This window comes from Orbicella franksi, chromosome 2 (assembly GCF_964199315.1).
Source record: "Orbicella franksi chromosome 2, jaOrbFran1.1, whole genome shotgun sequence".
In the NCBI taxonomy this organism is placed as follows: domain Eukaryota; kingdom Metazoa; phylum Cnidaria; class Anthozoa; order Scleractinia; family Merulinidae; genus Orbicella; species Orbicella franksi.
This window is the reverse complement of record NC_138146.1, coordinates 5,139,475-5,211,563: the sequence shown is the minus strand read 5'-3', so window position 1 is coordinate 5,211,563 and position 72,089 is coordinate 5,139,475. Positions and strand designations below refer to the sequence as shown.

General features: G+C 37.5%; 4 protein-coding genes and 1 pseudogene across 5 annotated transcripts in view; all 5 read right to left on the bottom strand.

Moving 5' to 3' along the window:
* LOC145477906 (allatostatin-A receptor-like) overlaps window positions 1–902 on the bottom strand; it is a 3,714-nt gene extending 2,812 nt beyond the window's left edge. Inside the window, exon 1 of the mRNA XM_081455782.1 lies at window positions 1–902. This exon is cut by the window's left edge and continues 2,812 nt beyond it. The gene's annotated coding sequence lies outside the window, so the exon portion shown is untranslated.
* A 17,516-nt stretch (window positions 903–18,418) lies between these two features.
* On the bottom strand, window positions 18,419–27,840 carry LOC145479856 (uncharacterized). 2 transcript variants are annotated; one of them, XM_081458325.1, is made up of 6 exons: window positions 27,148–27,840; window positions 25,853–25,969; window positions 24,398–24,659; window positions 22,419–22,554; window positions 21,446–21,564; window positions 18,419–20,482 (listed from the first exon to the last, which is right to left on the bottom strand). In XM_081458325.1, the coding sequence occupies exons 2-6, from the start codon at window positions 25,963–25,965 to the stop codon at window positions 20,270–20,272; spliced, it is 843 nt and encodes a 280-aa protein (XP_081314451.1). In that variant the 5' UTR covers window positions 25,966–25,969; window positions 27,148–27,840; the 3' UTR covers window positions 18,419–20,269. The 2 variants fall into 2 exon arrangements, with proteins under 2 accessions (XP_081314451.1, XP_081314450.1); XM_081458324.1 differs by lacking the exon at window positions 27,148–27,840 and having other exon boundaries at window positions 25,853–26,068.
* A 3,513-nt stretch (window positions 27,841–31,353) lies between these two features.
* LOC145480069 (uncharacterized) lies at window positions 31,354–42,484 on the bottom strand (annotated as a pseudogene).
* Window positions 42,485–52,903: 10,419 nt separating this feature from the next.
* LOC145480068 (adenosine receptor A3-like) lies at window positions 52,904–55,564 on the bottom strand. The gene has a single exon (XM_081458551.1). It carries the CDS (start codon window positions 53,987–53,989, stop codon window positions 52,904–52,906), a length of 1,086 nt encoding a protein of 361 aa, XP_081314677.1. The 5' UTR covers window positions 53,990–55,564.
* Window positions 55,565–64,385: 8,821 nt separating this feature from the next.
* On the bottom strand, window positions 64,386–66,130 carry LOC145467888 (adenosine receptor A3-like). Its single transcript, XM_081451511.1, has one exon. It carries the CDS (start codon window positions 65,838–65,840, stop codon window positions 64,755–64,757), a length of 1,086 nt encoding a protein of 361 aa, XP_081307637.1. The 5' UTR covers window positions 65,841–66,130; the 3' UTR covers window positions 64,386–64,754.
* Window positions 66,131–72,089: the final 5,959 nt, after the last annotated feature.

Here is a 72,089-nt window from a genome sequence, read left to right as displayed (position 1 = left end):
CACAACCTGCTAAAAGGGAAAAAAATTTCATCCCCCAAAAAATTGTTCAGCACCCCTACCCATCACCACCGTCAAAAAAAGAAAATGATCCCTCCCTGACAATCAACCAGATGAACAATAAAAATAATAATAGACATACGGAGAAGCAAAATATGGAGAAGCAAACGCATTTTTAAACGAAGACAAATAAAATTCTTCCAGTGTCTAACTACAAAAAGTCGATACGCCTTTTAACCTTTGTTTTCTCTAGATGGGCTCAGTCATAGTAGTTTGTGTTATTTTAAAAACATTCAAAATTACCCTTGAATTGAAGGAAACCTGAAACCTGCCTAGTGCACTGTGACTATCGGCCTAATCGGATTTCATTTTAAAATAATAAAACCGACAATATTGAATTCTTACCTTAACTCCTTACAATTCAGGAAAAAACCCACTTCTTTCCAGTAGACAAGTTTTGAATGTTGCCATTAAAAGCGTTCAGACCTTCTTCAGGTTCTGCCACTTACAAGCAAATACCTGAATAGCAAAGAAAAAACTCTTTCATTTAGAACAACACAACATTTTCCGATTCCAGCATATCGTTTCTAGATACGAGTGGGAATTTTGTGGTCGGTTTTAAAATTTCGGGGCTATGTTTTGCGTATCGCTATTGAAGCAGCTAGTCATTTAACCCTCAGGTTCACAGAGGGGGACTGGAGGGGAACTTTTTAAAGACTTTCCAAGCGAGGAAATTTTTAGTAGCTGTTATTCATTCCTTGAACCATTTTGATGCGTCGACTGTTTCTTTAGGGCATTTGCGGATATTATCAGGCCAAAAGTGTTTTGACAAGCAGGTTAAGCTGAACTGATCGCCTTTTTAACAGCATTATTCATTTGTTTATTTGTTTTTATTATTTTGATTTTTTTACTACACCTGTATAATGTTGACTCAATTTTCTGACTTTCTTTAAAATAGAGAAATCCAATAGACACTTGGCATCGCAACTTGACATCAAAGGGTGTGTATGCGCGAATATAAACAAATCTTCGTCAGACAAAGACAAAATTACACGCATTTGTGATTCATGGCTCCCAAAACATACCAAACCAACCTACTTTCTTCCTTCTCGCCCTAAAGCTCTAAACAAGAGTAAGTCTTTTGTTTCCACTACAAATATATATTAGAGTTTCGCGAGACTGTCCAGATGCATTTTTTTCGTCGTGATAATATCATCGATTAAACTACATACATACATACATACATACATACATACATACATACATACATACATACATACATACATACATACATACATACATACATACATACATACATACATACATACATACATACATACATACATACATACTTTATTGACTATTATTAAACTAACGTAAGTTTATTGCTGGTACTAGTGTAACAAATGACTGTTTCTCACCTTGGTATGGAAGAAATGTGTTTTCTATCACCGAAGCGTTGTTCCCGATGAATGTATAGTGCAAAGCTCAAAACTGTACCAGTTTAATAAACTTAACTGAAAATAATTGCAAAAGAAAATATTTACTTTATTCAGTGTATGAGCAAAACGGCTAAAGTTTTAGATTTTTTATATTATAAGCTGCCTTCTTTTGTAATTATAGTACGAATTGACTTAATGGATTGGAAAATGTCCTTAGGCTTTCAATTTTCATCAAGAGGTGATATTCCAACAAATCATTTCAAATCACTTTCCAAAGCGAGAGGCAGTTCAGTTTTGTGTTCAATTTCAGCAACAGTTAAAGCACGTTAAAATGTTCCTTTTTTTCCCCTTTGGATTGTTTAAATAAGACTGATTCTGTCTCGCCGTATGACGATTGACTGACTTTCTTATCGCTAATCGCTAACCAGAGATTAATTGATGCCGTGAAATCGTGCAAAGCTGAACGAAAAAAGTTATTTTTATAAATATCTATGAAAAGCTAATTAATTTGAAGAAAATGTTCAAATTCGGTAACTCACCTCACATCGCCCTCCAGAACTTCATGCAAAGAACTGCATCAGGCAATGATATTTTACCTGAAAGAATCAGTTTTGCTTTCTTGCGAAATTAAGCAAGTCATCCAATATATATACGTGCAAGTCACGTCCATTTTCAAATGAAAGGTTTTGCAGCAGGCCCTATTTGAAAAACTCGGAAATAACCTGAATTGAGTAGGCGTTTTCCTTTGGTAAAACTGTTAAAGACCTTTGCAGAAATACAATATACATGAGAAAGATATAGATAAATAGAAAGTTGTGATAATGTTAGAAATGTTTGGTAATACTGTTATAGACCTTTGTAGAAGTACAATATGAGAAGGCTTTAGATAGATGGAAAGTTGTTACTAGTAACGTTAGAAACATAAGCTACTTGGAAAAGCAACTTATTTATTAACGTCAACTCTAGAAACATTTCATTGAGTCCACAGTGTATATCATTTCCTGAACATTTGAAAGGTATTGTGGTCCATCCACTAAGATTCATCTCCGGCATTTAATTTAGAGAATATAGCATGTATGGGAGAGAAATACACTCGTCAGCTGGTGTATCTACTAGAATAAAATTTGATTCAAAAAATCTCCACGCGATGCACTCTTTTCGTATGTCGTGTACAATATATCAAGTTCTAAACATTCACTTTCTACCCAGAATACAGTCGTCAGTCTCGAGATTGTGCTTTAATTCCAGTTACTGTAAATTAATGTTTACTCTATTAGTCTCTTGGCTTGATGGGTATATTTTCCATGAATACCTTGGAAAAACAAGCTATTTGAAACAGAGCAAATTGATTAAGGTTGACACTAGTTATAGAGACATCTCGTTGAATCCACAATGTATGATATTTCGTGGACTGTTACAAAAAGCTATTGTGTTCGATTCACTAAGATTCATCTCCGGCTTTCAGTCTGGAATGACATATGTATGGGAGAGGAATATACTCAATAACTGGTGGATTAATCACAAATAAAATATGGAACAAATATTTTCCACGCGAAAGACTTTAGTCTCAAAAATTAGCGATATATTCTTGTCATTTGTCTTGTACAATATATCATGTTCTAAACATCCTCTTTGTATCCAGAGTTCAGTCGTCAAAGTCCCGAAATTGCGCCTTAATTCAAGTCGTTCTAAATTAATCGTTACACCTCTCTAGAGCGTTCCCGTTAAATTAGACATGTACAGTGCACCCAGGCCAGGGACATTTTATCGAGTGCCTACTACACATTCTATTTGCGTCTCCTTTGAGTTCAAAGGTCTCGTGAATTGTTTCATTTTTTTTCAGGTGGAAACTTTCTGATCCGTGCTCGTATTTTTCTGTGTTTAATCTATGTCCCGGCTATATTTCGTGACCTCGATGGCTTTCACTTTCATGTAAAATTCTTTTCTCTTTTTTTCTATTCATGCGAAACATGTTCTTTTTCACAAATAAAAGATCTTGCAGTATGTTCTCTATGTTTGTGTTGTTTTGTTTGTTTATGGTGTTGCCCATATCGTGTATGTGCAAATTTGAATACTAGCTTATACACGCAAGGTTAATTGGTTAGAGATATCCACTAAACTGAGTTAGCATCCTATGGGAAATCACAGCACGAAGTAGCAAATTTACTGTTCCGTAAAGCTGCCGTAAAGCTGCCGTAAAGCTGCCGTAAAGCTCGTATTTACGGAACTTTACGGATCTTTACGAAATCGTAAAGTTGAACTTTAAGCGTCTTTACGGGGCTCTGTAAAGACGCATTAAGGGATACATTACTCCATTTACGGAACTTTATCGCATCGTAAAGTTGCGTAGGGCTCTTTACCTTACTATGTCCGTAAAGTTTTCTTAAAGCACTGTAAACGCATCCTTTCATACGGCTTTATGGACATCAAAGCCACGTAAATGCAAGCCCAATATCGTCCGCATTTGTTCTGTTCAGCACTCCACTAAGCTCAAGCACCTTTTCTTTTTTTGAAATGAAGTACTCTTGTAACTTAAGTTAAAGTAGTATAGCAAGCCGGTAAGTAGTTACATAGCTGAACATTTCTCTTTCAACTCGTATCTTCTCCAGTGATAAAATTAAACGCAAGCCACAAGTTACTGTCTTGTAATCATTTATTGTAAAATGTAATAAAACAGACTCAACAAGATACATGTAGTTTCTTGGCACTGTAGATGCTAAGTACAGTTTACGAAAATACAGTCATCAATGTATAAGTTTAAAATTGAACAGCAACTCGTTGCATCTAACTTAGGGAAAATGTGTTAATTGTAAAAGTACTCTTCATTCAGACTTTTCAAGTCAGCTAAAGCAACTATTAATATAACCAATCGATACCTCTGCAGATACACTTCTGACAAAAACACCACTTTGTTGTTAAAAGATTATCACCCTTTAAAAATTGAAGAAACTTGGCCAGGATGTAAAACTAACCCATTAATATCAGTATAAAAGCTTTCTCTGACAAATTACCAAAAATCTTTGAACTTTCAAGTCTAATGTATTGGGTTCTAACATAGTCAGAGGCAGACATCAATTTAACACTATTCACCATAGTTCGATCACTTGACCAACAGACTATAATCTCTTGGCTTGACTTGTATTTTCCATGAATACCTTGGGGAAACGAGCTATTCAGTTAAAGACTTATTATTTAAAGTTTACCACTAGTTCTAGAAACATCTCATTGAATGCACATATGATGTGTATGATATATGAAAGGTTTTGTAGCAGGCCCTATTTGAAAAACTCGGAAATAGCCTGAATTGAGTAGGCGTTGGTAAAACTGTTAATAAAGACCTTTGGAGAACTACAATATCTATGAGAAAGATATAGATAATTAGAAAGTTGTAACTAGCAGTGTTAGAAATGTTTGGTAATGCTGCTATAGGCCTTTGTAGAAATACAATATAAGAAAGCTATAGATAGAAAGAATCGAAAGTTGTGACTAGTAACGTTAGAAACATAAGCTACTTGGAAAAACAGCTTATTTATTAACGTCAACTCTTTAATTAAGGTTCAGCACAAACTTAGAAACATTTCATTGAATCCACAGTGTATATCATTTCCTGGACAGTTAAAAGGTATTGTGGTCTATTCACTAAGATTCATCTCCGGCATTCCATCTAGAGAATAGCATGTATGGAGAGAAATATACTCGCCAGCTGGTGTATGTCTATCATAAAATTTGATTTTTCTTGTCATATGTCGTGTACAATATATCAAATTCTAAGCTTTCACTTTCTACCTAGAATTCAGTCGTCAGAGTCTCGAAATTGTGCCTTAATTCCAGTTACTCTAAATTAATATTTACTTTATCAGTCTCTTGGCTTGACTGGTATATTTTCCATGAATACCTTGTAAAAACAAGCTATTTGTAAAAAGGGCACAATGATTAAGGTTAAACAATAGTTATAGAGACATCTCATTGAATCCACAATATATAGTATTTCGTGGACAGTTATAAAAAGCTATTGTGTTCGAATATGTCCAACAGTCGGTGCATTAATCATAAAAATGTGGGGAAAATATTCTCCACGCGAAATGCTTAAGTCTCAAAAATTAGCAATGTATTGTTATCATATGTCGTGTACAATATATCATGTTTAAATAGAAACTGTGGTTTCTAACGCCCCAGACCATAAGGCAGTAAAACTCAAATTAAATAGCCCTAACAACAAGAGAGGCCCAGGATTATGGAAATTGAACAACTCTCTCTTGGATGACGAAGGTTGTGTAACTTTAATTAGAGAAAATTATTTTTCCATTAGTGAAAAATATTCTGGACAAGAAGATAAAAGGCTTAAATGGGAATTAGTTAAAATGGAGCTGAAAAGTCTTAAAATCCCTTATGCAAAAATATTCCTAGAAAAGAGAGAGGATCTCCAAAAAGAGACTGAGCGATCTAGGCCAACTCATTTCCAGTGCTAGTGGTGTCGACAGCCCTCAGGCAAATCACTTAGAAGCTGAACACAACAAGTTGAAACAGGAACTTTGCCTCATCTATGAAAACAGGGGAAAGGGCTTAATTGTTCATTCCAAAACAAGATGGATTGAGCAGGGTGAAAAACCGACCAAATATTTCTTCAACCTAGAGGAACGAAATTACAATCATAAAACAATAAAGGAGTTGAAGCATCCGGATGGTAAGTCAGTGACCAAAGAAGAAGAAATACTAGAGGAAATACAAATATTTTATAAAGAGCTCCATACTTCTATCACTAGCGTTGAAAATGCTTCATTTTCAAGTTTCATCGAAAATTTAGAACTACCCAGACTTGAAGAGTCGGTGAGTAGTGAGTTAGAAGGAGAAATCACACTTAAGGAGTGTAAAGGTACTTTATGCACATTTAGTAGAGGTAAATCACCAAGCGAGGATGGATTTACTTGGGAATTTTGCAACTGCTTTCTTGATTTATTGCTTCAGGACTTTGTTGACAGTTTTAACGCTTCGTACGGAGCGCGTGAAATGGCACCCTCACAACGGAGAGGCCTAATTACACTTGTACCCAAAGAGGACTCCGACCTCTCTACCCTTGCTAATTGGCGCCCGATAACGCTATTAAACATAGACTATAAAACTGCGTCAAAAGTTATTACCAAGGGATTGAAAAAGGTCTTAACTCTTCTTATCAACCCCGACCAAACAGGTTTTATAAAAGGTAGATACATCGGACAAAACATTAGGCTAATTAATGACATTCTTGAACAAACAAAGCTTCGCAACATTCCTGGTATTCTTTTACAGCTTGATTTTCGAAAAGCCTTTGATACAATTGAATGTGAATTTATACAAAGAACCATTGCGCCATATTTAATTTTGGGGAAAGCATTCAACGCTGGATTTCTATAGTTCAGGCATGTACATGTACAGAAAGTGCAGTTCTAAACAATGGTTTCTGCACAAACTATTTTCGCTTGTCAAGAGGAGTGAGACAAGGTTGCCCTCTGTCTCCATGTCTATTTATCTTGGCTGCAGAATTACTATAGAGTGCAAAACCAGGCAGGATAAAGAAATTCAGGGTATAAACATTTTCGGTAAGGAATTAAAATTAAGCCAGTTTGCTGATGATACCACTCTCCTTAACAGTAACTGCAATTTGGTTAACAAGGCGATCGCTGTATTGGACAATTTTGGTGATATTTCTGGCCTGAAATTGAACCCGTCGAAAACTGAAGCTCTGTGGCTGGGATCGTGGAGACATAGACACGACAAACCCTTTGGATTTCAATGGCCAGGCAGAAAAAAAAAAACAATTCGCGTGCTGGGCTCTTATAATATGAGAAAGAAAATGAAAAATACAACTTTACGTTAAAATTGCAAAAATTGAAGACCATCCTATCCTTGACATATGGAACTGTCGGAATCTCACATTATTTGGAAGGTGTCTAATGACTAGAAGTCTTCTCACAACTGGTACCTTGATGCTCCTCTCGAATACCGTGGCGCTGTGAATTCGGCCATATCTAAATTCATTTGGAAAAATAAAAAGAATAAAATTAAGCGTAAAGTGATGTTTTTAGATTATGACCAAGGAGGTCTACGAGCACCTAGAATAGATGTTTTATCAAAATGATTGCAGTTAGCTTGGATCCCGACCAGACTGTTAGCTGATGAACATAAGAGCGATGAATCTTGGAAGGCGATTCGTAACTATATTTTCGAAAAATACGGGGGTCTAAACTTCATATTACGATGCAATTATGACAAGAAATTTCTCGATCAGATTGGGCTACCTCAGTTCTACAAAAAAATTAATTGATTCTCCTGTATTTCTTGAAATTAAAAGAATCTTTTCAAACCAGTCTGGCCAAGAACAATTTTTATTCAACCACAAAGATATTTTAATCCACGGTCACAGTATTTTTTACAGGAACTGGTTTGATCGCGGCATCTATCTGGTACATGATCTTCTCCAAGCAGATCGGAAATTCTTTCTTACTCAGAATTCATCCAAAAATATTTGCAAGTCGTTTCTGCTATTCCTAGACACTTTGCACAAAGTGCGAGGGTGCGGAAACCCCACGGACAGATCAGATCTGCTGTTAAGTGGTATGTTTCAGCTTTCCCCAGAGATCTCCATAAATTTAACTAAAATGAAAAATAGACTATTATCGGCTCCTCATAAACAAAGAGCCAATTGAACTGAAGGCTGATTCTAAATGGGAAAGAGACCTGCAAATTAATCAAACATCTCTGAAACCTATTTTTAGACGCGTGAAAAGTGTATGTAAAGATAACAAACTCAGGGTATTTTATTTCAAACTTTGACATAGAATAGTAGTCACCAAAAAGGAGTTTTTCCTCTTTGGTAAGGCCGAGGACACAAAGTGTCCATATTGTGGAACGAATAATTCCATAATTCACACTTTCCATAACTGTAATTGGAGCCATTTTTTTTTTCGAGGTGATAAAATGGTTCAACAAAGAAAATGTCACCTCCTTCAGTCTTTCAACGACTGAATTAATTGTTGGTATGAAAGTTGACACCTCAAAAATTCTTTGCGTAGCCGTAGTAATAATGTTGATAGGAATGTAAAGCATTTGTTACAGAGCAAATCATTTGTACATGTCAAGTTAGTTATTTCTCTTCCCCATTTCTCTCTTCATTCAAAGAGGGAAAAAGCAAGTGCTTAATTGAAACTAATAGTTTCGCGCAAATAGAGTCCTGTGAGTGTCCAGTTCCAGACTTTTCTTTCTAATTATGAGCATCGCAAAAATTAAACACTCAAGTTTGCCCCGGCATTCCTTAGGAATGTTGAAAATCTCACGAAGGTTCACCGGCGGTTTTACATTATGTCGGTCCTTGAATTTTTTTTCCTTCTGATCCTGTACACGTTGATGGAGGTAGCGCCACATGTAGCCGATATATTTTGCATCTCACAGTTCACACTTAAATTCCTCTTTTTTTTTTTTTTTTTCTAATCTTTTTGCTTCTAAATTTAGGGCTGCAAATCATGGTTGTTTTGTTTTCTTCTAAGGTCGTGAAGCTGTCTGTGGACCATGTCGGCAGATTTCTGATCCTTGTAAGGCATACTGATCTGTAAAGGACTGTCCTATGGCATATGACTCAAGTCTGGAGATTACTGGAGACCGTTGATGTTCGAGGCGATGAGTTTCTCGGGTATTTTAGTTTCAAAAACATCCCTTAGAATTTGGTCTACAGACAAACGCGTCGCACGATCTAACATAGTTCTTAAACACGGTGACCGTTCGCACCTGCTATCAAAGGCCTTTTGTAGTAGATGGGGGTTGAGGAGCGATTGTTCGTATTTTTTTCTGTAAACACAGTTTTCAAGATAGCGATCTGTTTTGATTAAGAAAGATTGAAAGGTTGTAGGGAAAAAAAGAAACGCTACAAAGCAAAGAAATATCTTCATGATGCGTGAGCCAGATTTGACCAGATAACTTGGACTGTCAACTACAAGGCTAGTCAGAAATGTAGAAGTTAGTGGTATTGTTTTGATAGCAAAGCGGTCAACTGCAGCCACTTTCTACCGTTATGTCTGACGTCATGTGACCAAATAGTAACCCGAAGAACCGTTAAAGCTGACAATATAATTGACCGCTGACGTCACGCAAAGGCAAGTCCAGCAAAACTAGCCTTTATAAATGTAGTTAACTGTGTTGATGTGACCGCGTAGTCGACTGCAGTCATGCTCCACTGTAAATTCTAACGTCATGTTTCAAAAGGCTGCCACCGCACCCAGTGATCATTATCATACACGGCATGTATGCAAACACTCAAAAACGGACACACTTTCTTCCATGGTACATGCTATATGTTATTTGCCGGCTGGGAGGTCCGTGTAGTGAAAAACTGTGACTGAGGTCTTGAAAATGCTGCACAAAGCCGCAGGCCGAGGGCAGCACTTTCAAGCCCGAGGTCACAGTTTTTTATGGAGTTCCATCTCCGCCAAAAACCAGAGTTGATCACAACATTCAACTTGACAGTCTAACAATTAACTTAGCAAACATCAACATCATATTTCACTCCTCAACTTTGTACTTTGTATCACAATCATTGAAACTTTAAACATCAACTTTCAAAGTGACAGTTCAACGTTCAACTTTATCCATCAACATTCATGTTAACATGTCAACAATGATCTTGACACATAGGCTGTCAGGGAAAGATGAAGTTTGAATCTCCAAGTCGAATGTTGAGTCACCAAAGGCGCACCAATCCCGCCAAAATTCAACGTGAGAATTCGACTTTCGAGTTGATAATTCAACATGAATTGTTACGTGTCAATATCCGTGTTTAGCAATGAACATTGCTATTGTTGATGAGGCAAATATGTTCACCATGACGTAATGCTCTCTCTCTTCCTCCCTCGAGAAAGTACCCTGGTTGTGGCTGGTCACGTGTCTGCTAGATTTTTCCAGATTCCAGAAAAATGATTGGAGGGAGGGGCACGACAGTTAAAATTTGTCTCCACTGAGCTCACCTCCTGAGCCCAGTATGGAGTGGAATTTGTAACCTCGGCCGAACTCACAGCGAAGGCATTGACACATTCGATATTGGAGTTCAATGCATCAAAGTTCGGCTTAAAGGTTAGCCCTGCATTTGGCTGAATTTTCCCATCAATAGTTGGACGGTCTTTGGAATTTGCGGAGGTGAAAATAATTGACAAAGAACTTGGAAATGACGACCACAACAATAAATGAACCGCGCGGTGAATTTAATTTCATTTTTCATCCGGCAAAATCACAACGTAGGTATTTACTCATTCGCTTAGAGTTAAATACGTTGTTTGTTCGCCCACAAAGGTAGTTTTGAATTTCATTGAATTACTCCCATCGACAGTTTGGCGGTCATTCCATTCTCTTGCGGCGAAAACAAATTACGAAGAACTTGACATCAACTGCATTAACGACTGAGTGCTGAACACCAATAACTTGATTAAGCAGCTTATATTTTTCGATCGAAAAAATCACAACGGAGACATTGATGCCTTCGTGTAGAGTTTGATATTTCCAGTGTATGGCCAAGAGACTAGCTTTGAATTTGATTGAATTTATCCAATCGACGGTTTGACGGTCATTCGGTTCTCTTGTTGTGAGAAATTTTATGAAGAACTTGACAACAGCGACATCGGTCGCGCGTTTGCAAAATCCAATGGCTTTCGTTTTAAAACTGTTTTAGCGGTAAGTCCAATTTTCGGCCAAGAAACTAGTTTCTCATTTAGCTGAATGCATCCCGTCGATAATTTGGCGGTTACTTAATTCTTTTGCTGTGAAAAACTGATTAAACTGATCCGAAGCAGGTTGTTGACGGTTTTTAAAAAAGCACTGAAAAATAAGCAAAGTTCCCTCTCAATTAGCGTCTCATACTCATAGAAGTTCAGATCATAGCGACGAAGCATTGGTCAGAGAGGAGCTCTCACAAACAACTTGCTTCACTTTCAAAATAAATAACGTCTGTATAGCAGCGAAAACATTCACCTCCCTAGACAGTGTTGACTAAATTTAAGTTGAGGACCCACCCTCTGTGCGGCTTTGATTGGCATACTTAGACACGTGACCAACCGCAACCAGGGTACTTTCTCGAGGGAGGAAGAGAGAGAGCATTACGTCATGGTGAACATATTTGCGTCATCAGCAATAGCAATGTTCATTGCTAAACACTGATATTGACACGTAACAATTCATGCTGAATTATCAACTTGAAAGTCGAATTCTCTAGTTGAATTTTGGCGGGATTGATGCGCCTTTGGTGACTCAACATTCGACTTGGAGATTCAAACTTCATCTATTGCTGACAGCCCAAGTGTCAAGATCATTGTTGACGTGTTAACATGAATGTTGATGGTTAAAGTTGAACGTTGAACTGTCACTTTGAAAGTTGATGTTTAAAGTTTCAATGATTGTGATACAAAGTATAAAGTTGAGGAGTGAAATATGATGTTGATGTTCGCCAAGTTAATTGTTAGACTGTCAAGTTGAATGTTGTAATCAACTTTGATTTTTGGCGGGGATGGAACTCCATAGTTTTTCACTGTACGGACCGACTCTAAGCTGGCAAATAACCTTTTTTTTTCCTGCGGTACATTGGGTTACGAGCAGGTTTGTTTACGCAACTTTGTCATTGACTTGGCTTACGTGCGGTGCACAAACTACTTCAAAAAATCGAACGATTGAACGAGCAAGAGATACTAGACAAAGAAACATGTATTAAAGAACAAATTAATTTGGAACTACTTTATGTTAGTTGCATCTAGTTCACCAGTTACGTTCTCCAAAATTGTTTTCCCGGTGTGCAATTTCCAGAAAAGTTAAGAATGGCTGACTGTTAGGATCGAGAAACGCTGGTCAACGTCCCATTTGACAAATCGCTCATATTTTGCCCAAAGATACCCTTAGGTGACCTAATTCTAAAAATCATATTTAGAGGTTCCAGCGAATTTTTATTTTTCAGAAATTCGCGAAAATTTGAAAGCGCGGTCAAAGTGCGGTTTTTCGTGTAATAAAATGACCGAAATAAGGTGCGAGGACGAAGCGCTGCTTAAGTCTTAAAATAAACTCAATTGACTTCAAACTTCACACAAATGTGGAACAACCACTCTAATTTATTCCTCGCTTTAAACTAATCTCAGATATGTTGATATAGTGGTTTTCCGAACCATTTTAAAAACAGCTATGAAGTGTGTGAAAAATAACGGCAAAATATAGGTCATGTTCAACAGCATAAAAATGCATCTGGTACCTCACTTTCCGATTATTTTACATTACAGCCTTAAAATATCATTATTAAAGATATACCATGCCAAGTTTCATGCTCGAACTCGCAGTATTTCCCTTTGTGAAAAACGAAAATCTATGTCAATGTGTTGGGCGCAAATAACACAATAATTATGCACGAACCAGAGACAAATCAATTTCAATGGCGAAAGTAAAAGGCTATCAGTAATTGGAATCCCGTCAATTCACTGCTATCAGTAGAAACATAATGTCCACTGCATAAAAACTGTTTTCAGACGTTTTCGAACCATTGCGCGTTAACTTTGTTTAATTTCGTGTCCGCCGTCATGTCTAGTTTGTCATCGCGTGTATTTCGTTAATGTCAACAACACGTGAATGGTTGTCATAACAAACGCAAGAGATTTCCTGGAACCTTAATGTTTTCGATTCACCAAAACGCTTTAAGTTCGTTAAGACACAATAATGGGTCAACTTGGAACGCTTTTTAGCACCAAGGACGTTAAAGGACTGTAAATTAATCGAGTTGAAATATCTTGAAGCAAATCAAAATCGCGCCCTTATTCTAATTTGGTAAACAGCCGATCTCCGTTCAAGTTCAAGAAGTCGAGAGGTTAATCCGGCAATGTATTACCGGTACAACAACAAAATGAAACCGAGGTCATCAAAAGTGTAAGTTTAAAAGTGTAGTGGCAAGTTCCAAATAAATTTCGCCTATATAAATTGGAAACAAGATGTGAAGCGGTCTGACCCGAAACAAATAAACAAAATATTAATACGACTAATTTAACCGGAAAATGTCACAGAAAACATACCTAAAAGCCGTCGATTCCCCTCGATACCACTCCGCATTGCCTTAAAGAGCCCAAGCTTTCTGCTGTAAGAATCAGGGGCCCCGTGAATCTGTATTTATTATATCGGCAACCATGCTGCGTGGCTGATATTCGAGACTCAGTAAAAGTTGTCACACAACCGTACGAGTAGCCCAGTCACGCTTTCACTGCTCTTGCGCAAATGTTCAACATTTCGGAATTTACATAAACCGACTACAAGTTTAAAGTAGTGACAGTAGATTGAAATGCGCTTGTTAAAGCTGTCCTATCGAGGAACAATTATTTCTTGTTTTTGAATGGCTCTTAGTTGTAGCTACAGTCGGGGAGGGGGGAGAGGGTATTCCCGGAAATTTCGGATATCTGTATGCCGTGGAAGATTAAGTGGTCTCCAGCTCTTAACGCCAGCACTGAAACACTAGATGATTCTCGAAGTATCACAGGGGTCACTAAGCTAAATAATTTTGAGTGTAGCTCCGCTGAGTCAATTAACCGTTGGCGCGCATATTGCATTGACCGTGGACAGGTGGAAAAACAGTTAAACCGGAAAAGCCTGTTGCACATTGTAATTTAGCGTTGTCCAACACGCAGTCGGTCTGGTTGTAATGTTAATCGTATTTGAGAGAATCTTAAGTTTTCTTTCGACACATACTGGGGTGACATACTACTAGATGGGCGTGGCCGGGAGCCACGAGTCAAGTCAGTCAACTCGCCATGCATAACCGAGAAGAGTGACTGCGACCTTAACATCAGTGCCATTATCAACGGGTGTGACCGAGGAAGCGTCTGCTGAGGTTTCCATAGATAGTAACCATGCACGGTAGGGGTGTATTGATGTCTTCAAGGCCGCTGCATTCGTGTCTGTTATAGGCTGTCTACTTTAGAGAGGCACTTGTCGCTGGAGGAATGTACTCAGTCCCTTGAAAGCTATTCCCTTATGGACTTAGCCAAAATGTGCTACAAACCTTGCTTGGAGCAGGCGTTGGCGCTTAACTCAAAGCCACAATAGGTCACCAGGAAGCCCTCGTTGTTTTAAAAAAGGTTTGGGCTCTCAGGGCAGTCAGTGACAAGCAGCAATCGTATCTTATGGGAAAATTCCGCGTTGGTCAAACGACAGGCCGAAAGGTTGACACCGAACTGGTGGCGCGGGAATGCGCAGTGCCCGGGATCCTTACAATATTCGTCTTTTTCAGGTGCTAGTTTTTCTCTCACCTAAGTGCCGCAATGCGCCAAAGTGATCCTGATGAGATGCATGTTCAGGCATCTGAAGAGGAGAGAAATTTTAGTCAGGCAAAGGAAGTTGTAGAAATACTCCAGCTCCTGCATCCTTTGGTACACGACCAGGAAGACTCCTGTGCCTTGGCGATGGAGAGTGACCTAAAGAACCTGAAACTGTGTATGCTACCGTGCGGGTGCGAAGACATGGGACTAGATATACCTCTCCCACTCGTGCGCGGAAAAGCTCCAAACTCGGCGCTTCTGAAGTATTTTACTAATAACTGCACTTGGCGGAAGTATTCTTAGGAACTGCCGGTGTTTGGCTTCGGTATTTACAAACACCTTTTACGGGGGTGGGAGGGGGGGAGGATCGTTAAATTTTTGTAGAGAAGGGGAGGGAGTACAGGAAGAAGACAGACAGTCCTTCCACTAGTGGCTCACTATCACTCTTCGCGGTTGAGCATGGCAAATTGACTGACTTGACTCGTGGCTCCCGGCCACGCCCATCTAGTAGTATGTCACCCCAGTATGTGTCGAAAGAAAACTTGAGATTCTCTCAAATACGATTAACATTACAACCAGACCGACTGCGTGTTGGACAACGCTAAATTACAATGTGCAACAGGCTTTTCCGGTTTAACTGTTTTTCCACCTGTCCACGGTCAATGCAATATGCGCGCCAACGGTTAATTGACTCAGCGGAGCTACACTCAAAATTATTTAGCTTAGTGACCCCTGTGATACTTCGAGAATCATCTAGTGTTTCAGTGCTGGCGTTAAGAGCTGGAGACCACTTAATCTTCCACGGCATACAGATATCCGAAATTTCCGGGAATACCCTCTCCCCCCTCCCCGACTGTAGCTACAACTAAGAGCCATTCAAAAACAAGAAATAATTGTTCCTCGATAGGACAGCTTTAACAAGCGCATTTCAATCTACTGTCACTACTTTAAACTTGTAGTCGGTTTATGTAAATTCCGAAATGTTGAACATTTGCGCAAGAGCAGTGAAAGCGTGACTGGGCTACTCGTACGGTTGTGTGACAACTTTTACTGAGTCTCGAATATCAGCCACGCAGCATGGTTGCCGATATAATAAATACAGATTCACGGGGCCCCTGATTCTTACAGCAGAAAGCTTGGGCTCTTTAAGGCAATGCGGAGTGGTATCGAGGGGAATCGACGGCTTTTAGGTATGTTTTCTGTGACATTTTCCGGTTAAATTAGTCGTATTAATATTTTGTTTATTTGTTTCGGGTCAGACCGCTTCACATCTTGTTTCCAATTTATATAGGCGAAATTTATTTGGAACTTGCCACTACACTTTTAAACTTACACTTTTGATGACCTCGGTTTCATTTTGTTGTTGTACCGGTAATACATTGCCGGATTAACCTCTCGACTTCTTGAACTTGAACGGAGATCGGCTGTTTACCAAATTAGAATAAGGGCGCGATTTTGATTTGCTTCAAGATATTTCAACTCGATTAATTTACAGTCCTTTAGCGTCCTTGATGCTAAAAAGCATTCCAAGTTGACCTATTATTGAGTCTTAACGAACTTAAAGCGTTTTGGTGAATCGAAAACATTAAGGTTCCAGGAAATCTCTTGCGTTTGTTATGACAACCATTCACGTGTTGTTGACATTAAGGAAATACACGCGATGACAAACTAGACATGACGGCGGACACGAAATTAAACAAAGTTAACGCGCAATGGTTCGAAAACGTCTGAAAACAGTTTTTATGCAGTGGACATTATGTTTCTACTGATAGCAGTGAATTGACGGGATTCTAATTAATGATAGCCTTTTACTTTCGCCATTGAAATTGATTTGTCTCTGGTTCGTGCATAATTATTGTGTTATTTGCGCCCAACACATTGACATAGATTTTCGTTTTTCACAAAGGGAAATACTGCGAGTTCGAGCATGAAACTTGGCATGGTATATCTTTAATAATGATATTTTAAGGCTGTAATGTAAAATAATCGGAAAGTGAGGTACCAGATGCATTTTTATGCTGATAAACATGACCTATATTTTGCCGTTATTTTTCACACACTTCATAGCTGTTTTTAAAATGGTTCGGAAAACCACTATATCAACATATCTGAGATTAGTTTAAAGCGAGGAATAAATTAGAGTGGTTGTTCCACATTTGTGTGAAGTTTGAAGTCAATTGAGTTTATTTTAAGACTTAAGCAGCGCTTCGTCCTCGCACCTTATTTCGGTCATTTTATTACACGAAAAACCGCACTTTGACCGCGCTTTCAAATTTTCGCGAATTTCTGAAAAATAAAAATTCGCTGGAACCTCTAAATATGATTTTTAGAAATAGGTCACCTAAGGGTATCTTTGGGCAAAATATGAGCGATTTGTCAAATGGGACGTTGACCAGCGTTTCTCGATCCTAACAGTCAGCCATTCTTAAGTTGTACCACAAAAACAGTTTCTTAGAGTCGTTGCGAATCACTCGAAATCGGACTTTTTTACTGTAAATTGAGTAGCAGAAAGCGAGGAAATTCGTTAAGAAATTCTCTTAAATACATAGCAACGGTCAAAGCGGTAAACTGGACTGCAATTGACTTTTTTTCATTAAAATTGTGCAGCGAGAGAAACACAGGATTACGCGCCATTACAGCGCCGAGCAACAAACAACCAAACAAACTCTCACAACGTCAAAATACTCAATTGAATTTACTTGCAGTGACTTTCCTTACCATTTAAAAGTGAATAGAGCTAAACTTCCGTTGATTAATCATCGATGGAAGTGTAAAAAGGGCGAAAGATTGACGATTACTGTCGGCCAGTTCACTCAGGAAAATTGACCAAACGACAATTTCACCCGCGCTGTTTCCCGCCGTTACTGTGACCGTGGTCAGAGATAGGAAAATCCGGACCGTGCTAAGAACCAATCAAATTGAAGGATTCGTTACCGTGCCCTCTTGGGGAAAAAAAAAATTATACGCAGGTGATCATGTATTCATACAACCTGCGCAATATATATAGTACCTATTTTTGGGAGGAAATACTAATGTCCGACGCGAGATGCTCCTCAGGCAGACTGGATGGCTAGATGGCAGGTTGTTCAAGCTATGCAAAATGATCTACTGAGGGGAGTGGGGTTGGGTAATTGTGACGAAAAAAAATCAACCAAGCTGCTTTTAGACAAAAAAAAATACATACTAACATAACGAGAAAAGAAAATCATAAAGGGTTGAAAAAGATATATTTTGAGCGTTCAGTGACCATAAATAAATTTAATTCATGCTTAACTCGAATCACTCACCCTTCCCTCGTAAACCCCTGAAAGTTTAAAGGGTTGCCCCCTAAGAATGTGGTGTAGCTGTAGGCTTTTGTACATTATACTTGCTTTTTTTAGAGCATTTTAGTGACACAAAAACATTAAGTATTATTCGAGCATTTTAGTGGCATTTTCTCGGAAAATTAAATTTTTCCACAGAAATAATGTCTTTTACTAGAAAATAAAGACTCGAAATGGAAAAAAATATATATCAAATGCCACCCTAACAGAGCCGAATGGAGACTGAAGAGAAGTAAGCGGTAGTCAAATCAAATTAAAGGCGGTCAGGTTTCTTCAGTCACCTTGGTGCAAAACCCCTATGTATGATCATTAACCGAGCATTTTGGTGATTTTTTTTCTTGGGGGGGGGGGGGGGAGGGGACCGATTATTTTAATGGAAAAAAATGGAGGGTTAAATTGGATTATTTTAGTGGGGGAAGAAAAGCATAATGTACAAAAGCCTATGTAGCTGTTTACGAGCAAGTTCTAGCTGCGTGTTGCGTAGCTGTTTACCAGAAAGTTCTGTGTGTGTGTGTGGCGTAGCCTTTTTACCAGAACAAACGTAACCGTGAGTATTTCTTATTCGTTTTAATTTGATTACAACATGTAAACACATCGCATCAGAGCGGGGATCGATACTCAAGTCAATATGGCTGACTTCGATAGCGGGCGTGACCGCACGATTGGGTGACTTTCAGATAACCTTGAAGCATTCTTGAGCAAACCTGAGCAAACCAAGTATAATACCTTAAGCTAATCGAGAATTACGTTGATTATTTCCTGGAGAATTGTTTCACTGGAACTTCGAATTAATTTTGAGCACCTTAATCTGCACTTAATTTAGGCAAAACAAAGCTGAAATGGGGAAAAGTTTACAACAATACGTAAAGACTTGTAGTTGGCATGCAAAGCGTTTATTTAGCTCTCAGGGAGTATCGAGGATGCTTTAAGGAAAAATTCTGGTGTTGTATGCTGCTTTCGTTTTACCTCGCATCAATTAATTTATCAGTACTAAGAAGTGTGTTTCGTTATTTCAAAATAACGAAAATCAGTCGTCTCTGGGTTACACAGCTATTTTTGTATAATTTCAAATTTGATTTGCCGGCGATGTTGACTGCGTTGAGACAAACCCAGGCCCAGTTGTGACTGACTTTGATGTCAGTTAAACTATTTCTGCTCCTTAGTCACAGGGAAGGACTATGTAGCAAACCCTCTAATTTTCATTGTTTACCGACACCATAGGCTGATTTCCAGTGAGCTGCTGATATGGCTCAGATCTTACACATATGGTATTCTTTATACAGTTTGCTCCCAAAGTGCACTCGGCAAACGTTTTTCGCTTCTGTGTGAATTACTACAGAACGCGTCCGCATTTGAACATTTATTTTCAAATTAAATGGCGAAGGATCACTGCAAAACGTATCACCCTTGATAAGGTAATAGGCATGTATTGCATGTCCGACCATGTACGCACTGCGTACCTATTTTTGTTATATATTGCACTGAATCACTCCAACTAAGTCCTCTCGAACAAAATTTTCTTAATTGACCAGTTGCGTTTGCACGTGAAAACCGCAGAAATAGTCACATTCATAGTGGCTGCGGAAGCCATGAAACTTCAAAAAAAGCAGTTTTCATTTGTGGTAACCTGTGATCATTCGAACAGTGGCCAGTCGAATAATTAAATTATATATATGACTGAATTTATGAAAACCGTGTTAAGGCTTTGCACAAAAACAGCCATATGCACTTTGATTTCACAACTCTAAAAGGCCTTAAAATAACTCCAAAGATGGAGAAAAGTAGAGAGAGGAGAGCAAGAAAAGGGAGATAAGAGAGTGGAGGAAAAAAAAGACTTTTTTTATATCGTCTAGAATAAAACGCTTGATTTCTTTAACTCTGCTTTCATAAATCCAGACATATACAGTGCACATATATCAGACAAGCAATTGGACAATCGGGTTATTGGATTATTTTAGTTTGGCCCTCTAAACGTAGTTAGGTCTGTAACAAAAATTCGTGGCGGCTATCACTACAGCTATTACAGTCACAAGCTCTTTTCCATCAGTTATTGATCGCCAAAAAAACAGTTAGAAGAGGAGTTTGGTTTAAAAGGCAGATCACCGATAGTGAAAAGCAAAAGTAATTCCTTATGTCAGAAGACACCTGCATCTATGAGTTAAATCAGTTAACTTATCTTTGCTGTTGATTTCTAACCTCTGAACTCTTGATGCAATCAAAAGCTAAAATCGAGATTGTATTTGTTGGTAATGAATAAAGCTCTCGGATCCGGGTAACTTGTGCTGTTCATCGCCACCAGCAGCGATCGTCCATCTTTTTCGCAACCCAGGTAAGTTTTGTACTTCACGTTTCTAAAAACTGTAAAACTCCAGTAGTAGATTGGCCTGAATCTCATTGACGACTGTGTTTTGCTGTCCGTGCTGTATTCCTTAAGGATAATGATGAGAAGCATTCAACATTAGCTAATCACTTTCTTTTTCCGACAACATGAAATTCGTTTCCTTTAGTAAAGCCACATGGAGTTGCGTTACACGACAGTTGGCGAAAAAGCGCTTGAAATTAAATGAGAGTGACCCAGTTCTAGTTAGCCATTATTGTGAGGCAAGGATAAGTCTGTGTAAAGGTAAGTTTTTGTAAGGGTGTGGCTTATCTCCGGTTTCTGAAGCCAGTGGCGGATCCAGAACTTGAGCCAAGTGGGCAGCCCTTTTTTTTTTTTTTTGCTTGTCCTGGCGGCTTTTCTTCCTTCTGTGATACTTTTTTTTTTTTTTTTTTTCACTCAAGATCCCAAGTTCCACCACTGGATGCACCACTGGAAGCATGAATCGATTTAGTCTAACAGTTTTTCTGCTGCTCCCTGGTCCATTACCTTCCCCATTATCCATTTGTACACCTCGGTGGGAAATACATTGTGTAGCAATTCAATAACACTAAAAAACCGTTTTCTCAAGACAACGATGAGACAGAATCAAAGGCCTAAACCTGGACCGCTTGAAACTGATTCTAGTGCGCTTACCATCCCCTCCCCCCCCCCCCCACCCCCAACCCCACTCTCACCACTGACATAGACCTTCAATGTTTATGTAAAAGTGATCTAACTACATTAAAACCGTTAAAATCGTTTGAAAGTGCCATACGAAACATTTGACCCCAGGCGCTGAGCTTCATAACCTAGCACTACCGATTCTACTCAGGTTCTCACGACATTATATTGTTATCAGCTCCAAAACATATTGCTTTTGCAACTCTAAGAGCTTTTGTTTACCGTGCCATTTTTTGGTGTTGTTGGCTGCGAACCAAACAAATTATACAACAAGCTTCGTTTGGATAAACATGAGCGGTAGCCATGCTTACTGAGAAATTGTCTATCTAATGATCATTACTAAATACTTACCGCGGCTACCATGATCTCCCCTTTATTTGTGGCATTTATAACGTAAGTCTTCGACCTCGATGTGTCTTCAAAGAAAAAGGAAAATCCTGTTGTACTTGAGTCCTTTGTTTTGGCAACAGCTACAAATAAATCAAGGGAAAACTGTTTAAAAGTTGTTAGCAGAAATTGACATACATTTCTGTAGCTTGGAACAAGTGAACGTTATAAAGCAGCTCCGCATTTGATATGGCGGTTTAGTTTCGCAATTTTGTGACTTTGACTCATAGAGCATTTTTCAATTGAGTGTCGGAAAACCAAAACCAAAGAAATCACTCTAACCAATCACAAATGGCACAGACAAAACAGTGAACGAATCAAAACAAGAAGTAATTCCATGTAGCTGATGCAAAGCGCGGGAAAACGAGTGCGAGTGAGTCGCGACTGGTTTTGATTTTTCTTCAGATTGGATGAAAAAGTGGCGCGAGTTTTTTAAGCCAAGTCGGTGTAGCGTAGTTGATGCAAAACCAATTACTTTTCGACACTCAGATGAAAACCGCTCTAAATAAGATCACACTAAAAAAAAACATCACTGTTTTCTATTTGTATAACCATCTTGTATACCAGAGGGCATGCACGTTAAACAAAATAAGTCACATTCTCGCGTGATGAGCTATCCTGTAGATTATAGGAATGACGTTTTAAAATGACTCTGGCAGGCTGCAGTCGAAGTAAGAGTTGAACGTCAATTTCGAACATTTTATCAGGGTCTTGTTTCTATCATCTGAATGCAGAACGTAGGAGTGTCTCGGGAATTTTTTTTTTTCCATGATAGTATAAACAAAGAACTATTGGCGACTTGGAGGGAACATTCAATGAAGAAATATAGGTGAAAGACCAAGAAAAAACCGCGCCGACTTTATTTTCACTCAATTAATAAACCGATATTATTTTTACTCAATAAGAAACGAAGTTTTGACCTATGCTGCATACTTACTACCGTAATCCATGTCCGTAAAAGTGCCATTGCAACTGATGATATTGTTAGACTCTCGTTGAAGCAAGGAGGTGGTTGCTGGGTTCCAAAGTCGATAGGGAGTGTCTTTCCTCACTCGATGATACAGTTCCGGCCCCTTGGTACCATACAATACAATAATTTTAATAAATTATAGTAAAGATTTAAAAATAGATGAGTAACCAGGATAAGACATTTGGAAAAATAGGAAAACGATCTCTGGTTAAAAATTTGTTTAAAACGAGCTTTCGACTACCAGTCTGTAGTCTTTAACGAGTAAACTCGTTAAAGACTACAGACTGGTCGCTCGTTTTAAACAAATTTTTAACCAGAGATCGTTTTTCTATTTTTCCAAATATAGTTAAGATGTCCGATCGATCTGGCTCAGTTGAGGCATGGATTTCACTCATTACTTGTGCACTAATTCTACAATTAAAACCAGTTCGATCAGATTGCGGACGAGTGCGATCACTTAACACGATAATTCCGCATGAACTAGGCATCGCTGCCACCAAAGCTAGCGCTTCCGCTCGAGACATCGCAAGGTTTTTGCAATAGTGAGCTTCTTAGTATATTGTATCAACTTTTAGAGTGTGTTGGATTGACAGGAATATAAGGCCTCGCTTTTTAAATTTCCAAATTACAGTTTGAATGTGATCCGGTTTCTGCGTGTTCCATCCGTGTGTACGATATATATAGGCCCGGAGGGGTGGGGTTGTCCCTTATTTGGGCTATATAGGTATGTGGGGCCCCAAAGGGTAGGGTTTTTCAGCCGTTTTGGTCATAAATAGGGTATCGATTTTGGCCATTTTGGACTTAAATAGGGTATGGTTTTAGCACTCTAGTCTTGAATTGGCTATGTTTCTTAGACCAAGCTGCTTTTTCATCATTAATCAATAAGACCGTCAACAAAAGCCTTTCATAACTTATGTTTAGGGCAACTGTGCCAGCCGCAACGGTCATAAATAGAGTATCAAATTTTTGGCCAGGTCATAAATAGGGTAGGGAAAATTGCAGATTTTAGTCATAAATAGGGTAAGGGTTTTGGGAAGTGGGCCGCACACCCCCCACCCAACTTTTCTGGAATTACTTTCCCCCCCCCCCCCCCTCTCGGGTTGTGGGTGTCGTTAAAATCCCTCTCCCGGATCTCTTAATTCGAACTCATTGTTTTTAAAAGTCGGTTAAGCACATCATCAAGATAGATCGCAGTGTATAGGTAAAAGCCGCGTTTGCAGTTGTATTTTTTTCCGTGTGTGTGTGTCTGTGCAGAAAGTTTCTCTTGGTCCAACAGATTGTGGTTTTAGTATAGGTACTTGAATGTCTTGCAACACACGAGAAATAAGCGAAATCTCTATTTCAAGCCAGATCTACCACACTGCTTTTACATGGAGACTTTTACATGGACACTTTTAACTGATAGGTTATTTTATCCTTAGTTAACAATAGTAATAAAAAAATACCACTTTTATAATAGTTAACATAGTTATCAACACTTCACTTAGAGTTAATCACACTCTCGATTTAGTTCAAGCTGATACGGCTTTAAATTCCTTGAATGTCTTACAAACCATATGGTAGCACTACAAATGAACGATATTTGGCCTGCAAACGCATTTTTATTTAGTTTGATTATACTAACGCAGACGTTTAGATATCCCGCTTGTTTAGCGTACAATTTACAACTCATACCCCACCCTGGTAAAGAGGGGGTGAGAACTCCTCTCTTGGGTTCTCGTTGTAATTATACAGATAAAATTCGTTTCTGTTTAATGGAAATCCTAAGGCTTGGTATTCAAGCTTATTAAGGACGAGTATTTTTTTTGTTCGTCATGACGTCATGTGACGTCACATAACGACTTTAAGTGCGCATTTTGGATTTCGCTATTTTCTCAGAAAGAAAATAACGGAAAACATGGAAGATTAATTCAAAACATATATAGATATAAGACAGTACACTTCACCTTGTCTTCTGTAAGCTCCACTTTAACGTTTATATCTTTCTCAAGTATTGTATCAAGAGGCAGAGGGACATAATCCCGATCACCTTCATCGTACTTGAGTAACTCTACGTGGGCTGGAGGCAATTTATCTAAACCTACATCGGCAAAAGCTACCATGATAAGGTAACGTAGTTCCAGAACCTCGTCGCCTTTTTCGAAAGACACACTGCGCTTGATTCCTTTGAAATCCACTTGGGCTTTGAGCACCACAGGATTGTTCGACCTGTTTGGGAAAACACCAAGTCAGGCTAACTTCAGGCAAACTAACCTTAAACCAGCATTAACCCTATTCGTACCGGGATATTTTAGGTCTGCTAGGGCCGAACGAGGCGGGGGGGCTTTTCAGGCCCTCTCTCTGTAACTCTTAGACAATGAAACTTTAGCGCGTCCAAAAATATTTCTTTGAGGTTAATAACATAGATGTCATATGACGTAAAAATGAGACCGGCATTTTCATTTCGATCCGGCATCTTGGATCCGGCAGAAATTAAAAGCTGCCGAAAATGGCTCAAAAATAGTCAAAACCAGTAAAGCACATCATAACTAACAAAGGGAAAGTAAATACAAGAAAACTGTTCCTTTTTATTTAGTTAGTTTTTTTTTTATTTTCTTTTTTTAATTTAAAGCAACAATATTCAAAATTGGAAGAACAAGCCTTTCATGTTATTTAAGGTGACGTCGCCAAATTTGGACCTTATAGCTTTCATACCCCCTCTCACCCCCTCCCCCACAGACTGAATAGAGCTAGAGTCCTCTGGATATGAGAACCTGGGCCATTGCAGGAGCCCCCCACCTACCCACCCCCCGTACAGCGGTAATTCGCCAGTGTCCTTTCGGTAATCCATTTAAACTTTGACACCGGGCATTTTAGCACCTCGTGAAATTTGGTAAGTAGTGTATACTAGAGTCGCGTGCACCCATAACAATCCGAGGAAATTCCTGTCATTTACGACGGGTGTAAGGTCAATAATAGTAATCATCACATCCGGTCAGAAGCGTGTAAGCACCTTCTTGCTTGATTATTAATGTGCGTTTTATTTACAATGAACCTTCCATTTCTTTTATCCACGAGCAATTATAAGAACTGTAGCGTGTCTTAATTGCAATCATCTTTATCTAAATGATGTTCAGTGTAACAACGGGGCCTCTAATGTCGCTAATAAATCAGATTATTATTTGCTTCTTGCAGGCATTGATCTACCCTGTGTGCAAAGGGTTTTCGGTTGCGGCTTGTCGCCGATCACAGTCGCAGCTTGGCCACGAAAACAAAAAAAAGGAAAAAACTCTCTGTCACCCCGGTAGCATTAATCGCGATTCAAAACTGTTTAATTTTAGAATTGATCAAACCGCATACCGTGAGTTTTGTACAGAAGAGTTGCAACGTGACTATAAAGCGAACTGATAACTTGAACTCACCTGTTAAGTAAGAAAAATATCGTTATTACTGACAAGAACATTAAAATCTTCGGGTGCAGTAGGATTCTCAGGATGATACCCAGAAAAGACCACATCTTAGGCAGATTCAGCATGTCGCTAGTGGAGAGATCACTTGTCTCAGAGCATATTATAGCAAGCGGGCAGGAAATACACTGTCCAAAAGAACTGAAAGTATTTATAATCCACAACCTTTGACAAGTCAGAACACAGAAGTGGAACAACAAAGAATATGTCTGGTCAAGTCAAATAATCTCTTAGCTTGATTCGGCTTACGGTCACGAGCTGAATCTTTTGGATTATTGTTTTGTGCATGTATATTGTGTGTGCCTGATTTTTCCAGAGTGTTTTGTATGTATGTACTTTCCTTAGTGGTTAGCATGCTCTCTACATCTAATGGAATTTTCTTTTCTGCATAGCCTGACACACATTAGTATTTGATCCTCATCGCCCGAGATAAGACCACAATCAGTCTGCATTTAGATATCTACTTTGTACATGTAGGCACCTGTGCAGTTCCAGCCATTAGTGGTCATTATAATGTCATTATATCGTGTACCAAACTTACAATTGTAAGACGGCCAAAACGGTCGACGTAGTTACGACAGATACGAGTGTACGCTTACGAGTTTATTGACAAACAGCGAAGACAATAACAAATAAACGGGAACGAGTAACACTGAAATACAATAAACAAGCGAAAATAAGCCTAATGCTAATAAAGAGTAAAACAAGCTAACTTAGCTAAGAAATAACAAAGTAATTTGGTGTAAATAACAAGACAATTGCAATAGGAAGATTGCATGACAAAAATAAAGAAACAGGAAACTGTGTGACAAAAACTATCAACAGTTGTTGAGTATTACATGAAATGCAAAACTAAAAAGGTTCAAGTTACAGGATTACACAATAGTGCTAAGCTGTGTACAAGCCAGTCACACAAGTAATTAGAGTGATAAAAACAGGCTACAAAACGTATAAAGGAACAGAAATGAATTTGGATTTGTGCAAACAATCACAAGTAATCAACAAGGATATGTGGTAAGCGAAAAATACAATATTTACTAGCAAAAACTATAAAACAAAGGAACAGAGATAAAGCTACATGCTGTGCTGACTAAAGGTCAAGAAAACTAAAGGAATAATACCACACAAAAACACAAAACTAGTAAAGGCAACTAAAAGCGACTGCTAACTGAACTGATGAAATAAAAGAAACGAACTAACCAAAAGCCTGAAAGAAAAGTACAAATAAAACGAAATAATGCACTACATACCAAGGGTTATTGAGAATATAGCATTCGAACTAAACCAGTGCTTGACTTGAGAACTTGAGTATAGCTCAGAATAAACCAACTGAATCAACTGAATTTACTGAGCAAATGGTTGCCAATTTATAATAGATTTGAGGAAACTGTAGGAATAACTCTAAACCAAATAAGGCTAGGGAGTGTATTTGTTGCCCACGAATACAGGATTTACCTAAGGGAGGTAAGGGAGGTAACTTCTGCTACACAACAGGATTTAGCTAAGAGAAGTGTGTGGGAATGAATCACCAACACATACCAAAATAAGGTGTGTAAGGAAACCAAACTAATGTAGGAAAATAACCCAAATAGTAAGAAGAAAAATAACACAACACTAATAAAAAAGTTTGAGAATTAGAACTGAAAATGAGCTAAAGTGACCTTGTCACACAATGTTTTCATTTTATCTCTGCCAAAGGTCATGTTCGATGATGAACGTATGTAAGACGCATTTACAAACTGAAATATCTGTAAATCAATTCGTAAGTCGTCAAGACTCCAACGAATGAGGAGGCTAAAAATCATTTTCTAAAACCCAAAACTAAGGAGCCACTAAAGTTTGTATCCTCATCAGGCATAAGAGGCGGTAAATTTATATCTGTTTACAATTTTACAGCTCAATACCGTGCTTCGTTTGGAAACTGGCGCATTTTGAATTTCAGAGTTATGGCAGTGTGTGACAAAAGGATACCATCGCGTTTGTCGGAAAATATATGCTCATCTCATGATTTTCAGCCTTTCAGAGAAGTTAAAGCATTGGAAAAAGAGTTTATGTAAATGTTTTGTTGTTCAGTACAGATAATCAGTCGTCTAGATAGCAATATTGGTGTACCATTGAGATACACGACATTTATTTATTTATTTTGTCTTTTTTGCTCGACAGTCATTTTGGCGCTAAACGACTGCATCGATCAGCACCCTCTAAGAGAAAGCTCAAGTCGGATTTATTGATGGCAAGATTCGTCAAGCGAAGTAAGCACATGCTCTGCAAATGCAAGCGCGGCCTGGAGCGATGACAGTCACACAACATGAGGCGCTTTTCCACGCGTCGGCTACAATCATACAACGTTTCTAGGACAGAAAGAGATTAATTAAATCGTATTAACTTTCAAAGCTTTTTTTTTTGGCGATATCACAATTGGCCAAGTTAATTTTAAAATACCACGTTGAAAACATAAAAATAGAATAATGAATTCCCGGGGGTACTCTAAGAAAAGTTTGGGTGGAGGGGTGCGGCCCGCTTCCCAAAACCCTTACCCTATTTATGACCAAAATCTGCGACATTCCCTACCCTATTTACGACCCGACTAAATATTCGATACAATATTTATGACCTGACCATTAAATCAAAACCCTGTTTCAGACCTGCGCTATAATACGTTCCCTAGTTCAGACCAATGTTAAATTACCGTGGACATAATTTGTGGAGGGCTTTTGTTGATTTTCGTTTCGATAATGGTGAAAAATTGGCATCTTAAAAACATACCGATATCAAGGCTAGAGTGCAAAAACCATACCCTATTAATGACCAAAATGGCCAAAATAGGCTAAAATCGATACCCTATTTATGACCAAAACGGATGAAAAACCATACTCTTTGGGGCCGCACATACCTAGATAGCTCATAGTACCCCCTCCGGGAATGAGTTAAAGCATTCGACAAGAAGGATTAAAAGTATTTTTAATCCTCCATACTGGAATGCAACCATTTCGAACTCAACTTGTGAATAACAACTTTGACATTTTAGTGTTAAAAAATCATTTTCATTCCTGACAATAAGAATGACGCTTGATGCATCGAAACGTCGTTTAACAATACTTTTAATCTTCCTTGAAAAATAGAAAATGCCCAACAATTTAAGTTCAAGTTTTTTGGTCCCCTTCTCCGTAAAAACTATGAACTGAAGATCAACAGAACAACGACAAAAAAAGAACCGATGATTAAGATTGGGAAACTGTAACAATACTTTTAATCTTCCTTGAAAAATAGAAAATGCCCAACAATTTAAGTTCAAGTTTTTTGGTCCCCTTCTCCGTAAAAACTATGAACTGAAGATCAACAGAACAACGACAAAAAAAGAACCGATGATTAAGATTGGGAAACTGTAACATAGGTAAAACAAAGACTTGTTTCATGCTGCGACACATAAGACAGAACAGAAAAAAACGAATGCTACAGCGATTTTGGCACGCGAAATGATCTACTCCGCTTAATAATCGTTACGAAAGTAATAAATTCAGAAACAAGGAAAATATGAAAAATATGGCTCACCCGGCAGGACAAAATTAACGTTCCCCATGGTTATACGGGTACCTCGATAATAAAAATTGTTCAATCGGGGAAATAACTGGTATTCAGTAATTTCAAGGTTGACATGCAGCGACAAATATGACTTGCTTATTATAGTTTCATTATTTGTTGATTTTTTGGCTTTGATTCCTGTAATCGCATCAGCTTTTATTATCAGTTACTTGGTTGACGTCCAACGTTTGCGGCTTAACTATTGTTAGTTAGACAAAACATGCTTTAGCTTTTGACTCTAAAGCCTAATTATCTGAGGCAATCTGCCAAGCTACTTGAAAGCAGGGTTGAACTGGTCTGTGTCACGTGAGGGCAAAGGAACTTTTTCGCTTTCCTTCGTTCAAAAATATTCCTTGACGATGCCTGAACAAATATGGTGAACACAGTTTTCTTTTAGTAAAAATTCATTAACAAAAGGTCACCGTGGTTTAATTTCTTTAACTACCATTTGTCTGCTTTAGTAGTTTGGTTAATAAGATGAATACAGCAGTTCCATATTTCGTGGCCTTTTTTATATATTCTTCTAAGCCACAGTGTCAACGAAAAGATCAACGTGTCTGCAAAAAGGTTTACACTGTATATCGTAGAGCGCATTTTATTCTTTAATTCAACGACAACATATATAAGTGCACTACAATATTGATATACTGTCTATATCCTTTACATTCAATACAACTAAAGTGACGTGACAGAGGTCTTAAGGCAAGCAATGACACAGATAAATCACCAACCCTGAACAAGACCTAGGCAGTATACACTGAAAAGATCGCGAAATCCTTTCCTTCGTAAAGAGGAAGGAAAAACAAAATAAATGACCCTGTGAACAGGCTCCCGCTGGAAGGAGCTGAAAGGTTCTGACCGCGGCTGCAAAAGTCGAGAAGAAACTGGGTGAGAGTGAAGTGGCCGATAGGGGAATGGGGTGGAATAAATGATGTCAGAATAAACCAACAAGATAACAACTGGGACAGTTACCATGGGATTACTGAAATGGATTAACAACAACTAGCTTAAACTAAGAGCGAAGCTTTTTCAATATGCCTCCATCCTGTAGCTTCTTTATTACTGCAAATTAACATTGCCCACAGGTTGGCTAATTTCCTTACCATCACCGAAGTTTGCAGCGGTTTTCCGGGATCATGAAACGACTAGAAGAAGATGTATGAGTATTCCTTTGTTCCCTCATGATTGAAATGCTAAATTATCGTACTCATGAAAGCTTTCGTCAACATACACTTGATGGTACCTTATGGACCTTTCCGGCGAAACGGCGAACATTTTGAATTCTATTGTTTGAAATAGCCATTATGGGATGCTTAGGGGGGCAAATACATACTAATTGACCCCCCTGAGCACCGCACGATAGCTATTTGAAACAACAGAATTCAAAATGGCTGCCGTATCGCCGAAGGGGTCCATTATAGTCTTAGGTGCCTGGAGAGAGCATAAAATCAAACTCTTGCATGTAAACGAAAACAAAGGTGTGGCTGACTAAGGCCCTTTCCTCTTCGTAGTTTACATTAAGTAGACAGCCTCGGTGCCATGTTAGAATTGTTATATATCAAACGCGGACTTCATAAGAAAAAGGCCAGTCTGCCCTGACAGAACCGCTCTACTCGAAGTTAAATATTCTACACCACAAAGTAACCATATTGCGCGCCCTCCACGAGTCAAATTACTTGACCGTCTGTGAGGTCTATCTGTTTAGTTTTCCTTCCACTCATGGATCACAAGAAAAACCACAATCTCATACACTTGATTTAAACTTAACAGCTCAATTCGTTTAATTAATTAATTATCTAATAGACCAGTTTACAGTTGTCTGCTCAGTGACCTAGCCATTGGATGGCAGCGAGGCTGGAGTTGACCTTGTTTTGATACAGACCTCACTGCTTTTGTCATGTAAATACACCTAGTTAGCATCAGAACAACTTGTTTTACACAACAAAAGCAGTGAGGTCTGTATCAAAACAAGGTCAACTCCAGCCTCGCTGCCATCCAAAGGCCAGGTCACTGGGCAGACAACTCTAAAATGGTCTATTCTTATACCTGATAACACCCATTTTACCGGATCATAATCTCTTGCCTTTTGCGCAATACTTGACTAACACAGCGTTTCGTATTGCATTGGGAAAGTCGCTAGAGGTGCTCAGAGTTTAAAGCCAACGTATAAACTACTTAACTACATATTTAAAAGAAAGAACATGTATATATGTACAAGTAAACAACTGAGACAACTACATATATTGACCTCGCTTTGCAATGTTGCTAAAACTTAAAGTTACAAGTACGTGTACCAGCACCGAATAGCTGCAGCTTTAATTAAAAGGCATTTAATTTACATAAAAAGTTAGATCGTGTACAGGTAATCAACTCAGAAAACTACATCCATTGACCTCGCTTTGTCGCGATTTTTTTTTTAAACTTAAGATGCCATGCATGATCACCGGAAAGCCCTCAGCCTTAGTCCATCCATTACTTTTCCGGATGATGTGGTCTATAAAGGGGGGTTATACTTATTGACAATGAACAAAGCCTGTGGGTCTGGATAATGAGGATCTTCCATTGTTACTAGCGTTGTATTCTTATTGCCGTCAGTTCCCAAATACAGCGTGGTACAGGGTTTCCTTTTGAACATTGTGTGGCCCCAGTAATAGTCGGGTACAAAAATGGAACCACTTGTTGGAGTCGACTAAAATGAAAGAAAAAACGACAACAAAAATATTACAAGCTTAATTAGTCAGAGGTCAGCACCCATGAAACATGAAAAGAGCAAAATACTGAATAAGGATAAAAAAGGAAATAAAAGTTCTAACCCCAGACATGTCAAAATCGTGTACTATCCATGTCCTGCATGTCATATGCATCTTTATTGTAAAACGAATCAATTGTCAGAAGAAATTTGGTCTTTTGGTCTTTCTTAAAATTAAGGCCTTCAAGTAAATTCTATAAACGTTTTCAAGATCGGTTAAGGTGCACGGAAGAAACGTTATCGGTACTAACTTCACTAAAAAATCTTGGGAGTTGTGACGCCTCAAACTTTATCACACTGGGGGAAGAGATGCATGGAGCAAGCCAGATTACAGTATCCTGGTTCAATAGTAGAACAACAAGACTTTTCCTAATCCTCGTCGCCTCAAGTGAAACGACTTTTTTTAAATTATAATTACTTACGCTGACAATGACTTTTTGACCTTCCCCCTTTGAAGTTATGTAGAGGTATTTGTCTTTTGGCCCGTCACCATTGTACACTAAGTAAAACTAATTATTCCCTACCGAGTCTGCTTGTATCATCGCTGAAAGAAAACACATTTATTACGTACCATACTTATTTATTTGTTAGTGTTCCAAGTTTAGGACATAATTTAGCTGTCGCTGGAAGTAAATCACGGGCCGGGTTGCAGACTAGCGAGAGTGTTGATTTCAGCGTTTGTCACTTTTCCGTGAGTTTTTCTGATTGTACTGTTTGTCCTTCAGTTTAGAGCTTGAGTAATCTCACAAAACACAAAACATTATAATAAGCGCTAGCCATCCTGCAGGTATTGCGTTTACCAGCCTTCGGACAACGCGGCCCAGAAAGATTAGAATTACGTAAGGGTACTGGTGTAGAAGCCGCAACTAATGTTAGACTAATTCAAGAGTGAAAGAATGTGAAAGAAAGAAGGTGTCCTTTTTTAAAACTTCTAAAGATACTGCGTGCAACCCCCGTGAGCTATTCCAGCAGTGTCACACAGAGTAAGTACCCAGAGTGGTTATTATTGATGCCATCAGGACCCAGGCTCCCTTGTCTCGGCTTCTCATTAAAAAAAAATAATAAAATAAAATAAATAATAATAATAATAACAATAATAATAATAATAATAATAATAATAATTATCGAACTCTTACTCACTATCGTGGCTATCAATGCCACCATTGCAAGTTACTTTCTTGTCAGTAGGCCAGATCGGTTTATGTTAATGCTACCTGGTCTCAGCTCCTTTCTCGCAGCTTCTCACAGCAAAATTGAATGTTTCAAAAAATTTACTCACTATCGCTGCTAGAAAAGCCACCACTGCAAGTTACTTGCTGGCCAACTTTCTGCATCAAGCCGTTGCTGACAGGATTCCAGAAGCGATAAGGAACATCTTTCTTGATGATGTGAGGTTTCAAATCCGGAGGAGTTGGTCCCTGTGATCCCGTTATCGGATACCAAGGAATCACAACGTGACATGGATGGATATGAGAACAGCCAGCCTCTGCATGGCAGTTGCTGTATACCTGCAATTTCACAAGTATATGACACAAAGCATCGTATTTCAAAGCCTCTTCAAAGCACTTAGAGGGATTTTCTAAGATCTTTTACGGTAAAAGTTTTTTTAAGCTGTAACGTGTTTTCCTTAAATCCATTGTAGATTGTGTTCCGCAATTTTAACCCCACATCTGATCTAACAGTAGCCTAAGGCCAGCTTTTAGTTCTCTGTAGATAGCTCTCTCTCTCTCTCTCTGTTGTTGTTGTTGTTGTTATTGGTTTTGTTGTTGCAATATTCTTCAAATAATCGAGTGCCTGAAACAGACTAATCTGATGGAAGTACAAACCAGCCAGTTTTTTCCTAGCGTGGCACATCTAAGAGAGGGTGGTAGGTGTTGTTTGGAAGAAAGTATAACAAAATAGTTTTGCTTTTAATAGATAGCCCTCGGTTTGCTCGCAACAAAAAGGCACATTTTGTAATGGTTTTGACATCATCAAACGTCATCAAATTGCTACTCTGGATCTTGCCCTTCATTAAGTCAGCAAATAGTGCAAACTGATGAAGATTTAGCACACGATGATGAACGAATCTTCAAACGGCACTAACTTGCACGCGAAGACTTGACAAAAATAAGAATTCAGTCAAAAAGCCTAAATTTGGCTGCTATCTCAATGTCAAATGACAAATTTTCAGTTTCACTCTCTGTTTCAGCTTCACAGCGTAAATCCTCTGTAGAAAACTCTGCAAGACGAGGGGCTGGCACCGTACAGTCGAACTGGCTAACCCTCTGACGTACCGGCAAACTCGTACCCACCGTAATACAAGGGGGGATGGAACTCTTCCCCTGGGATTTCGTTCTCTGATTAAGGCACAGCGGAATAAATATACACTGAATAAATAGCCCTGTGCATGTTCTACAGGATGACACCATTTGGTTGATTATGACGTCATATGACGTCAAATGACAGCATTTGACCCGCCAGCTTGCATTTTACTATTTTCTTAAAACATTCAGGAAATAACGGGGGGGGGGGGGATAAAAAAAAAATCGAGCCTAATTGCAAATGGAATTTAAACATTCATGAATTTCTGCAATTTGATGGAAAAAAAACTGCGAAAAATAAAAAATTATGTCAAAAAAAGTTGATTCTTAATAAGACCTACATGAAATTTGCGGTTACCATGGCAACATAAAAAATCATGGACACAATTGACATATCAAAATATTTGCGGAGAGCGAATGAACAGCTACTGGAAGTTTCAGCCTCTCAAAGTAAAACTTTGAAAAAACCTTCTGGGGAGGGCTGGCATTCACTCCCACTCCTCCCCCCCCCCTCGCACACCCTCTTTGTACGTCTGATGGTTAAAACGTCCTCATGCATTATCAGTTGTATCGTAAATGAGTCTGCTCTCAACAGAGTCTCGACAGTGTCGCCAAATAACTCACCTGTTTTTCTTTTGTAACAACAGTTATCGCCTTTATTTGGGCATTTTCCTCTAGTTGTTGGTCGTTTCCAAGGTCTACGTAATCTTTAAAAGTTTTATCAAGTACTTGGAATTTGACATTCGCTGGTGAGATATCATCTGCCAACACATCAGAGAACTCCGAGAGGAAAAGTGAACGTAATTCCTTGACTTCCACGCCTTTCTCGTAGCTCATGATGCGCTTGGAGTCACCGAAAGTCACATGCACCTTCCTTGATTTCTTGGACCATCATCAAATGCCGTTACTCTGTAAAATAAGTACGTTATTTCAGAATCTGGATCCTGAGTACTGAAACCTCGCGAATAAAAACCCACGGGGTCACCTTTTATAATTTCAGGTAATATTCCTGTTTACATATTTTAGGGTAAAGCTCATCTGTTCTACTTTAATTTTGATTCGGCGCAGCACAGGAAGATTTGAGCACATGGCTACTGAAGCAGAACAGCTTAAGATTAGTAATGGATAACACGATATGAGTTCAGGTATATCACTTGCCAAAGTCTGAAATGTGCATGAAAATCCAGTAGATTAACATTACTTTTACTACAGTTTAAATATATTTGAGACACGTTTGTTCGTTTCTTTGCTTGTTTCTTTTAGGTTTTGTTTTTCTTCTCTCTCTTTTTTGTTTCCTGGGCACTTTGGTGGAATGTATTTCATTGACCTTCCTAGGTTTAAAACAGGAAATTTCACAAAAGGCAATATTACTAAGTTAATAAAAACGCACAAAACTCTGTGATCTGGCTGGTTAAAGATTAGGGACCGTTCATTTTTTATGAGGGAGGGGGGGCTGGTGGGATTTGGGAAGCACCATTTAAAAATCGCATGACCCCCCCTCAGCTTACCAATTTTTTCACATGCCCCCCCCCCCTTATAGCGGTCATTTTTTGAGATGACCCCCCCCCCAAAAAAATAAAATTGAACAAACAATATTTAGATTTCAACTTTTTTAATATTTCTCTATTATCCCCCTACTTCACGTTTTGTGTTCACTGTGAAGACAATATTTACAATCCCTATACTACAGAGAGCTGTTTTTTGAAAAACAAATCAAAAGAAAGAGAAGTCAATTTCGGATCTCCTAGTTATGGCTCGCCCTGAGCGTGTGGCATTTGGCCTCTCATTGGCATCTCCCTCATCTGAATTGATGTATGCCCACAGTTTTAATGTAAAACAGATCAAATGTATAGAAGCTAAGTTGACGAAGGTCACGCAGGACATGGAAGCACTAAAAAATAAGAGCAATTATAACAGCATATTCAAGGGCATACTCAAACAGCACATCAACAAAAGGAGAAGGAAAAAAGAAAACCGCAGAAAGTCAAATGAAAGAAAGAGGAAGCGGACTGAAAACAACGTCCAACGAATCTGTGTTGGAAACCCGCTAGGAAATGATCTTCCACAATGCCTTGTGTACCCTCCTAGAACGGCCGTCCCGGAAGAGTGTATTAAAGTTGAGGATGTTGCCACGTCGTTATTTAGAAGAGATGGGCCATACATCGCACAGCTCTTGGAAGGAAATTATTTCACCAATGCTGCAAGAAGCAGAATCACCACCAACCTTGAGCAGGAAGTCAGAGATTATGTTTACACCTTCATGTACCCTGAAGAGTACACTCTGACGGAAAGCAATGCTGCTTCTTGCAGCATCGGTGAAAGAGACTCCCATAGCAGCACAAGCGGCGACGAAGAACTCGACGACAGCGAAGATGAAGATGGGTGCCAGTGAAAGTTGCATTCGAAAATAACAGTGTTAAATACTTCTTTTCAGTAGCTACAAATGCTTTTTGTCGCCAAACGTTTTTTTAAAGCAGAAGGAAAGTTTGTAATAAATTTGTATCCTGCCTTCTATGTTTATTCCATAGCAATTTTTTTGATATTCAGACATTATGCCATTTTAAAGTTTTACTAAAATATTTCACGCGACCCCCCCCCCCCCCCTTTTTCCCTTATTTTTTTGGGATGGCCACCCTCGAAAGCCATTTTTTTTCGCATGCCCCCCCCCAATCCCACCAGCCCCCCCTACCTGATAAAAAATGAACGGTCCCTTACTCTCACCAGACAAATTTCACGCCAGATGAACGACGATAAGGTCACAAAAATATTATTCATTCTGCTATCCCATTAACGGTTTATAATCTCATTTTTTTTTTCTTTTACTGAATTTCATTTTCTGGGGAAAGACGCTAGTCATAATTACATCAGCCTAAATACACCACTCCCCCCTTCATCGTCTATCCAGCAATCTCTTTCCTTTCCTCAAACGTCATAGCTGAATTGACTGACAGACAGCTGGGGAATTAGAAGTACTGGAGATAATTATTCGATGTTCGTTTCCTTTCGTATTTCCTATCTTTCCAAGAAGCTTAGAAACTTCCGCTTACCTATAAGTTACTATTAATCGACAACTCTACCAACATTAAGTAACATGCTATTGCTTAGGCGTGTTTAAAACACGAAACGGCAAAATGGCGAAATGGCACTTTGATTACATATTTTCGGTTAAAGTTCATCTGTTCTATTTTTAATTTGACTAGGCGCAGCACACGAAGTTTTAAGGTCGTGGCTACTGAAGCAGAACAGCCTAAGATTAGCAGTGGCTAGCACGACATGAGTTCAGGTATATCACTTGATAAAGTCTGAAATGTACATGAAAATCCAGTAGATTAACATAACTTTTACTATTTTATATGTCTATATTTTACTACTTTTACTTTGTGCCTTAATTTCAGTCATTCTAGATTAATCTTTACACCTCTCTCAGGGGTTCAATAAAAGTCGGTTACCGGCGGTCTACCGCCGCCTGTAGGACCTCTTGCCGCTGTCTGTTTGGATTTCATTAATGAAAATAAAAATGATATTAATAAAAAAAAAAAAAAAAGCAAATACAGCAACAACGGCGACCACTGAAATTTTTAAATGCTACAAAAAAGCGGGCAAACTAAACGTTCCAAAGAAATAGCGTACATGTTGTTTGTAGCCGCCGATCAGTGTTATCACGGTTCATCTCAGGATACCTAAGACATCTGAATGATTTAATTGTATGATTTAATTTTTCATTATTTTATGATTATTAAATACCTTAATAATGAACCGTGGGAGAATCAATGAAAAGTTGAAAATGAGGTTTGGTTTTGTAAGAATATTAGTAGAGAGAATTTTGTTGTAAAGTTTATCTCATTTCATTTTTTTCTGAAGAGTTAAAAATCAGTTTGTTTTCATGTTGGTATATTTGAATGAGTAGCAGTGAAGTTGTACTTGTTTTAAGAAAGGACTTCAAAGAAATTACTACCTAAGTGGATATCAAGTGTCACTGAGAGATATCTGCCTAGAAAGGTATTCAAAATGCACCTCTTTGCATCAAAAAATTATTAGTTTGTCAAAAAACGTCCTGCTTTGTGGTCAATAAAAATACCCATCAACAGCACGCGTTTTGATGCCCAGAACGCTGGAAATCGCATTTCCAAGCTTCTAGATTTCAAATTTTTCTGGGGGAGCAAGCCCCCAGACCCCCTACGGGAAAGGCGCCTTACGGCCCCTTTAGTGGTCACAGCCGCCTATTACACTTTCAGTGGCCGCTTATAACTAATGTTATTGAAACCCCTGCCCTTAGAGCGTCCCTGTTAACTTAGACAGTGCACTCATGCCAGGGCCATTTTATCGATTCCCTACTACCGTTCTATTTCCGTCTCCTTTGAGTTCAAAGGTCTCTTGAATTGTTTCAGTTTTTTCAAATGGAAACTTTCTGATCCGTGCTCGTACTTTTCTGTGTTTTATCTCTTGTGATCTCGATAGCGTTCGCTTTTATGTGAAATTCTTTTCTCTTTTTCCTATTCATACGAAACATGTTCTTTTTCATAAACAAAAAATGTTGCAGTATGTTCTGTATGTTTGTGTTGTTTTGTTTATTTATGATGTTACCCTTATCGTGCATGTGCAAAATTGAATACTGGCTTATACACGCGAGACTAACTTGTTAGAGATATTCATTAAACTGAGTTAGCATCCTATGGGAAAGTAGTTCGATCATTTGACCAATAGACTTTAGTATATTCTCAGCTCCGACTATTGCATTTCTAGCTCTCTGATTGGCTCAAAAACTCCGACTATGAGCCATTAGTCGGAGTTTTACCTTATATGGAAAACAGTGCGCCAAGTTTAAAAATTTTCCGCTCTGTAAAATTGTTGAAATAAAAATCGGCGGCAAAAACCCGATTAAGAATATACTAAAACAATTATTCCATTCGACCTTGTTGGATATGAAGTGATCATAACCAACTCGCGCTACGCGCTCGTTGGTTATTTATCACTTCATATCCAACGCGGTTTCATGGAATAATTGTTAAATAGTCTCTTGACTTGACTGTTGTATTTTCCATGAATACCTTAGGAAAACAAGCTATTCGGTAAAAGACTTATTAATTAAGGTTTACCACTAGTTCTAGAAACATCTCATTTAATAAACAATGTATGATATTTCCTGGACAGTATTTTTGTGTTCGATTCACTATAATATTCATATCTGACATTCAGTCTAAAGAACGATAAAGAATAGCTTGTATGGGAGAGAAAGTTACTCAGCAGCTGATGTAATCAATCATAAAATTGGGTTAAAAATTCTCCACGCGAAAGACTTTAGTCTCAAAATTTAAGGTGTCTCGATACAGATGATTCTGGAACACACCACGCATTTTCAATCGGCTTCATTTTTATATGAAAGGTCTTGCGCGTAGCTTTAGACTCGTTTTGAAACAGAGACACAAGGTAACTCGGAAATGGTGTATTGCATATTGTGTAACTGCCGAATTGTTGGCATAACTTATTTTAAGTCAAACTCCTGTACAAATATGTTTTAAAATCTGCACTAGTTTATTTTCCTGTGTTTGCCACTTACGTCGGTATATATTCTATCGCGTGTGACATTTTGGAAAATTATTTGTTTGGCTTTGGGGATCACCTAGGCTCAGTCTCCAGCCGTGGGTGTTTCGGTGCGCCCTGGATTCTCTCCGCGTGGAGAGGATAGCCTTAGCGCACCGGCCGAAACACCCACGGCTGGGGACTGAGCCTAGGAATCGCCAGAATATCTTGTTACTTTGTATCTAAGAGACGAGAAGTAGATGCATTCCAAAGGAAAGTGGCTGGGGTTACAATTCATTCATTCAAGTTGAAAATCATTGCTAGCACTGATTATATTTATTGTCCTTAAAAACTGTAAAAGTGCCAGTTACGTTTATGTTGAGTTTGCGTCTTATTTCTTGTTAAGCTACGGTGGCCGGAAAAAAGGGTATTTAGAGATAAGAATCTCTTATGTAATGTTAACACGACTACGCCAACAAAAAGAGATTTTGCTGCATTGTTGTGGTCACTTTCAACAATAACCCCCTTCACTTTCATATGGAAGTTCCCCAGGGGTCTTATAGCTCTTATAAAGTCAAGGATTGTTTGGGATTACAAACGCTCTCAGTTGAATCCCGTCCCCGGGTGGGTTAAGATTCGTAGCATTACCTTTACCACAAAGCAGCTTCTTTAAGAACGCTCGGAAATCCTTCGTCTGTACCACGTATATGATAAAATTAATTGCGCCGTTTGAATAAAGCAGCCCAGCGCTAAGATATCTTGTTATAAAATCTGTTTTAAAATCAAGAGAAGGCTTAGCCAACATAACATAGGTTGATTAATAAAGCAACGCTGAATATGGAATGATGAAAGCAAACGTCATAGCGATAAGAAGATATGTTCCACGGAGTTTAGTTGCTATCAAGTTGGCCCTGATGACGTTGTTCCTCTGAATATCTATTCTTTTCCTTTTTCCTGTCCATAAGGATTTTGCAACGGAAATATTAAGATAACTTAAAATAACACCCGTTATAAGGTGCTGTACTAAGGCATAACATACGGTTATTATTCTAAAAGGTAGATAGCTGTTATCGTATTTACAAATTACTGTATAATGTGTATCGTTAAGATCATATCTTATCCCGTTGAACGTTGCTGTTAGCCCTAAAACGACAATAAAACCTACAAGCCATGCGGTAAAAACAAGCTTGCGAACACTAGGGACACTGAACGAGCGGGGAACGGCACGAGTTGCCAAATACCTCTCCACACTTATTACCATTAAATTATTCATTGTTATTGAAGGTAGTAGTATGCCGATAAATCGAACAATTCTGCATGCCCAGTCATGTTGGAACACATCGACCATAATCTGAATACATATCAAGGGAAGTGAAATTATATTACTCAGTATATCTGACAGAGCTAAGCTCTTGATGTAAAAGTTGAAATTTCGCAGAAATGGAGTGCACTGCATATAAGAGACGACCTTTTTCTTAAACGATATAAAGTAATAAATTAGAACGTTGCCTACAAATCCTACTGCACCAACAGACGCAAAAACTAAGACGAGAGCGAGTTTAGTGGTGAAGCCTGCTGGTGTGAACACGTAGACTGCAGTTTTCATTTCTGTGGTGTCGACGAGAGCAGAGTGATTATTGCCAGAGAGGTTGGACATCATCTGCGAAATACAAATATACTATACTTAAAAATGATTCTTGCACAAGTCATTACATTGCCCACCAAAATAACTCATGCACAACCTGCTAAAAGGGAAAAAAATTTCATCCCCCAAAAAGTTGTTCAGCACCCCTACCCATCACCACCCTCAAAAAAAAAAAAAATCCCTCCCTGACAATCAACCCGATGAACAATAAAAATAATAATAGACATACGGAGAAGCAAAAATATGGAGAAGCAAACGCATTTTTAAATGAAGAAAAAGAAGATTCTTCAGTGTCTAACAACAAAACGTCGTTACGCCTTTTAACTTTTGTTTTCTTTAAACGGGCTCAGTCATAGTAGTTTGTGTTATTTTAAAAACATTCAAAATTACCCTTGAATTGAAGGAAACCTGAAAATAGTAGCCTGAATTTACTCAGGAAGAAAAACACCGAGGAGATAATAATAAAGCAAAAAGGAACAAGCGTGTTTAAGGATGGAGAGGATTAACACGAATTGCAAGTGCCAAACGTGAAAAAAAATCTAGGCTAACTTTTCAAGACGCCCAATCAGTAACGTAGCTTCTTTTAAAAAAATTAAACATATCTGGGTTCTTGCGTGGACACAAATGCAGTACTGCACTTGCTAAAATGATAGATGACTGGCGCTTGGCTTTGAAAGGTGGCAGGCCCTATTGCAATTGATTTATCCAGGGGATTTGACTCGATGTGTCATAATTACCCTGCGGCCCCATGCCTCACTGGGAGCTATAAGGAATGGTGATGAAGTCATAATCACTCTCGATCCACACTACGTGCTTACGGCATCAGTGGTGAAGCAACGAATTTCTTGCATCTTTATTTGTCGGATCGAAAGCTAAAGAGTGAGAGTAAATGGTTTTCTTTCTGACTGACTACCCATGCATTGTAGTGTTCCTCAAGGCAGTGCCTTGGGACCACTCTTGTTCAACATATTTATCAATTATCTCAATGTTGTCATCTAGATGTCCTTCCGACTCTAAGTAACTCCAAGTAATGACACCACAACCCAATGTAGTGTTTGAACATTCAAAGGTATGCTTAAAAGTGCCATTGTTTGGCGTTACCCATTAACAGCGTCTGGTAATCGAGCCTACATATGTACCTGCAGGGCTGATATTTCACATCAAAAGGAAAATATTTCAAATCAAACGGCTTTTTAAGCCAACTCGTGATATCCATGCCGAATAGAAAACATGGCCAGTAAAACAACTCATTTGCTGGGCAAATTGAGAGATGTTCATCACTAAGTAAAAGAACTCATTTGCTGAGAAAAGTGAATTATTTCCAGCAGAAAACAATTGCAATTTGAATTCGTAGCCTACATGTGCGAGCGTAATGCCCTCCTACACGATTTTCGGAATCGCTTCGGTCAAAGGCTGTCAATGCTATCGATGGATTGACAGGCAATTATTAAGTTGTACTCAATAGCGTTTTGAAGATTTTACCTGACTGAGTACTCCGTTTATTCAAGAAGTGTATCGAGACTTAACATTGGTCAAGTCATGTGGCGCATGCTAAAATATACGTCTAACCCGTAAATTGAAATTTGACGAGGGAATGGTCAAATATTTGCATTTTTAATGTACTTTGAAAAGCTCTCGCGTCGCTCACAATCATTTGCCCAAAGAAATTTTTACAGGAATCTGTAGATCATCCTTCTGCAATTCAACCACCAGAAGCTTAATCCATTTGAAGGTTTCGCACATGGTGAAAATCAATTATATTCACGAAGTACTTTAAAGTTAATGAAATACATGTCTTCGAAATTTAATTATTTTGCACCCAAAAAGACAATGCAACATTCCCTAAAACCAACCCAGTACACATTTAAATATTGCACAAAAATATTTGAGAGTTTTAAAGACGGAAGAATGATGTGGTTTTGCATGCGAGGCTCTCAAACTTGTTTAATAAAATGGTGCGTCAAATGACGATTTTAACGGAATTTGGTAATTTGCATATTTCTTTGAAATAAAAGGATATTTTGCCAAAAAAACTATCCAGTAGTTTTTGTCATGCCCTAGCCTATCACCATGAAAATATCAGCGAAATCGAATTTTCGACCCTTGCCGAGTTATTTTCCATTTTTATGGACAGGAACTCTTAAAAGCGTTCAGACCTTCTTCAGGTTCTGCCACTTACAAGCAAATACCTGAATAGCAAAGGAAAAACTCTTTCATATAGAACAACACAACATTTTCCGATTCCAGCATATCGTTTCTAGATACGAGTGGGAATTTTGCGGTCGGTTTTAAAATTTCGGGGCTATGTTTTGCGTATCGCTATTGAAGCAGCTAGTCATTTAACCCTCAGGTTCACAGAGGGGGACTGGAGGGGAGATTTTTAAAGACGTTCCAAGCGAGAAAATTTTTAGTAGCTGTTATTCATTCCTTGAACCATTTTGATGCGTCGACTGTTTCTTTAGGGCATTTGCGGATATTATCAGGCCAAAAGTGTTTTGACAAGCAGGTTAACCTGAACTGATCGCCTTTTTAACAGCATTATTCATTTGTTTATTTGTTTTTATTATTTTGATTTTTTTACTACACCTGTATAATGTTGACTCAATTTTCCATCAATTTACTGTATTTTCTGACTTTCTTTAAAATAGAGAAATCCAATAGACACTTGGCATCGCAACTTGACATCAAAGGGTGTGTATGCGCGAATATAAACAAATCTTCGTCAGACAAAGACAAAATTACACGCATTTGTGATTCCTGGCTCCCAAAACATACCAAACCAACCTACTTTCTTCCTTCTCGCCCTAAAGCTCTAAACAAGAGTAAGTCTTTTGTTTCCATTACAAATATATATTAGAGTTTCGCGAGACTGTCCAGATGCATTTTTTTCGTCGTGAAAATATCCTCGATTAAACTAACGTAACTTTATTGCTGGTACTAGTGTAACAAATGACTGTTTCTCACCTTGGTATCGAAGAAATGTGTTTTCTATCACCGAAGCGTTGTTCCCGATGAATGTATAGTGCAAAGCTCAAAACTGTACCAGTTTAATAAACTTAACTGAAAATAATTGCAAAAGAAAATATTTACTTTATTCAGTGTATGAGCAAAACGGCTAAAGTTTTAGATTTTTTATATTATAAGCTGCCTTCTTTTGTAATTATAGTACGAATTGACTTAATAGATTGGAAAATGTCCTTAGGTTTTCAATTTTCATCAAGAGGTGATATTCCAACAAATCATTTCAAATCACTTTCCAAAGCGAGAGGCAGTTCAGTTTTGTGTTCAATTTCAGCAACGGTTAAAGCACGTTAAAATGTTCCTTTTTTTCCCCTTAGATTGTTTAAATAAGACTGATTCTGTCTGGCCGTATGACGATTGACTGACTTTCTTATCGCTAATCGCTAACCAGAGATTAATTGATGCCGTGAAATCGTGCAAAGCTGAACGAAAAAAGTTATTTTTATAAATATCTATGAAAAGCTAATTAATTTGAAGAAAATGTTCAAATTCGGTAACTCACCTCACATCGCCCTCCAGAACTTCATGCAAAGAACTGCATCAGGCAATGATATTTTACCTGAAAGAATCAGTTTTGCTTTCTTGCGAAATTAAGCAAGTCATCCAATATATATACGTGCAAGTCACGTCCATTTTCAAATGAAAGGTTTTGCAGCAGGCCCTATTTGAAAAACTCGGAAATAACCTGAATTGAGTAGGCGTTTTCCTTTGGTAAAACTGTTAAAGACCTTTGCAGAAATACAATATACATGAGAAAGATATAGATAAATAGAAAGTTGTGATAATGTTCGAAATGTTTGGTAATACTGTTATAGACCTTTGTAGAAGTACAATATGAGAAGGCTTTAGATAGATAGAAAGTTGTTACTAGTAACGTTAGAAACATAAGCTACTTGGAAAAGCAACTTATTTATTAACGTCAACTCTAGAAACATTTCATTGAGTCCACAGTGTATATCATTTCCTGAACATTTAAAAGGTATTGTGGTCCATTCACTAAGATTCATCTCCGGCATTTAATTTAGAGAATATAGCATGTATGGGAGAGAAATACACTCGTCAGCTGGTGTATCTACTAGAATAAAATTTGATTCAAAAAATCTCCACGCGATGCACTCTTTTCGTCTGTCGTGTACAATATATCAAGTTCTAAACATTCACTTTCTACCCAGAATACAGTCGTCAGTCTCGAGATTGTGCTTTAATTCCAGTTACTGTAAATTAATGTTTACTCTATTAGTCTCTTGGCTTGATGGGTATATTTTCCATGAATACCTTGGAAAAACAAGCTATTTGAAACAGAGCAAATTGATTAAGGTTGACACTAGTTATAGAGACATCTCGTTGAATCCACAATGTATGATATTTCGTGGACTGTTACAAAAAGCTATTGTGTTCGATTCACTAAGATTCATCTCCGTCTTTCAGTCTGGAATGACATATGTATGGGAGAGGAATATACTCAATAACTGGTGGATTAATCATAAATAAAATATGGAACAAATATTTTCCACGCGAAAGACTTTAGTCTCAAAAATTAGCGATATATTCTTGTCATATGTCTTGTACAATATATCATGTTCTAAACATCCTCTTTGTATCCAGAGTTCAGTCGTCAAAGTCCCGAAATTGCGCCTTAATTCAAGTCGTTCTAAATTAATCGTTACACCTCTCTAGAGCGTTCCCGTTAAATTAGACAGTGCACCCAGGCCAGGGACATTTTATCGAGTGCCTACTACACATTCTATTTGCGTCTCCTTTGAGTTCAAGGGTCTCGTGAATTGTTTCATTTTTTTTCAGGTGGAAACTTTCTGATCCGTGCTCGTATTTTTCTGTGTTTAATCTATGTCCCGGCTTTATTTCGTGACCTCGATGGCTTTCACTTTCATGTAAAATTCTTTTCTCTTTTTTTCTATTTATGCGAAACATGTTCTTTTTCACAAATAAAAGATCTTGCAGTATGTTCTCTATGTTTGTGTTGTTTTGTTTGTTTATGGTGTTGCCCATATCGTGTATGTGCAAATTTGAATACTAGCTTATACACGCAAGGTTAATTGGTTAGAGATATCCACTAAACTGAGTTAGCATCCTATGGGAAATCACAGCACGAAGTAGCAAATTTACTGTTCCGTAAAGCTGCCGTAAAGCTGCCGTAAAGCTCGTATTTACGGAACTTTACGGATCTTTACGAAATCGTAAAGTTGAACTTTAAGCGTCTTTACGGGGTTCTGTAAAGACGCATTAGGGGATACATTACTCCATTTACGGAACTTTATCGCATCGTAAAGTTGCGTAGGGCTCTTTACCTTACTATGTCCGTAAAGTTTTCTTAAAGCACTGTAAACGCATCCTTTCATACGGCTTGATGGACATCAAAGCCACGTAAATGCAAGCCCAATATCGTCCGCATTTGTTCTGTTCAGCACTCCACTAAGCTCAAGCACCTTTTCTTTTTTTGAAATGAAGTACTCTTGTAACTTTAGTTAAAGTAGTATAGCAAGCCGGTAAGTAGTTACATAGCTGAACATTTCTCTTTCAACTCGTATCTTCTCCAGTGATAAAATTAAACGCAAGCCACAAGTTACAGTCTTGTAATCATTTATTGTAAAATGTAATAAAACAGACTCAACAAGATACATGTAGTTTCTTGGCACTGTAGATGCTAAGTACAGTTTACGAAAATACAGTCATCAATGTATAAGTTTAAAATTGAACAGCAACTCGTTGCATCTAACTTAGGGAAAATGTGTTAATTGTAAAAGTACTCTTCATTCAGACTTTTCAAGTCAGCTAAAGCAACTATTAATATAACCAATCGATACCTCTGCAGATACACTTCTGACAAAAACACCACTTTGTTGTTAAAAGATTATCACCCTTTAAAAATTGAAGAAACTTGGCCAGGATGTAAAACTAACCCGTTAATATCAGTATAAAAGCTTTCTCTGACAAATTACCAAAAATCTTTGAACTTTCAAGTCTAATGTATTGGGTTCTAACATAGTCAGAGGCAGACATCAATTTAACACTATTCACCATAGTTCGATCACTTGACCAACAGACTATAATCTCTTGGCTTGACTTGTATTTTCCATGAATACCTTGGGGAAACGAGCTATTCAGTAAAAGACCTATTATTTAAAGTTTACCACTAGTTCTAGAAACATCTCATTGAATGCACATATGATGTGTATGATATATGAAAGGTTTTGTAGCAGGCCCTATTTGAAAAACTCGGAAATAGCCTGAATTGAGTAGGCGTTGGTAAAACTGTTAATAAAGACCTTTGGAGAACTACAAATTCTATGAGAAAGATATAGATAATTAGAAAGTTGTAACTAGCAGTGTTAGAAATGTTTGGTAATGCTGCTATAGGCCTTTGTAGAAATACAATATAAGAAAGCTATAGATATAAAGAATCGAAAGTTGTGACTAGTAACGTTAGAAACATAAGCTACTTGGAAAAACAGCTTATTTATTAACGTCAACTCTTTAATTAAGGTTCAGCACAAATTTAGAAACATTTCATTGAATCCACAGTGTATATCATTTCCTGGACAGTTAAAAGGTATTGTGGTCTATTCACTAAGATTCATCTCCGGCATTCCACCTAGAGAATAGCATGTATGGGAGAGAAATATACTCGCCAGCTGGTGTATGTCTATCATAAAATTTGATTTTTCTTGTCATATGTCGTGTACAATATATCAAATTCTAAGCTTTCACTTTCTACCTAGAATTCAGTCGTCAGAGTCTCGAAATTGTGCCTTAATTCCAGTTACTCTAAATTAATATTTACTTTATCAGTCTCTTGGCTTGCCTGGTATATTTTCCATGAATACCTTGTAAAAACAAGCTATTTGTAAAAAGGGCACAATGATTAAGGTTAAACAATAGTTATAGAGACATCTCATTGAATCCACAATATATAATATTTCGTGGACAGTTATAAAAAGCTATTGTGTTCGAATATGTCCAACAGTCGGTGGATTAATCATAAAAATGTGGGGAAAATATTCTCCACGCGAAATGCTTAAGTCTCAAAAATTAGCAATGTATTGTTATCATATGTCGTATACAATATATCATGTTTAGATAGAAACTGTGGTTTCTAACGCCCCAGACCATAAGGCAGTAAAACTCAAATTAAATAGCCCTAACAACAAAAGAGGCCCAGGATTATGGAAATTTAACAACTCCCTCTTGGATGACGAAGGTTGTGTAACTTTAATTAGAGAAAATTATTCTTCCATTAGTAAAAAATATTCTGGACAAGAAGATAAAAGGCTTAAATGGGAATTAGTTAAAATGGAGCTGAAAAGTCTTACAATCCCTTATGCAAAACATAAAGCCAAAAATATTCGTAGAAAAGGGAGAGATCTCCAAAAGAGACTAAGCAATCTAGACCAACTCATTTCCAGTGCTAGCGGTGTCGACAGCCCTCGGGCAAATTACTTGGAAACTGAACGTAACAAGTTGAAACAGGAATTTTGCCTCACCTATGAAACCAGGGGAAAGGGCTCAATTGTTTATTCTAAAACAAGATGTATTGAGCAGGGTGAAAAACCACCCAAGTATTTCCTCAACCTAGAGAAACGAAATTACAATCATAAAACAATAAAGGAGTTGAAGCATCCGGAGGGTAAGTCCGTGACCAAAGAAGAAGAAATACTAGGAGAAACTGAAATATTTTATAAAGAGCTCTATGCTTCTATCACGAGCGTTGAAAATGCGCCATTTACTAGTTTTTTGTGATGTTTTCAGATTATGACCAAGGAGGTCTACGAGCACCTAGTATATATGTTTTATCAAAATCATTCAAGTTAGCATGGATCCCCAGACTGTTAGCTGATGAGCATAAGAGCGGTGAATCTTGGAAGGCAATTCCTAACTATATTTTCGAAAAATACAGGGGTCTAAACTTCATATTACGATGCAATTATGACAAGAAATTTCTCGATCAGATTGGGCTACCTCAGTTCTGCAAATTGATTCTTTTGTATTTCTTGGAATTAAAAGAATCTTTTCCAAAACCGTCTGGCCAAGAACAAATTTTATTCAACAACAAAGATATCTTAATCCACTGTCACAGTATTTTTTACAGGAACTGGTTTGATCAAGGCAGTATCTGGTACATGATCTTCTCAAAGCGAATGGGAAATTTCTTTCTTACTCAGAATTCATCCAAAACTATGATATTAAATGCAACTTTCTCATCTATTTTCCGGTAGTTTCTGCTATTCCTAGACACTTTGCACAAAAGGAAAACCCCACGGACAGATCAGATCTGCTGTTAAATAGTATGTTTCGGCTTTCCCCAGAGATCTCCATAAATTTAACTAAAATGAAAAATAGAGACTATTATCGGTTCCTCATAAAAAAAGAACCAATTAAACTGAAGGCTAATTCTAAATGGGAAAGAGAGCTGCAAATTGATCAAACATCTCTGAAACCTATTTTTAGCGGCGTGAAAAGTGTATATAACGATAACAAACTTAGGGAATTTTATTTCAAACTTTTACATAGAATAGTAGTCACCAAAAAGGAGTTTTTCCTCTCTGGTAAGGCGGAGGACACAAAGTGTCCATATTGTGAAATAAATGATTCCATAATTAATTCACACTTTCCATAGCTGTAATTGGAGCCAATTTTTCATTTTAGAGGTCATAAAATGGTTCAACAAAGAAAATGTCATCTCCCTCGGTCTTTCACCAACTGAATTAATTTTTGGTATGAAAGTTGACACCTCAAGCAAGGAATCAAGCATTATCAGAAAGCCAATTATTATTTGTACAATCAGAAATTAATACATGGCGAGTTATCAGTAAAATAATTTATAGTTAATCTTAAACATAAAAATATTTTCGAAAAATTCTTTGTACAGCCATGGTAATGATGTTGATAGGAATGTAAAGCATTTGGTACAGAGCCAACCATTATACATGTCAACTTAGGTATTTCTCTTCCCCTTTTGTCTGTCTCTCAGTCTCAATAGGAGTGTAAAGTAGAAGTTATAGCCCCAGTTAATTTCGTTATTTGTTTTGTTTGTTTGTTTGTTTGTTTCCTGTGCAACAGTACATAAAAAATAAATAAGTAAATAAATTAATAAGGAAAAAAAGTACTAAACGCCTGGAAGAGGCTAGTATTTAATTATAAGTAGAATATTGTACATTTATTAGCGAAAGTAACCTGTAGAGTAGGCAATAAAAATAAGGTGTAAAATTGTAAGCGAGTAGTATTGGAAGGATTGTAAATAGTGCACTGTAAATCGAGTATTGCAATGTGGGTGGCGTAAATAATGTGGTTTCTTAAAGTAAGCATGTAAGTGTGTATTGAATGTATATAAGTTATCAATGAAAAAAAAAAGGTCATTCTCTTTGTATTTAGAGTTCAGTCGTCAGTGCCGAAATTGCGCCTTAATTTTAGTCATTCTAAATTAATCTTTACACCTCTTTAGAGCGTTCCTGTTAACTTAGACAGAGCACCCATACCGGGACGTTTTATCGTGTACCTACTACACATTCTATTTGCGTCTCCTTTGAGTTCAAGGGTCTCTTAAACTGTTTCATTTTTTCAGATGGAAACTTTTTGATCCGTGCTGGTATTTTTCTGTGTTTAATCTATGTTCTATCTTTCGTGATCTCGATAGCGTTCGCTTATATGTGAAATTCTTTTCTCTTTTTTCCTATTCATACGAAGCATGTTCTTTTTCATGAATAAAAAATGTTGCAGTATGTTCTGTATGTTTGTGTTGTTTTGTTTGTTTATAGTGTTACCCATATCGTGCATGTGCAAAATTGAACACTGGCTTATACACGCAAGACTAACTTGTTAGAGATATCCACTAAACTGATTTAGCATCGTGTGGGAAAGTAGCTCGATCATTTGACCAATAGACTATAGTCTCTTGCCTTGACTGTTGTATTTTCCATGACACCTTAGGAAACAAACCATTTGGTAAAAGACTCATTACTTAAGGTTTTCCATAGTTCTAGAAACATCTCATTAAAACCACGATGTATGATATTTCCTGGACAGTTATAAAAAGCTATTGTGTTCGATTCACTAAGATTCATCTCCGGCATTCAGTCTAGAATGATAAAATGTATGGGAGAGGAATATGGTCTACAGTCGGTGGATTAATCATAAAGTGTGGGACAAATATTCTCAACGCGAAAAACTTTAGTCTCAAAAATGAGCGATATCATATTCTTGTCATATGTCGTGTGCATATGACATGAACAGTTATTAAAAAGACATTTTTGTGTTCGATTCACTATAATATTCATATTCGACATTCAATGAATAAAGAATGATAAAGAATAGCTTGTATGGGAGAGAAAGTAACTCAGCAGCTGATGTGATCAATCGGGTTAAAAGTTCTCCACGCGAAAAACTTTAGTCTCAAAAATTAAGGTTTCTCGATATAGATGTTTCTGGAACATACCAAGCAATTTCAATCGGCTTCATTTTCATATGAAAGGTTTTGTGCCTAGCTTTAGACTCGTTTTGAAACAGAGACACAAGGTAGCTCGGAAATGGCCTATTGCATATTGTGTGACTGAAGAATTGTTGGCATAACTTATTATTTTGAGTCAAACTTCTGTACAAATATGTTTTAAAATCTGCACCAGTTTATTTTCCTGTGTTTTCCACTTAAGTCGGTATATATTCTATCGCGTGTGACATTTTGCAAACTTGTTTGTTTGGCTTTGGGAATCACCTAGGCTCAGTCCTCAGCCGTGGGTGTTTCGGTGCGCCCGCGATCCTCTCGTGTAGAGGATCGCGGGCGCACCGAAACACCCACGGCTGGAGACTGAACCTAGGAATCACCAGAATATCATGGTACTTTAAATCTAAGAGACGAGAACTAGGTGCATCCCAAAGGGACGCGGCTGGAGTTACAATTCATTCACTCAGATTAAAAAACGATTCCAAGCATTTATATTTACTGTTCTTAAAAACTGCGAAAGTGCCAGTTATGTTTATGTTCAGTTTGCGTCTTATTTCTTGTTAAGCTACGATGGTCGGAAAAAAGGGTATTTACAAATTGGAATCTCTTATTTAATGTTAACACGACCACGCCCACAAAAAGAGATTCTGGTACATTGTTGTAGTCACTTTCAACAATAACCCCCTTCACTTTCATATGGAAGTTCCCAGGGGGTCTTATAGCTCTTATAAAGTCAAGGATTATTTAGGATTGCGAACGCTCTCAGTCGAATCCCGTCCCCGGGTGGGTTAGGATCCATAGTATTACCGTTACCACAAAACAGCTTCTTTAAGAAGGCTCGGAAATCCTTCATCTGTACCACGTATATGATAAAATTAATCACGCCGTTTGAATAAAGCAGCCCAGCGCTAAGATATCTTGTTGTAAAATCTGTTTTAAAATCAAGAGAAGGCTTAGCCAACATAACATAGGTTGCATAATAAAGCAACGCTGAATATGGAATGATGAAAGCAAACGTCATAGCGACAAGAAGATATGTTCCACGGAGTTTAGTTGCTATCAAGTTGGCCCTGATGGCGTTGTTCCTCTGAACATCTATTCTTTTTCTTTGTTTTGTCCATAAAGTTTTTGCAACGGAAATATTAAGATAAGTTAGAATAACACTCGGTATAAGGTGCTGTACTAAGCCATAACATACGGTTATTATTCTGAAAGGTAGATAACTGTTATCGTATTTACAAATTACTGTATAATGTGTATCGTTAAGATTATATCTTATCCCGTTGAACGTTGCTGTTGGCCCTAAAACGACAATAAAACCTACAAGCCATGCGGTATAAACAAGCTTGCGAACAGTAGAGACACTGAACGAGCGGGGAACGGCACGAGTTGCCAAATACCTCTCCAAGCTTATTATTATTAAATTATTCATCGTTATTGAAGGTAGCAGTATGCCGATAAATCGAACAATTCTGCATGCCCAGTCATGTTGGAACACATCGACCATAATCTGAATACATATCAAGGGAAGTGAAATTATATTACTCAGTATATCTGACAGAGCTAAGCTCTTGATGTAAAAGTTGAAATTTCGCAGAAATGGAGTGTACTGCATATAAGAGACGACCTTTTTCTTAAACGATATAAAGTAATAAATTAGAACGTTGCCTACAAATCCTACTCCACCAACGGACGCAAAAACTAAGACAAGAGCGAGTTTAGTGGTGAAGCCTGCTGGTGTGAACACGTAGACTGCAGTTTTCATTTCTGTGGTGTTGACGATAGCAGAGTGATTACTGACAGAGAGGTTGGACTTCATCTGCGAAATACAAATATACTATGCTTAAAAATAATTCTTGCAAAAGTTATTGCATTGCCCACCAAAATAACTCATGCACAACCTGCAAAAAGGGAAAAAAATTTCATCCCCCAAAAAATTGTTCAGCACCCCTACCCATCACCACCGTCAAAAAAAAAAATGATCCCTCCCTGACAATCAACCAGGTGAACAATAAAAATAATAATAGACATACGGAGAAGCAAACGCATTTTTAAATGAAGAAAAATAAAATTCTTCCAGTGTGTAACTACAAAAAGTCGTTACGCCTTTTAACCTTTGTTTTCTCTAAAGGGGCTCAGTCATAGTAGTTTGTGTTATTTTAAAAACATTCAAAATTACCCTTGAATTGAAGGAAGCCTGAAAATAGTAGCCTGAATTTACTCAGGAAGAAAAACACCGAGGAGATAATAATAAAGCAAAAAGGAACAAGGTTGTTTAAGGATGGAGAAGATTAACACGAATTGCAAGTGCCAAACTTGAAAAAAATCTAGGCTAACTTTTCAAGACGCCCAATCAGTAACGTAGCTTCTTCAATAAAATTATAAACATATCTGGGTTCTTGCGTGGACACAAATGCAGTACTGCACTTGCTAAAATGATAGATGACCGGCGCTTGGCTTTAAAAGGTGGCAGGCTCTATTTGCAATTAATTTATCGAGAGGATTTGACTCGATATGTCATAATTACCCTGCGGCCCCATGCCTCACTGGGGGCTATAAGGAATGGTGATGAAGTCATAATCACTCTCGATCCACACTACGTGCTTACGGCATCAGTGGTGAAGCAACGAATTTCTTCCATCTTTATTTGTCGGATCGAAAGCTAAAGAGTGAGAGTAAATGGTTTTCTTTCTGACTGACTACCCATGCATTGTAGTGTTCCTCAAGGCAGTGTCTTGGGACCACTCTTGTTCAACATATTTATCAATTATCTCAATGTTGTCATTTAGCTCTCCTTCCGACTCTAAGTAACTCCAAGTAATGACACCACAACCCAATGTAGTGTTTGAACATTCAAAGGTATGCTTAAAAGTGTCACTGTTTGGCGTTACCCATTAACAGCGTCTGGTAATCGAGCCTACATATGTACTTGCAGGGCTGATATTTCACATCAAAACGAAAATATTTCAAATCAAACGGCTTTTTAAGCCAACTCGTGATATCCATGCCGAATAGAAAACATGGCCAGTAAAACAACTCATTTGCTGGGCAAATTGAGAGATGTTCATCACTAAGTAAAAGAACTCATTTGCTGAGAAAAGTGAATTATTTCCAGCAGAAAACAACTGCAATTTGAATTCGTAGCCTACATGTGCGAGCGTAAAGCCCTCCTACACGATTTTCGGAATCGCTTCGGTCAAAGGCTGTCAGTGCTATTATTAAGTTGTACTCAATAGCGTTTTGAAGATTTTACCTGACGGAGTACTCCGATTATTCAAGAAGTGTATCGAGACCTAGTTTAGAACGAAATGAAATATTTTGGCCTGCTTTAACCTAATTATTCTCAACATTTCAGTAGTGCAGTAGTATCATCTGCCTAGTGCGCTGTGACTATCGGCCTAATCGGATTTCATTTTAAAATAATAAAACCGACAATATTGAATTCTTACCTTAACTCCTTACAATTCAGGAAAAAACCCACTTCTTTCCAGTAGACAAGTTTTGAATGTTGCCATTAAAAACGTTCAGACCTTCTTCAGGTTCTGCCACTTACAAGCAAATACCTGAATAGCAAAGAAAAAACTCTTTCATTTAGAACAACACAACATTTTCCGATTCCAGCATATCGTTTCTAGATACGAGTGGGAATTTTGTGGTCGGTTTTAAAATTTCGGGGCTATGTTTTGCGTATCGCTATTGAAGCAGCTAGTCATTTAACCCTCAGGTTCACAGAGGGGGACTGGAGGGGAACTTTTTAAAGACTTTCCAAGCGAGGAAATTTTTAGTAGCTGTTATTCATTCCTTGAACCATTTTGATGCGTCGACTGTTTCTTTAGGGCATTTGCGGATATTATCAGGCCAAAAGTGTTTTGACAAGCAGGTTAAGCTGAACTGATCGCCTTTTTAACAGCATTATTCATTTGTTTATTTGTTTTTATTATTTTGATTTTTTTACTACACCTGTATAATGTTGACTCAATTTTCCATCAATTTACTGTATTTTCTGACTTTCTTTAAAATAGAGAAATCCAATAGACACTTGGCATCGCAACTTGACATCAAAGGGTGTGTATGCGCGAATATAAACAAATCTTCGTCAGACAAAGACAAAATTACACGCATTTGTGATTCCTGGCTCCCAAAACATACCAAACCAACCTACTTTCTTCCTTCTCGCCCTAAAGCTCTAAACAAGAGTAAGTCTTTTGTTTCCATTACAAATATATATTAGAGTTTCGCGAGACTGTCCAGATGCATTTTTTTCGTCGTGAAAATATCCTCGATTAAACTAACGTAACTTTATTGCTGGTACTAGTGTAACAAATGACTGTTTCTCACCTTGGTATCGAAGAAATGTGTTTTCTATCACCGAAGCGTTGTTCCCGATGAATGTATAGTGCAAAGCTCAAAACTGTACCAGTTTAATAAACTTAACTGAAAATAATTGCAAAAGAAAATATTTACTTTATTCAGTGTATGAGCAAAACGGCTAAAGTTTTAGATTTTTTATATTATAAGCTGCCTTCTTTTGTAATTATAGTACGAATTGACTTAATAGATTGGAAAATCTCCTTAGGTTTTCAATTTTCATCAAGAGGTGATATTCCAACAAATCATTTCAAATCACTTTCCAAAGCGAGAGGCAGTTCAGTTTTGTGTTCAATTTCAGCAACAGTTAAAGCACGTTAAAATGTTCCTTTTTTTCCCCTTAGATTGTTTAAATAAGACTGATTCTGTCTGGCCGTATGACGATTGACTGACTTTCTTATCGCTAATCGCTAACCAGAGATTAATTGATGCCGTGAAATCGTGCAAAGCTGAACGAAAAAAGTTATTTTTATAAATATCTATGAAAAGCTAATTAATTTGAAGAAAATGTTCAAATTCGGTAACTCACCTCACATCGCCCTCCAGAACTTCATGCAAAGAACTGCATCAGGCAATGATATTTTACCTGAAAGAATCAGTTTTGCTTTCTTGCGAAATTAAGCAAGTCATCCAATATATATACGAGCAAGTCACGTCCATTTTCAAATGAAAGGTTTTGCAGCAGGCCCTATTTGAAAAACTCGGAAATAACCTGAATTGAGTAGGCGTTTTCCTTTGGTAAAACTGTTAAAGACCTTTGCAGAAATACAATATACATGAGAAAGATATAGATAAATAGAAAGTTGTGATAATGTTAGAAATGTTTGGTAATACTGTTATAAACCTTAGTAGAAGTACAATATGAGAAGGCTTTAGATAGATAGAAAGTTGTTACTAGTAACGTTAGAAACATAAGCTACTTGGAAAAGTAACTTATTTATTAACGTCAACTCTAGAAACATTTCATTGAGTCCACAGTGTATATCATTTCCTGAACATTTAAAAGGTATTGTGGTCCATTCACTAAGATTCATCTCCGGCATTTAATTTAGAGAATATAGCATGTATGGGAGAGAAATACACTCGTCAGCTGGTGTATCTACTAGAATAAAATTTGATTCAAAAAATCTCCACGCGATGCACTCTTTTCGTATGTCGTGTACAATATATCAAGTTCTAAACATTCACTTTCTGCCCAGAATACAGTCGTCAGTCTCGAGATTGTGCTTTAATTCCAGTTACTGTAAATTAATGTTTACTCTATTAGTCTCTTGGCTTGATGGGTATATTTTCCATGAATACCTTGGAAAAACAAGCTATTTGAAACAGAGCAAATTGATTAAGGTTGACACTAGTTATAGAGACATCTCGTTGAATCCACAATGTATGATATTTCGTGGACTGTTACAAAAAGCTATTGTGTTCGATTCACTAAGATTCATCTCCGGCTTTCAGTCTGGAATGACATATGTATGGGAGAGGAATATACTCAATAACTGGTGGATTAATCATAAATAAAATATGGAACAAATATTTTCCACGCGAAAGACTTTAGTCTCAAAAATTAGCGATATATTCTTGTCATATGTCTTGTACAATATATCATGTTCTAAACATCCTCTTTGTATCCAGAGTTCAGTCGTCAAAGTCCCGAAATTGCGCCTTAATTCAAGTCGTTCTAAATTAATCGTTACACCTCTCTAGAGCGTTCCCGTTAAATTAGACAGTGCACCCAGGCCAGGGACATTTTATCGAGTGCCTACTACACATTCTATTTGCGTCTCCTTTGAGTTCAAGGGTCTCGTGAATTGTTTCATTTTTTTTCAGATGGAAACTTTCTGATCCGTGCTCGTATTTTTCTGTGTTTAATCTATGTCCCGGCTATATTTCGTGACCTCGATGGCTTTCACTTTCATGTAAAATTCTTTTCTCTTTTTTTCTATTCATGCGAAACATGTTCTTTTTCACAAATAAAAGATCTTGCAGTATGTTCTCTATGTTTGTGTTGTTTTGTTTGTTTATGGTGTTGCCCATATCGTGTATGTGCAAATTTGAATACTAGCTTATACACGCAAGGTTAATTGGTTAGAGATATCCACTAAACTGAGTTAGCATCCTATGGGAAATCACAGCACGAAGTAGCAAATTTACTGTTCCGTAAAGCTGCCGTAAAGCTGCCGTAAAGCTCGTATTTACGGAACTTTACGGATCTTTACGAAATCGTAAAGTTGAACTTTAAGCGTCTTTACGGGGCTCTGTAAAGACGCATTAAGGGATACATTACTCCATTTACGGAACTTTATCGCATCGTAAAGTTGCGTAGGGCTCTTTACCTTACTATGTCCGTAAAGTTTTCTTAAAGCACTGTAAACGCATCCTTTCATACGGCTTGATGGACATCAAAGCCACGTAAATGCAAGCCCAATATCGTCCGCATTTGTTCTGTTCAGCACTCCACTAAGCTCAAGCACCTTTTCTTTTTTTGAAATGAAGTACTCTTGTAACTTTAGTTAAAGTAGTATAGCAAGCCGGTAAGTAGTTACATAGCTGAACATTTCTCTTTCAACTCGTATCTTCTCCAGTGATAAAATTAAACGCAAGCCACAAGTTACAGTCTTGTCATCATTTATTGTAAAATGTAATAAAACAGACTCAACAAGATACATGTAGTTTCTTGGCACTGTAGATGCTAAGTACAGTTTACGAAAATACAGTCATCAATGTATAAGTTTAAAATTGAACAGCAACTCGTTGCATCTAACTTAGGGAAAATGTGTTAATTGTAAAAGTACTCTTCATTCAGACTTTTCAAGTCAGCTAAAGCAACTATTAATATAACCAATCGATACCTCTGCAGATACACTTCTGACAAAAACACCACTTTGTTGTTAAAAGATTATCACCCTTTAAAAATTGAAGAAACTTGGCCAGGATGTAAAACTAACCCGTTAATATCAGTATAAAAGCTTTCTCTGACAAATTACCAAAAATCTTTGAACTTTCAAGTCTAATGTATTGGGTTCTAACATAGTCAGAGGCAGACATCAATTTAACACTATTCACCATAGTTCGATCACTTGACCAACAGACTATAATCTCTTGGCTTGACTTGTATTTTCCATGAATACCTTGGGGAAACGAGCTATTCAGTAAAAGACCTATTATTTAAAGTTTACCACTAGTTCTAGAAACATCTCATTGAATGCACATATGATGTGTATGATATATGAAAGGTTTTGTAGCAGGCCCTATTTGAAAAACTCGGAAATAGCCTGAATTGAGTAGGCGTTGGTAAAACTGTTAATAAAGACCTTTGGAGAACTACAAATTCTATGAGAAAGATATAGATAATTAGAAAGTTGTAACTAGCAGTGTTAGAAATGTTTGGTAATGCTGCTATAGGCCTTTGTAGAAATACAATATAAGAAAGTTATAGATAGAAAGAATCGAAAGTTGTGACTAGTAACGTTAGAAACATAAGCTACTTGGAAAAACAGCTTATTTATTAACGTCAACTCTTTAATTAAGGTTCAGCACAAATTTAGAAACATTTCATTGAATCCACAGTGTATATCATTTCCTGGACAGTTAAAAGGTATTGTGGTCTATTCACTAAGATTCATCTCCGGCATTCCACCTAGAGAATAGCATGTATGGGAGAGAAATATACTCGCCAGCTGGTGTATGTCTATCATAAAATTTGATTTTTCTTGTCATATGTCGTGTACAATATATCAAATTCTAAGCTTTCACTTTCTACCTAGAATTCAGTCGTCAGAGTCTCGAAATTGTGCCTTAATTCCAGTTACTCTAAATTAATATTTACTTTATCAGTCTCTTGGCTTGCCTGGTATATTTTCCATGAATACCTTGTAAAAACAAGCTATTTGTAAAAAGGGCACAATGATTAAGGTTAAACAATAGTTATAGAGACATCTCATTGAATCCACAATATATAATATTTCGTGGACAGTTATAAAAAGCTATTGTGTTCGAATATGTCCAACAGTCGGTGGATTAATCATAAAAATGTGAGGAAAATATTCTCCACGCGAAATGCTTAAGTCTCAAAAATTAGCAATGTATTGTTATCATATGTCGTGTACAATATATCATGTTTAAATAGAAACTGTGGTTTCTAACGCCCCAGACCATAAGGCAGTAAAACTCAAATTAAATAGCCCTAACAACAAAAGAGGCCCAGGATTATGGAAATTTAACAACTCTCTCTTGGATGACGAAGGTTGTGTAACTTTAATTAGAGAAAATTATTCTTCCATTAGTAAAAAATATTCTGGACAAGAAGATAAAAGGCTTAAATGGGAATTAGTTAAAATGGAGCTGAGAAGTCTTACAATCCCTTATGCAAAACATAAAGCCAAAAATATTCGTAGAAAAGGGAGAGATCTCCAAAAGAGACTAAGCAATCTAGACCAACTCATTTCCAGTGCTAGCGGTGTCGACAGCCCTCGGGCAAATTACTTGGAAGCTGAACGTAACAAGTTGAAACAGGAATTTTGCCTCACCTATGAAACCAGGGGAAAGGGCTCAATTGTTTATTCTAAAACAAGATGTATTGAGCAGGGTGAAAAACCACCCAAGTATTTCCTCACCTTAGAGAAACGAAATTACAATCATAAAACAATAAAGGAGTTGAAGCATCCGGAGGGTAAGTCCGTGACCAAAGAAGAAGAAATACTAGGAGAAACTGAAATATTTTATAAAGAGCTCTATGCTTCTATCACGAGCGTTGAAAATGCGCCATTTACAAGTTTTTTGTGATGTTTTCAGATTATGACCAAGGAGGTCTACGAGCACCTAGTATATATGTTTTATCAAAATCATTCAAGTTAGCATGGATCCCCAGACTGTTAGCTGATGAGCATAAGAGCGGTGAATCTTGGAAGGCAATTCCTAACTATATTTTCGAAAAATACAGGGGTCTAAACTTCATATTACGATGCAATTATGACAAGAAATTTCTCGATCAGATTGGGCTACCTCAGTTCTGCAAATTGATTCTTTTGTATTTCTTGGAATTAAAAGAATCTTTTCCAAAACAGTCTGGCCAAGAACAAATTTTATTCAACAACAAAGATATCTTAATCCACTGTCACAGTATTTTTTACAGGAACTGGTTTGATCAAGGCAGTATCTGGTACATGATCTTCTCAAAGCGAATGGGAAATTTCTTTCTTACTCAGAATTCATCCAAAACTATGATATTAAATGCAACTTTCTCATCTATTTTCCGGTAGTTTCTGCTATTCCTAGACACTTTGCACAAAAGGAAAACCCCACGGACAGATCAGATCTGCTGTTAAATAGTATGTTTCGGCTTTCCCCAGAGATCTCCATAAATTTAACTAAAATGAAAAATAGAGACTATTATCGGTTCCTCATAAAAAAAGAACCAATTAAACTGAAGGCTAATTCTAAATGGGAAAGAGAGCTGCAAATTGATCAAACATCTCTGAAACCTATTTTTAGCGGCGTGAAAAGTGTATATAACGATAACAAACTTAGGGAATTTTATTTCAAACTTTTACATAGAATAGTAGTCACCAAAAAGGAGTTTTTCCTCTCTGGTAAGGCGGAGGACACAAAGTGTCCATATTGTGAAATAAATGATTCCATAATTAATTCACACTTTCCATAGCTGTAATTGGAGCCAATTTTTCATTTTAGAGGTTCATAAAATGGTTCAACAAAGAAAATGTCATCTCCCTCGGTCTTTCACCAACTGAATTAATTTTTGGTATGAAAGTTGACACCTCAAGCAAGGAATCAAGCATTATCAGAAAGCCAATTATTATTTGTACAATCAGAAATTAATACATGGCGAGTTATCAGTAAAATAATTTATAGTTAATCTTAAACATAAAAATATTTTCGAAAAATTCTTTGTACAGCCATGGTAATGATGTTGATAGGAATGTAAAGCATTTGGTACAGAGCCAACCATTATACATGTCAACTTAGGTATTTCTCTTCCCCTTTTGTCTGTCTCTCAGTCTCAATAGGAGTGTAAAGTAGAAGTTATAGCCCCAGTTAATTTCGTTATTTGTTTTGTTTGTTTGTTTGTTTGTTTCCTGTGCAACAGTACATAAAAAATAAATAAGTAAATATATTAATAAGGAAAAAAAGTACTAAACGCCTGGAAGAGGCTAGTATTTAATTATAAGTAGAATATTGTACATTTATTAGCGAAAGTAACCTGTAGAGTAGGCAATAAAAATAAGGTGTAAAATTGTAAGCGAGTAGTATTGGAAGGATTGTAAATAGTGCACTGTAAATCGATTATTGCAATGTGGGTGGCGTAAATAATGTGGTTTCTTAAAGTAAGCATGTAAGTGTGTATTAAATGTCTATAAGTTATCAATGAAAAAAAAAAAAGGTCATTCTCTTTGTATTTAGAGTTCAGTCGTCAGTGCCGAAATTGCGCCTTAATTTTAGTCATTCTAAATTAATCTTTACACCTCTTTAGAGCGTTCCTGTTAACTTAGACAGAGCACCCATACCGGGACGTTTTATCGTGTACCTACTACACATTCTATTTGCGTCTCCTTTGAGTTCAAGGGTCTCTTAAACTGTTTCATTTTTTCAGATGGAAACTTTTTGATCCGTGCTGGTATTTTTCTGTGTTTAATCTATGTTCTATCTTTCGTGATCTCGATAGCGTTCGCTTATATGTGAAATTCTTTTCTCTTTTTTCCTATTCATACGAAGCATGTTCTTTTTCATGAATAAAAAATGTTGCAGTATGTTCTGTATGTTTGTGTTGTTTTGTTTGTTTATAGTGTTACCCATATCGTGCATGTGCAAAATTGAACACTGGCTTATACACGCAAGACTAACTTGTTAGAGATATCCACTAAACTGATTTAGCATCGTGTGGGAAAGTAGCTCGATCATTTGACCAATAGACTATAGTCTCTTGCCTTGACTGTTGTATTTTCCATGACACCTTAGGAAACAAACCATTTGGTAAAAGACTCATTACTTAAGGTTTTCCATAGTTCTAGAAACATCTCATTAAAACCACGATGTATGATATTTCCTGGACAGTTATAAAAAGCTATTGTGTTCGATTCACTAAGATTCATCTCCGGCATTCAGTCTAGAATGATAAAATGTATGGGAGAGGAATATGGTCAACAGTCGGTGGATTAATCATAAAGTGTGGGACAAATATTCTCCACGCGAAAAACTTTAGTCTCAAAAATGAGCGATATCATATTCTTGTCATATGTCGTGTGCATATGACATGAACAGTTATTAAAAAGACATTTTTGTGTTCGATTCACTATAATATTCATATTCGACATTCAATGAATAAAGAATGATAAAGAATAGCTTGTATGGGAGAGAAAGTAACTCAGCAGCTGATGTGATCAATCGGGTTAAAAGTTCTCCACGCGAAAAACTTTAGTCTCAAAAATTAAGGTTTCTCGATATAGATGTTTCTGGAACATACCAAGCAATTTCAATCGGCTTCATTTTCATATGAAAGGTTTTGCGCCTAGCTTTAGACTCGTTTTGAAACAGAGACACAAGGTAGCTCGGGAATGGCCTATTGCATATTGTGTGACTGAGGAATTGTTGGCATAACTTATTATTTTGAGTCAAACTTCTGTACAAATACGTTTTAAAATCTGCACCAGTTTATTTTCCTGTGTTTTCCACTTAAGTCGGTATATATTCTATCGCGTGTGACATTTTGCAAACTTGTTTGTTTGGCTTTGGGAATCACCTAGGCTCAGTCTCCAGCCGTGGGTGTTTCGGTGCGCCCGCGATCCTCTCGTGTAGAGGATCGCGGGCGCACCGAAACACCCACGGCTGGAGACTGAGCCTAGGAATCACCAGAATATCATGGTACTTTAAATCTAAGAGACGAGAACTAGGTGCATCCCAAAGGGACGCGGCTGGAGTTACAATTCATTCACTCAGATTAAAAAACGATTCCAAGCATTTATATTTATTGTTCTTAAAAACTGCGAAAGTGCCAGTTATGTTTATGTTCAATTTGCGTCTTATTTCTTGTTAAGTTACGGTGGTCGGAAAAAAGGGTATTTACAAATTGGAATCTCTTATTTAATGTTAACACGACCACGCCCACAAAAAGAGATTCTGGTACATTGTTGTAGTCACTTTCAACAATAACCCCCTTCACTTTCATATGGAAGTTCCCAAGGGGTCTTATAGCTCTTATAAAGTCAAGGATTATTTAGGATTACGAACGCTCTCAGTCGAATCCCGTCCCCGGGTGGATTAGGATCCATAGTATTACCGTTACCACAAAACAGCTTCTTTAAGAAGGCTCGGAAATCCTTCATCTGTACCACGTATATGATAAAATTAATTACGCCGTTTGAATAAAGCAGCCCAGCGCTAAGATACCTTGTTGTAAAATCTGTCTTAAAATCAAGAGAAGGCTTAGCCAACATAACGTAGGTTGCATAATAAAGCAACGCTGAATATGGAATGATGAAAGCAAACGTCATAGCGACAAGAAGATATGTTCCACGGAGTTTAGTTGCTATCAAGTTGGCCCTGATGGCGTTGTTCCTCTGAACATCTATTCTTTTTCTTTGTTTTGTCCATAAAGTGTTTGCAACGGAAATATTAAGATAAGTTAAAATAACACCCGGTATAAGGTGCTGTACTAAGGCATAACATACGGTTATTATTCTAAAAGGTAGATAACTGTTATCGTATTTACAAATTACTGTATAATGTGTATCGTTAAGATTATATCTTATCCCGTTGAACGTTGCTGTTGGCCCTAAAACGACAATAAAACCTACAAGCCATGCGGTATAAACAAGCTTGCGAACAGTAGAGACACTGAACGAGCGGGGAACGGCACGAGTTGCCAAATACCTCTCCAAGCTTATTATTATTAAATTATTCATCGTTATTGAAGGTAGCAGTATGCCGATAAATCGAACAATTCTGCATGCCCAGTCATGTTGGAACACATCGACCATAATCTGAATACATATCAAGGGAAGTGAAATTATAGTACTCAGTATATCTGACAGAGCTAAGCTCTTGATGTAAAAGTTGAAATTTCGCAGAAATGGAGTGTACTGCATATAAGAGACGACCTTTTTCTTAAACGATATAAAGTAATAAATTAGAACGTTGCCTACAAATCCTACTGCACCAACAGACGCAAAAACTAAGACAAGAGCGAGTTTAGTGGTGAAGCCTGCTGGTGTGAACACGTAGACTGCAGTTTTCATTTCTGTGGTGTTGACGATAGCAGAGTGATTACTGACAGAGAGGTTGGACTTCATCTGCGAAATACAAATATACTATGCTTAAAAATAATTCTTGCAAAAGTTATTGCATTGCCCACCAAAATAACTCATGCACAACCTGCTAAAAGGGAAAAAAATTTCATCCCCCAAAAAATTGTTCAGCACCCCTACCCATCACCACCGTCAAAAAAAGAAAATGATCCCTCCCTGACAATCAACCAGATGAACAATAAAAATAATAATAGACATACGGAGAAGCAAAATATGGAGAAGCAAACGCATTTTTAAACGAAGACAAATAAAATTCTTCCAGTGTCTAACTACAAAAAGTCGATACGCCTTTTAACCTTTGTTTTCTCTAGAGGGGCTCAGTCATAGTAGTTTGTGTTATTTTAAAAACATTCAAAATTACCCTTGAATTGAAGGAAACCTGAAACCTGCCTAGTGCACTGTGACTATCGGCCTAATCGGATTTCATTTTAAAATAATAAAACCGACAATATTGAATTCTTACCTTAACTCCTTACAATTCAGGAAAAAACCCACTTCTTTCCAGTAGACAAGTTTTGAATGTTGCCATTAAAAACGTTCAGACCTTCTTCAGGTTCTGCCACTTACAAGCAAATACCTGAATAGCAAAGAAAAAACTCTTTCATTTAGAACAACACAACATTTTCCGATTCCAGCATATCGTTTCTAGATACGAGTGGGAATTTTGTGGTCGGTTTTAAAATTTCGGGGCTATGTTTTGCGTATCGCTATTGAAGCAGCTAGTCATTTAACCCTCAGGTTCACAAAGGCGGGGGACTGGAGGGAGGATTTTTAAAGACTTTCCAAGCGGGGATTTTTTTTTTGAGTCATTCCTTGAACCATTTTGATGCGTCGACTGTTTCTTTAGGCCATTTGATGTTGTCAGGCCAACCGTGTTTTGACACGCAGGTTAAGCTGAACTGGTCACCTTTTTAACAGCATCATCCATTTGTTTATTTATTTTTATTATTATTTTGATTTTTTTACTACAACTGTATAATGTTGACTCAATTTTCCATCAAGTTACTGTATTTTCTGACTTTCTTTAAAATAGAGAAATCCAAGAGACACTTGACTTGGCATCGCAACTTGACATCAAAGGGCGTGTGTGCGCGAATACAAGCAAATCTTCGTCAGATGATGACAAAGTTACACGCATTTGTGATTCACGGCTACCAAAACATACGAAACCAACCTACTTTCTTCTTTCTCGCCCTAAAGCTCTAACCAACTGCAAGTCTTTTGTTTCCATTACAAATATATATTAGAGTTTCGCGAGACTGTCCAGATGCATTTTTTTCGTCGTGAAAATATCATCGATTACGCTAACGTAAGTTCATTGCCGGTACTAGTGTAACAAATGACTGTTTCTCACCTTGGTATCGAAGAAATGTGTTTTCTATCACCGAAGCGTTGTTCCCGATGAATGTATAGTGCAAAGCTCAAAACTGTACCAGTTTAATAAACTTAACTGAAAATAATTGCAGAAGAAAATATTTACTTTATTCAGTGTATGAGCAAAACGGCTAAAGTTTTAGATTTTCTATATTATAAGCTGCCTTCTTTTGTAATTATAGTACGAATTGACTTAATGGATTGGAAAATGTCCTTAGGTTTTCAATTTTCATCAAGAGGTGATATTCCAACAAATCATTTCATATCACTTTCCAAAGCGAGAGGCAGTTCAGTTTTGTGTTCAATTTCAGCAACGGTTAAAGCACGTTAAAATGTTCCTTTTTTTCCCCCTTGGATTGTTTAAATAAGACTGATTCTGTCTCGCCGTATGACGATTGACTGACTTTCTTATCGCTAATCGCTAACCAGGGATTAATTGTTGCCGTGAAATCGTGCAAAGCTGAACGAAAAAAGTTATTTTTATAAATCTCCATGAAAAGCTAATTAATTTGAAGAAAATGTTCAAATTCGATAACTCACCTCACATCGCCCTCCAGAACTTCATGCACCAGGCAATGATATTTTGCCTGAAAGAATCAGTTTTGTTTTCTTGCGAAATTAAACAAGTCATCCAATATATATACATGCAAGTCACTTCCATTTTCAAATGAAAGGTTTTGCAGCAGGCCCTATTTGAAAAACTCGGAATAACCTGAATTGAGTAGGCGTTTTCCTTTGGTAAAACTGTTAAAGACCTTTGCAGAAATACAATATACATGAGAAAGATATAGGTAAATAGAAAGTTGTGATAATGTTAGAAATGTTTGGTAATACTGTTATAGACCTTTGTAGAAGTACAATATGAGAAGGCTTTAGATAGAAAGAAAGTTGTTACTAGTAACGTTAGAAACATAAGCTACTTGGAGAAGCAACTTATTTATTAACGTCAACTCTTTAATTAAGGTTCAGGACAAATTCTAGAAACATTTCATTGAATCCACAGTGTATATCATTTCCTGAACATTTAATGGGTATTATGGTCGATCCACTAAGATTCATCTCCGGCATTTAATTTAGAGAATATAGCATGTATGGGAGAGAAATACACTCGTCAGCTGGTGTATCTATAATAAATTTGAAAAAATCTCCACGCGAAAGACTTTAGTCTCAAAAATTAGCGATGCACTCTTTTCGTGTGTCGTGTACAATATATTAAGTTCTAAACATTCACTTTCTACCTAGAATACAGTCGTCAGAGCCTCGAGATTGTGCTTTAATTCCAGTTACTGTAAATAAATGTTTACTCTATTAGTCTCTTGGCTTGACGGGTATATTTTCCATGAATACTTTGGGAAAAAAAAGCTATTTGAAAAGAGCAAATTGATTAAGGTTAACACTAGTTACAGAGACATTTCGTTGAATCCACAATATATGATATTTCGTGGACTGTTTCAAAAAGCTATTGTGTTCGATTCACTAAGATTCATCTCCGGCTTTCAGTCTGGAATGATATATGTATGGGAGAGGAATATACTCAATAGTTGGTGAATTAAGTTCCAGTCCCGCTAAAAGCGGTCCACTCGACTTCGGGACCAAAAATAATTTTCCTCCATTTTTTGTCACTGAAAAGGGTTTGACACATATATATATAAAAAAGCAATTTATTATTTTCCAATTCCTTATTTTTGCTTTGCTACCAGCCAAAATTGAATTTTGGCCGAACTGAGGTTGCCGACCGTGATCAGAAAGGTAAAATTCACCGATTTTGTGAAGCGTGCTGCGTCGCCTAAAATGCAGCTCACGGAATTTCGTTTTCATACGAAATTTAAGGTACATTCATTACTTTGACTGACGAAATATGGAAACTTTTCGAAAAATTCTAAGCTTACCAGCGAGGCTGGAAGACACCCTACTCCGAGGCCTTTGATCACCTACCAAAATTTAGCCAAATTTGACGGGGAAAATCTCAAAAGTTGGGTCTAAATGAAGCCTAAAAAGCACATCACAGTAAATTTCATACCTTAATAAACCGTTCTATAAGTTCAAACCGGTGGGTATCTCCTTGGATTGCATGCGAGAACAGATTAAAATCTGCCACAGTCAGTGTGTTTACATGGCTATCGCTCGTGTCAATGCTCATTTGCATAACCCTAGCACCCGGTGAAAATACATCTTCTTCCGTTCAGGTTCGTTTGTTGACCTTCTGAGTAGTGGCAAATAGCTTCCTTTAATACTTGTGTACACTCTAGATCCAGTTTTGAGGTGAAGGTTGCGTTAAAGTTGATCAATTCTCAAGACTTGCGAGACTCCAAAAGTAAATAATGGCGCCGGTCTGCAGAAATTAACCGTAGCCGTCGTCCTGACCCTTCAATAAATTCTGCCGCAGAGGTAGCACTAAGAGAAGAAGAAAATCGTAAGTCTTCATTTACCGTTTAATGGCAACTGAATCCTGTACTACTGCCAAGACTACTGGGAGCTTGAGCGCTATGTGCCCGAATTTGAAAAACAACAACAACGAACACTTGCCGGTTGCATCGCTGGGAAATGAACCTGAATGAACACGACACGCTTGAATGGAACTATGTTTTGCGATGAATGATGGACTTTACTTCTGTTTTATGCTTGATGCTTGTCTTTTAGTATCTTGCACAGCGCATAAAATAAACTTCGGGATCCGTTTATCGGGCCGTTTATACAACGAAAGCTGCAGCGGCTTCGTCAAAATAGGCACCTTAAGCAACAGACGTTTTCGTTGACGACGGCGACGTGACGACCGATAAGAAACTGGGGCTAGAACGGCTTCAGGTTGCGGTCGGGACAGCAAGTTACCACCCTTAAAGAAGGATTTCTCGGGCTAGCATCACATCTTTTTGTTTTGTCCACTCCTTCTACGAGTTGAAGATAAACTATAGTTGAAAAATAACTCGATGGAATTAAACCTTATACTATTCATGTTTTACTAAGAGATGTAAAATCATTGCGAAAAATAACGAAACAATTTAAGTTTATAAACTTTGCCTGCTTTGAAATGTCAAACGTAAAGAGCAAAAATTATTTTACTTGTAAAACGTGTATTGCTAAAGCAATTAATTGCGATTTTTAACCAAAGTTTGTATCACCGCTCTTTGAGAAAAAAAAAAAAACAGGTGTATTTTCAGACTGCCAAGATTACACACACATAGATTTTGAACAAAATCTCAGCTCACTGCGTTTTTCATTCGACAGACTGATCGGCCGCTCAAATACAGGAGTTTCGCCAGCTCTTTTGATAAAGAATCGTAAACAGCATTCTGCGAAGGATGCAATAATCTTGTATTTACAAGAAATAAAATCCAGGCGAGACAATTTGGTAGCGCGAAGTTTGCCAGCTCTTGTAAACATTAAAAATGTACATGTACACACTGTTCGAATACAAAATTCATCGAGTCGATTAAAAAAGCCTCTACGTTAAACGAAATACCAAGACCAGGGTATTGCCAAAATAAAATCAATGTTATTTCAAGCTATAGCAATCTACCGATTATACGTTGAGAAAATCTGATAAAACTAATTATACTGAGAGGCATTACGTTGGATGAAAGCAACCTCTTCGCTGAAGGCTAGTTTGACATGCCAAAAACAATTTTTCAGTTAAGAAAAAATGAGTCCAGGAATACTTCCAGAACATTGTTTTAAGCATAAAAGCAATCATTATGCAACTTTACCTTGGTTCGGCACCAAAGTAGCACAAAAGTATGCTAAAAGGGATCAAAACAAAAGATTAAGTACTCACGTTTTCGTCGCGACGTTTTCGTTCTCGACCTCAGGGCAAAGTCAGTCACAACGTGTTGTACATGCGCAGTGACGTCTCGAAAGAAATGTCACGTTTCCGGTTGCCGTAGTCAGGCCGGTGACGTCTGTTGCTTAAGGTGTCTAATGTCACACAAGTTGTAACGTGACCAATTACCCGGGAGGGGGTACTCCCTTATATGGGCTATATAGGTATCTGTATGTGAGGCCCCAAAGGGTAGGCTTTTTCAGCCGTTTGGGTCATAAATAGGGTATCGATTTTGGCCATTTTGGTTATAAATTGGGTATGGTTTTGGCACTCTAGTCTTGAATTGGGTATGTTTCTTAGCAGAAGCTACTTTTTCATCATTATCAATAAGACCTTCAACAAAAACCCTTCATAACGTATGTTTAGGGCAACTGTGTAAGCCGGAACGGTCATAAATAGGCTATCGAATTTTTGGTCAGGTCATAAATAGGGTAGCAAAAAAACAACGCATATGTATCCTGTTCTAAGCATTTTCTTTCTATGCGGAATTCGGCCATCAAAGGTCCCAAAATTTTGCCTTCCTCTTATCCTAAATTTACACTGTTTTAGAGCGGTCCTGCAAATTTAGATAGCTTCTTGGGGACATTTTATCGATTTCCGATCTATACTGATCTATTTGCGTCTTCAGATGGAAACTCTCTCCGTACCGTATTTTTCCTAGTTTAATCTATATTTTATCTTTCGTGATCTCGCTGGCTTTCGCTTTCATGTGAAATACGTGTTCTTTATCATAAAATAAAAGTATTGCAGTAGGAATCATCTTGAAAGGCTAGGAAATGACGCAGATTGAGTCCACGTTATCTGATTGTTTGTTTGTTTGTATTTTTTGCTCTTCTATCGTGTTTCTCATATCATGCATATATGTAAAAAATTAAATACTAGATTATAAAACATAGTTAGAGATATTAAGTAAGCTGAGCTACAAAACTATTCTGTATGTTAGCCGCTTTAATTAAACAGGATTTGTGGCCATGCCTTCAATTTTCTGTCCATTTCCTTCTTTTCAATCTCTGTAAGCCACAGGAGAACGTTCTTAGCAGCTG

What these genes read in the sequence shown, in the direction of transcription:
- LOC145479856 (XM_081458325.1), bottom strand. Translation starts at nt 25,965, where the DNA reads ATGCTGAATCTGCCTAAGATGTGGTCTTTTCTGGGTATCATCCTGAGA. An exon ending in TGGAGCTTACAGAAGACAAG is followed by an intron (nt 22,555 to 24,397) that starts GTGAAGTGTACT and finishes TATGGTACCAAG; the next exon opens with GGGCCGGAACTGTATCATCG. An exon ending in TACGGACATGGATTACGGTA is followed by an intron (nt 21,565 to 22,418) that starts GTAAGTATGCAG and finishes ATTTATTTGTAG; the next exon opens with CTGTTGCCAAAACAAAGGAC.
- LOC145480068 (XM_081458551.1), bottom strand. Translation starts at nt 53,989, where the DNA reads ATGAAGTCCAACCTCTCTGTCAGTAATCACTCTGCTATCGTCAACACC.
- LOC145467888 (XM_081451511.1), bottom strand. Translation starts at nt 65,840, where the DNA reads ATGAAGTCCAACCTCTCTGTCAGTAATCACTCTGCTATCGTCAACACC.